This window comes from Gossypium hirsutum, chromosome D01, assembly GCF_007990345.1.
Source record: "Gossypium hirsutum isolate 1008001.06 chromosome D01, Gossypium_hirsutum_v2.1, whole genome shotgun sequence".
In the NCBI taxonomy this organism is placed as follows: Eukaryota; Viridiplantae; Streptophyta; class Magnoliopsida; order Malvales; family Malvaceae; genus Gossypium; species Gossypium hirsutum.
The window spans coordinates 12283191-12355279 of record NC_053437.1 but is presented as its reverse complement, the minus strand read 5'-3'; the positions used below and the strand labels follow the sequence as shown (position 1 = coordinate 12355279).

The 72089-nt window shown below is 31.7% G+C and overlaps 6 protein-coding genes and 2 long non-coding RNA genes across 15 annotated transcripts; 3 read left to right on the top strand and 5 right to left on the bottom strand.

Moving 5' to 3' along the window:
* The first annotated feature begins 14181 nt into the window (after nt 1-14181).
* On the top strand, nt 14182-18578 carry LOC107921986 (SEC14 cytosolic factor). The gene is made up of 11 exons (XM_016851789.2): nt 14182-14562; nt 14667-14695; nt 15518-15601; nt 15702-15755; nt 15961-16038; nt 16245-16298; nt 16781-16840; nt 16913-17008; nt 17206-17307; nt 17422-17502; nt 18002-18578. Exons 1-11 carry the CDS (start codon nt 14508-14510, stop codon nt 18320-18322), a joined length of 1014 nt encoding a protein of 337 aa, XP_016707278.1. The 5' UTR covers nt 14182-14507; the 3' UTR covers nt 18323-18578.
* A 102-nt stretch (nt 18579-18680) lies between these two features.
* On the bottom strand, nt 18681-22275 carry LOC107921985 (uncharacterized). Its single transcript, XM_016851788.2, has 5 exons — nt 21638-22275; nt 20271-20356; nt 19877-20182; nt 19647-19730; nt 18681-19285 (listed from the first exon to the last, which is right to left on the bottom strand). The coding sequence occupies exons 1-5, from the start codon at nt 22034-22036 to the stop codon at nt 18856-18858; spliced, it is 1305 nt and encodes a 434-aa protein (XP_016707277.1). The 5' UTR covers nt 22037-22275; the 3' UTR covers nt 18681-18855.
* Nucleotides 22276-22935: 660 nt separating this feature from the next.
* Nucleotides 22936-26925, bottom strand: LOC107921984 (WEB family protein At5g55860). 4 transcript variants are annotated; one of them, XM_041087056.1, is made up of 5 exons: nt 26264-26925; nt 25921-26003; nt 25761-25812; nt 25312-25507; nt 22936-24953 (listed from the first exon to the last, which is right to left on the bottom strand). In XM_041087056.1, the coding sequence occupies exons 3-5, from the start codon at nt 25772-25774 to the stop codon at nt 23169-23171; spliced, it is 1995 nt and encodes a 664-aa protein (XP_040942990.1). In that variant the 5' UTR covers nt 25775-25812; nt 25921-26003; nt 26264-26925; the 3' UTR covers nt 22936-23168. The 4 variants fall into 4 exon arrangements, with proteins under 4 accessions (XP_040942990.1, XP_016707273.1, XP_016707275.1 ...); XM_016851784.2 differs by having other exon boundaries at nt 25921-25979; XM_016851786.2 differs by lacking the exon at nt 25761-25812.
* Nucleotides 26926-33081: 6156 nt separating this feature from the next.
* LOC107921919 (uncharacterized) lies at nt 33082-34381 on the bottom strand. The gene is made up of 4 exons (XR_001691142.2): nt 34238-34381; nt 33965-34010; nt 33783-33838; nt 33082-33577 (listed from the first exon to the last, which is right to left on the bottom strand). It is a non-coding gene; the product is annotated as an uncharacterized lncRNA (long non-coding RNA).
* Nucleotides 34382-35271: 890 nt separating this feature from the next.
* LOC107921719 (uncharacterized mitochondrial protein AtMg00810-like) lies at nt 35272-36534 on the top strand. Its single transcript, XM_016851541.1, has 3 exons — nt 35272-35283; nt 35684-35797; nt 36091-36534. The coding sequence occupies exons 1-3, from the start codon at nt 35272-35274 to the stop codon at nt 36532-36534; spliced, it is 570 nt and encodes a 189-aa protein (XP_016707030.1).
* Nucleotides 36535-49262: 12728 nt separating this feature from the next.
* LOC121213846 (L10-interacting MYB domain-containing protein-like) lies at nt 49263-54211 on the bottom strand. 4 transcript variants are annotated; one of them, XM_041087055.1, is made up of 5 exons: nt 53832-53955; nt 52917-52967; nt 50154-50501; nt 49872-50046; nt 49263-49838 (listed from the first exon to the last, which is right to left on the bottom strand). In XM_041087055.1, the coding sequence occupies exons 3-5, from the start codon at nt 50499-50501 to the stop codon at nt 49360-49362; spliced, it is 1002 nt and encodes a 333-aa protein (XP_040942989.1). In that variant the 5' UTR covers nt 52917-52967; nt 53832-53955; the 3' UTR covers nt 49263-49359. The 4 variants fall into 4 exon arrangements, with proteins under 4 accessions (XP_040942989.1, XP_040942988.1, XP_040942987.1 ...); XM_041087054.1 differs by lacking the exon at nt 53832-53955 and adding an exon at nt 54042-54211 and having other exon boundaries at nt 49263-50046; XM_041087053.1 differs by lacking the exon at nt 53832-53955 and adding an exon at nt 54038-54171 and having other exon boundaries at nt 49263-50046.
* Nucleotides 51761-56233, top strand: LOC121213847 (uncharacterized). Of its 2 annotated transcripts, XR_005909316.1 has the most exons (5): nt 51761-51879; nt 52752-52849; nt 54065-54276; nt 54748-54833; nt 56024-56233. It is a non-coding gene; the product is annotated as an uncharacterized lncRNA (long non-coding RNA). The 2 variants fall into 2 exon arrangements; XR_005909315.1 differs by lacking the exon at nt 54065-54276 and having other exon boundaries at nt 56024-56160.
* Nucleotides 56234-59871: 3638 nt separating this feature from the next.
* Nucleotides 59872-62571, bottom strand: LOC121213552 (uncharacterized; the record flags this gene model as incomplete). Its single annotated transcript, XM_041086343.1, has 11 exons — nt 59872-60207; nt 60304-60356; nt 60448-60543; nt 60649-60751; nt 60841-60989; nt 61118-61146; nt 61397-61565; nt 61725-61848; nt 62003-62150; nt 62266-62344; nt 62434-62571. Coding segments are annotated over 11 exons (1269 nt in total), but the record flags the coding sequence as incomplete, so codon positions are not given.
* Between the last annotated feature and the right edge of the window lie 9518 nt (nt 62572-72089).

Genomic DNA, 72089 nt, shown 5'->3' with positions numbered 1-72089 from the left:
CAACTGATGAAAATGGGTAATAAAGTATATGTTAAATGTTAAAAAGGAAATAACCCAACAATATGAAATGCTAGAGAAATTATATAAAATTGCATATCATATTTATTTTTCTTCTCATTTTTTTATTAGTAATCGTATTATTAACTACTTTCTTGGAATAACATATTTATGATAATTTTATTTTAACTTTTGTTACTCATCTAGATATTCTTTTATCGTACTTGTTGCTACCTCAAGTTGCTTATCTGCTGAAATGCAAAACTATAATGGAAGTACTACAACTTGGCATTGAGAAAAACTATGTAAACAAAATAGAAACAACATAACGGTTTGTTTACGTAGTTCGATTTCCCTACATGTACGAAGCCTAACTCAGTGAGTAATTTCACTATCTTTGAACATGAATACAACAAGTGATTCACACTCTATCACTCCCCAAATATAGAAAACTCACCTTTGTACATAAAAGTCTAGAACACTCATCTCCAAATCCCCCCTAAGAAATTCGACAGTAAATTCTTTCAATAATGTTTACAATACAATTTGCACCATCTCACAAAAACGTTCCTTAATTAACAGGTTTGACTGCACTCAATAAGCCCTCATCCATCACCTATGCAAGTCTCTCCACACATATTCCATTTGACTTATTAATATAAAATTAAAGAACAATCAATCGAAGATATAGCTTCCAAAATAGCAGCATAATTTTGATCGATCCTCCATATTTCAAGTGTCGATTTGATTCACTCGAATTCAATTCAGTCTCTAAAAACTAATGATTGGTTTCCATAGACGGACCAAAAAATCTTCAATTAAACAACACATAATCAAATATAATGATTTTTTTCATTAAATTATCAAACCAAATAAGACAAATACTTAATTACTTCAATAACAATTTATAATTGACACTACCGAGTATATATTCTACCTCAACTGTACTGCTATATTATCGGGATGTCCATTCAAATATGCTGACAGTAAATAATCCTGAAAATATATGAAATAAATTTAAAAAAAAAAGATGGTCCTGAATATACGTATTTAAATTTAAATTAAAAAATATTAATTAATTGGAATAGATTTAGGCTAGCACGTGGGATTGGAATAGAGACAGTGAATTAAAAACAATATTATGTTAGCATCTAGCAGTGCATACCATTATGATCCCATCAATGTCAACAAAACACATGAAATTTTAAATTTATTGGAGCATCTTGTTCTTCACATGACATGACATTAACATAATATAATATTAACAAAGCTATTCAACCAAAAAAAGAAGAAGACGCTATTGATTGGACTTTGGCGTTTTAATAAAAGCTAAAGTTTTAAGATTTTAGTTTAATTGATATGTGTATTATTGTCAATGCAAAATGATGTGAATTTGAGTACATATAAAGGTGCTCATCCTTCTATTTATGAGTTTGGAGGGATTATAGGTGAATTTCAGATAATCATAATTTTTAAACTCATATTTTATAAATCATCAGAACATCTCAATTCGAATTGGTTTTCGATTTCTCGAGTCGAATGTTAATATATAGAATGACTTTTTTGTGATGCCTAAAAAATTAAGGTTTTAGATGATGAATTATTCTTTAAATTGTTATAATGGGTTAATGCCTAATATTCCATCACTCCCAAACCCTCACCTCTGCAAAGTGCAAACATCTACTTTTTATTTGTTTCGAAAAGACATTATATTTAAAGAATAATATTTTTAGTGAGAAAACAAAACTTGCATGATGCTTATCTTGACACCAAGAAAGCATGATGGACCTACTCTTTCTTTCAATTACCATAATCTTGTAACCAAACATTTCCCATTGTTTGGTATTTTAAATAAAGTGATTTAGCTGTGCCTTTTGATAGACCAAAAACTCCTTCCAAAATTCCATTTTTAACCAAAAGTAAAAGTTGTTTTTGTTGATGTTAGTAAACAAACTATAAGGATTTTTGTATTAAAATGTGTATTAGATCAAAGATTAAATTGATCTTTTTGTTAAAAATTTCATTCATTTTATTGTTAAAAACTGATTTATGTATGTCAGCATGAGATCCACGTGATATGTCATGTGTAACTTTCTGGTTATAATGTTAGTTATGCTACTTTTTAACGGTAAAAATGGATAAAATTTTTAATAGAAAATAAATTTACTCTTTGGTCAAACATACAAGAACTAATTTACCCATAGTTTAAATAAAAAGGACAAAACGCAATCTGATTCTCACATCGTACTTTTACCATACTTACTTTTATATTAATTAAATAATAAAATATTTACATATTTGGATAATAAGTATAGAATTATATTTTATTATTTTAAATATAAAATACTGTTCACTTGTATATTTAAAATTTTAAAGACATTACAATAAAGGCATTCTTAGGATGAAACAATTTTATTTTTAACAAAATTTTAAAATATTTTTCAAAATTGATTTTTAATAATCTAATAATATTTAGTATAGTATCAGTGGAGTTTTTAAACTCTATAAATAAGATCAGGGGTTGACAAGTATCAATATAAAGGTATAGTAATATATATATATATATATATAAAAGAAACACATGACAATTTAACCCTATTATATATAACATAAAATTTTAGAGATTTTTATCTTTTCACTATATTTTTTTACAGCAACATTTTCATGATATATATACAACTTTGATATGTAAAGTCCCAGTAGTAATTTGTGTGTCGCCGTAGTAGAATTAATGTATTAATATCAAAACTAGTAAGAAAACAAAAAAGGAATTCAGAACAGGATCATGAATTTAGGGCTCTCATTCAAGTCTCCCAATATGGAATAAATTCTTCAGAGAAGACATGGCATTATTCTTGTATTCACTACCCTCAATTGCACACATTTTTTATATTAACTGAATTTCAGAATTTGGATAAACACTGTGCTTGGAAAGTCAGTTGATAATTTAGGTTCTGTAGATACTCATACAACATCCCCTATTCATAAATTTGCGCCCGCTTTTTATCTATTCTTGAAACAGGAATTAAAGTAGTCAATCTTTTAGCTTCTTATCGCCGTGGAGGAAAAATTAGACCATTTTTTTTGGGGGAGGGGGGGAGGTTGGGGTAGGTAAAACAGTACTCATTATGGAATTGATCAACAACATTGCCAAAGCTCACATGGGCATATCCGTATTTGATGGAGTAGGTGAACAGACTCGTGAAGGAAATGATCTTTACATGGAAATGAAAGAATCTGTAGTAATTAATGAACAAAATCTTGCGGAATCAAAAGTGGCTTTAGTCTACGGTCAGATAAATGAACCGTTAGGAGCTTGTATGAGAGTTGGATTGACCGCCCTAGAGGTGCTCATGGGCCGGGCCCAGGAAAATTTTTTTTGGCCCGCATCCTAGGCCCGAGCCCAGCCCGGCCCGAAATATGGACCTGAGATTTTGTCTAGGCCCTGCCCGAGAAAAAAATTCTTAAGCCTGGCCCGGCCCGGTCCATTTTTTTAATAAAACACTAAAAATTTATTTTAAAAATAAAAAAAATTTAAAAAGTATTTTACAAATATTTTAAAATTAAAAAAATAAAAATATATATTTATTATATTCGAGCCGGGCCCGAGCCAAAAAAGTGGTGCCCGAGGCCGGGCCCGTTTTCTAAACAGGCCTCATTTTTTTGCCCAAGCCCATATTTCGGGCCTATATTTTTACCCAAACCCTCCCATATTTCGGGAGGGCCGTCGGGCCGGACCAGGCCGCTCGGCCCATGAGCACCTCTAGACCGCCCTAACTATGGTGGAATATTTTTGAGATATTAATGAACAAGACATACTTCTATTTATAGACAATATCTTACGTTTTGTCCAAGCGGGACCCAAAGTATTTGCCTTATTAGGTAGAATGCAACAACCCTTAATAACCCACAACTAACGCTCACTTCAAAAGTCTAATTGAAACTCTTATGACTATTTTATTAGTAAATGGTTATACATCAAGATCAAGATAAATTTGATGTACTTTAAGATTTTAATATTCATTAGAAATAGAGTTTTATTTTATTTATGTTATGAATATCTTATTTGTTGGAAAAATTATAATTTTTTGAAAACTTTGAGGTATATTCTCGATTGGTAAATGTGGAGAGTTGAATCATAAAACTATGATTTTATATTCTACTCCATGAGGCTTTTACAACGGTATATCATATGCACAAAATGGTTGAGTGATAAATGAGAAATTGATGCTCAAAGTAAGCTACTTGTGAATATTTGTTGAGGAAAAGAAAAGCTTAGATCCCACATTGGTTAAATACCAAGTGTGAGATGTATATATATATATGAGAACCCACTTAAAGGGTGAATGAATGACTAAACTTGAAATCTTGCCTCGCGCGCAGTGGGGTGCAGATCTAAACCCATCAGAGTTGGGCAACAAAAAATTTATTTTTTCTCAACAAATATACAAAATCTGATTTAAAAGGACATGTATCCTGATTTTATTTGATTCCAATCTATTTTATTTGATTTTATTTTATTCCAATCAATTTTATTTGATTTTAATCAAATTGATTTAATTGCTCCTTTAATACAGATTTTGTATCTTTATTTATGGATATTTCCAAAAATTCCTCCATATTGAATGCCTATAAAAGCCTAAAGAATTCTTCAGAATTTGTTGACACACACTCTCTCACACCGAGTTTATTTTGTTCTCCAAAATTCTTCACTTTTCCCCTCCATAGTTTCCAACGTTCTGGTGACAGAAGAAGGCAAGGTTTGTTCGTTGATCACTGCTTCGATCATCGTGTTGTTGTATCTTGGGAGACAGTTGACCAATGTTTCTCCAAGTACCGTAAGAGCGACCAAATTTGTCTTAAGGAAATTGTGTAAAATAGGCCTCAACATCTTGTAAAACTCGATTCTTTATTCGATTTTTGGTTTTTCATAATCTTATTTATCTAATTGATTTCTCGTATATGATATTTTAAATATAAATATTTATTTTATTTCATATAAATATTTGTTTATTTATATTCATATTTGTTCACTAATGTGTTTTGTCCAACATTATTAAGTAGATGTTCATCAAGATCAAGATAAGTTTTGATAAACTTTAAATTCTAATAGCCATTAGAAGTAGATCTCTACTTTATTTATACTTCTTATTCCTATAAATAGAGACTTTGGAGAAGCTTTGTAAATATTCCGATTGATCAAAAAATACGCTCTATCTTTGGTCTCCTATTCTCTTTATGCTTTATTCTCTATCTTTTATTTTATAACATGTTATCAACACGATTCTCTTTTAATTATTTTTATCCATAAGTCACAAAATTTTTTCCCTTTCACCAAACCTTATCTCTTTCAAGCAGCAACTAATGCAATAGCTGATCACTCCAAATTTTGCTGCTCAAACTGTTGTCGATTACCTTCTAGATCCTACTACTATTTCAGTCTTCAATTGAGGCCTGCACACTATGGGTAATCATTATGCAAAGAAATTTATATAATCCTTACGTGTGCTTGTGATAATAGCCAAGGTGATAGCGATAATGTTAAAGAATCTCAGGTATATTTTACTATGATTTATTTATTAGATCATGTTTATTATAATTGTAGACTAATCATGACAACATAAATGATAGATTTTGATTTGAAATCCACGCATGTTTGCGATGGTGATTATGAAATAAAGAATCTATTGGGACATTTATAAGTTCATCATAGTAAATCTATTGCATTCCCCGAAGTGAATGCAAGCACAAAAGAAAATAAAAACTAATATTATTCCAATATTTGGCAGTACAAAATTAGTCGAAAGCTGTAGAAGAGCTAATATATTAATATCTTGTGATGGTTAATCCATTGGTTTTAAAAGATATTCATAATGGATCTCAAATTGAGATTATGAATGATGAAAAGATTATATTTCATAAGAATCAATAGAGGATTCAGTTATTGATTACTCTTGTTATTAAATTGAATTGATTGTGACTATCTGGAAAAATATTAGTGATAAGAAATTGCAAGAGAGAACTTATTCAACTTTTCATGATTCAAATGGGCTCCTATGGTAGCAATATCATGAATTTTTTTTTTACTTATGATTGAACAAAAAATTTTAGCCATGAAACCTAACCATTATCTAAAGAGAATGTAACAATATGTAATAAATTTGAAAGACATAATCTTTGACGTGGATGTAGTAAATTGAACTATAATAATAGTGATGGGGGGTGGTCCTAATAAATTTTCTCACCATCAGAACTGGAAAAATGAAGAAAGCAAGAAAAGAACAAGAATTTCTAAGAACTTTTTAAGAAGAGAGACAATTTATTTATGAAGAGTCGTTGGTTATGTCCTATTGTACACTTGGAAAATAAGATTCACTCTCAAAGTTTGCTATTAATAGATTTTGACTGGATTCAAAGTCTACTACTGAAGTTTAATTTGCTTACTTCTTATCGTCAAGACTCAACGTAGAACAAAAAAAAAAAAAAATATGTACGCTTTAAATATTAACTCAACTTGATATATGATTTAAATATTTTGAGATGATATTCTTTTTAAGTTTTGATTACATGTGTTACATATTGTTTTAAGCATCTCATTTGTTCTTGAAAATGAATATTAACTGATTTATTTATGTCGCTATAGTAGGTTTTATAATTAAATAAAATATTTGATTAAAATGTACCTAGTATGTAAATTTATGTTAACAAACCAATGAATCTTATGGTTATTCAGATTTGATTTAGTTCAAAGAATTATTAAAGGTAGTAGTTCATACATTTTATATTATTCTATTTGTTAATTATTTAGAGAAATGACATGAGCATTGTAAATGAAAAGTTCTATGAGCTTGAATGGTTGGATTTTGAATTAAGTTTCATGCATATTTATGATGATGGTTATGAAAAAAAATTGCTAGTTTTTCATTATGTCATATTTTTATGTTTGAGATGTGGCGTTTATTGATATATTTATTATAAGCTTGTTTCTATACATGACCTAGGCAGTTATTCTCGGTAATTAATTGATTATACAAAACTCTTGCTAAAAGGGTTTTAAAAGTATTTTGAATCGAACTCAAGACTTCTCGCATCCAAAGTGAGAATCATACCACTAGACCAAATGCCCTGCATTTAAAGATTTTGACATATTCTCTAAAGCGAATATTGCATATAATTATTTGAAAATTATATTTATTGACTTAGTGGCATTATAAACTTCACATTGATTTAGACATTTTCAGTAGCAAATGTCACAATAATACTTATATGTAGATATAAAGTAAAAGGAATGGCGGTAATATTATCAATTTGTCATAATTTATATTGATATTATTAGTACAATTGAAATTCATGTTAAAGTAAATCAGAAGTTTACTGATACAAATGCATTTACAACTTGGCATGACCAGTTAGACCATCCTGGATCGTATATGATGTGGAAATTAATTGAGAATTCATATGGACATTCATTAAAGAACCAAAAGATTTTTTTAATTTAAAGAATTCTCATTTGTTGCTTGTTCTTAATGAAAATTGCTTATTGGAAAATCACTAGCTAAAGTTGAGATTTAGGGTCTGTTTGATTGCCAGTAAAATGTTTTCCGTAAAATGATTTCTGGAAAATGTTTTACTTTTTTGTAAAATGATTTACTAGAAAATATTTTCTGCTGTTTGGCAGATTTCTTGAAAATATTTTCCGGAAAAGTTGTTTTTACATATATTAATATATATTAATAAATTTTTATATTTTAAATTATTTTTACATATATTGCAATGATTTATTTATAATAATACTCAATTATTAAGATACAATATTAATCGTTATAAATTGAAAAAAACTAATATCAAATAAATTATTTGTAATTGTGTTAAAAAAACAAGTATTGAATAATTAAAAAAACAAGTTACTGGAAAATCGATAAACATAAGCAGTTTTCTACCGGAAATGAAGGAATGAATGAAGGAGGCGATAGAGAGGAGAGCACGGAAAATGTCTTACGGAAATTGAAATGGTAAGACATTTTCCCTAAAATGTAACCCATTTTCCCTTGTTTTGGAGTTCATTTTCCAAATGGAAAATGTTTTCCGCCAATCAAATGCTGGAAAAGTTGGAAATGATTTTCTGGAAAATCAATTCCGTCAATCAAACAGACCCTTAATGTCTTGCATTTTTGAAATGAATATGGGCCCATTCATCTACCATGTGGATGATTTTGATATTATATGATTCTTGGTAGATGCATCTACAAAATAATCACATATGTGTTATCAATTTACAAACTGTCGTTTGTAAGATTGCTTGTTTAAATAATTAATTTCAGATTATACAATTAAGACAATTCATCTTGCTAAAGCTGATGAGTTTATATCTCAGTCTTTTATTGATTGAGTTTGAAAAACTTTTGTAAAAGCTTGTTATTTATGCGCATAACAGTTTAGAAAAATTATTGATCGAACGCCTCTGATTAATGTCTAAATCATTACTTATGATAACTAAACTTCCTATTTCAACATGAGATTACGTTGATTTATGTGTTGTGCGATCAAGCCAATAAGTTATAAATACTCCCCATTATAGTTGGTTTTTGGTTAAGAGCTAAATATTGCTCATCTTTGAATTTTTGTATGTGCATATATGTTTCAATTGCTCCACCACAACAAAGATGAGTGAATCCTCAAAGAAAGTTGAGAATATATATTAATTACAAGTCTCCTTGAATTATTATATGTTGTAAATGTTTTAAATGTATTGGCGATTCAATTATGACATGATTTGTGATTACTATTTTGATTCGATAGCTTTCCTGACATTAGGGGGAGATAAATAATAACTTATAATGAGTTAGGGGAAGAGTAATTTGAACCAGAAGTTCAACAAGGATAACTCATTACAAGTTCCAAATATGAAAATTCTCATAAAAGAAAATAATTCTTCTAGATGTTTATATAGTGGAGGTAGGTGCTCAAGAAGAGACTCAAGACATAACTAATAAGTAAAACTCCAGAAGAGATTCAAGTACCTGAAACTGAAGATTAAAATAGTGATAATAAGATATCTCAAGAAGTTATGTCAATTTGAGAAAATGTGAAACTGAATAATAAAACTGGTTAACAATGGTTTTGCATGCAATATTATTGTTGAAATAATGAAATAAAAGGAGGATCTTAAATAAATATATTGAGAAATATAGATATAGAATAGATTGGTCAAAATAGAAAGACGCAACTCAAATTCATGGAGTTTTTGGACCAGCAGTCTAAATATCTAAATGTATAAAGTCAGTGAGGGTACAAATGAAGTAGTTTTGCAAAAGTGGAATAAAATATGAAGTTTTTTGCTAAGTCATGGCATTGATTATGAAAAGATATAATATTTTTTTGTGGTGGATGCAATAACCTTTAGATATATTATTAAACTGACAAAATATTTAACTTGCGTCTAATGGTGTTGTTACAACCTTTTATGAATCATTATATAGTAATGTTTATATTAAAATCCTTGAAGGATTTAGAATGCTAGAAGCATATTAAAATTCTTGAGATATTGTTCATTTATATGAATTGAAATAATTGAACATATGTGGTAAATTTGACTCAATCAATAGTAGTTGAAAGAGGATTATAAAATGATCCAAAATACCTATTTGTATTTTTATAGAGTGATCGTGATTAAATTTTGTTATGATTATTATTGAAACTCCTGAAGAAATCAAAATATATTTTCCCAAAATTTCCCCTTACTCATGACTTTCAAAAGAATGGTGATATAAATGCTTAGCAAATACATTCAAATAGTCAATTGAAAGACTAGTATTCAAGATTGAATACGTAGAATATGAGAAAGCATGTAATACTTTCATTTCATCTTAGAATATGAGAAAGCATGTAATACTTTCATTTCATGAGGGAGAGTAAATACGTATTGTACTCTTTTTCCCTTAAACGAGGTTTTGTCCTATTGGGTTTTCCTGGTAAGATTTTTAATAAGACAGCATATTATGTGTATTATAGATATGTGTACTCTTTTTCCTTCACTAGGAATTTTTTTTCCCACAGGGTTTTTATCTTAGTAAGGTTTTAATGAGACCAATTATCTACCAATGGATATCCAAGGGAGAGTATTATGAATATCTTATTAAGTGGATGTCCATCAAGATCAAGATAAGTTTTGATGAACTTTAAATTCTAATAGTCATTATAAGTAGATCTCTACTTTATTTATACTTCTTATGCCTATAAATAGAGACTTTGGAAAAGCTTTGTTAATATTTCGATTGATCAATAAAATACACTCTCTCTTTGCTCTTCCATTCTCTTCGTTCTTTATTCTCTGTCTTTTATTTTATAACAATTTATACTTTTTATGTCTATAAATATAGATTTTGGAGAAACATTGTAAATACCCTTATTCATTGAATAAAAACTCAAAGTTCTATTTGTTCTTTTTCATCATGATACTCAATTTTTTCCACACATTTCGTCATTTTTTAAAACTCTTTCTTACTCCTTCTGTCCCTGTTTTTGCCTATTTCTTATTCCGTCCTATTTTTAATCTTTTCTTTGTTTTATCAATAAATCACTCCAAGTTTGGGCAAAAAAAGAAAAAAAAATTCCCCATAACAAGCATCAATGATCAAACTTGTATTCCTTAGGAGCCAATGTAATAACCGTAAAAATCTTGATACAAAACTTAATAAATCAGGATCTGTCATGTAAAATTATCAAGAATAAATCAGGATCTTGATACAATGAGACCCTCTTTCTGAGAGTCGATTTTAACCACAAGATGTTTCATGTTATCATACGAGGTCAAATAATCATAAACCTCATTAACTGTGAGAGACTCACATCTATAGAAAATCGTGTCTCTAAAGGTTAAATAAGACGGAGGTAACGAATAAAGTAGAATCAACCCTAGATCTTTCTTATCATACTAAACCTCCATGGCCTCCAAGTTTGAGATAATTTCTTTAAACACCATTAAGTGTTTGTGCACAGATGCACCTTCCTCCAAACGATGAACATAAAGACGCTGCTTCATATGCAGCTTGCTGGTTAGTTAGAGTTTTTGACATACATATTTGTTCCAACCTCTTCCAAAATCCAGCGGCGATTTTCTCCTTCATCACATCCTGTAAAATTTCGTTAAACAAATGCAGATGTAACTGTGTTAACACCTTTCGATCCTTGTGCTTTTTCTCTTCCTCTGTCATGTCGAAGACATCTTATCTACCCCTAGTAGGGCTTCCTCTAAGTCCATCTGTGTAAGAACTGCCTGCATCTTTATCTGCCACAACGCTAATCTAGTGTTGTGATCTAACAGCAGAATTTCATACTTCAAAAACATCATTACTGTGATTGAGATGAACAACTTGAAAGCTCAGATACCAATTTGTAGAAAAATAAAATGTCGGTAATGAAAATATATCATAAAGAAAAGAGAAATAAAAAATAAAGAACACACAGATTTTTTACGTGGAAACCCTTTCCGGAAAAAATCACGGGCAGAGGAGAAGAAAATTCATTATGTCGAATTCGAATGATTACAAGAGGAGTATCTATTTATAGGCTTGTAAAATCATATTCTAATACGAGTGTAGTAAGATTGAAACACATTATTCTAATAAATATCAAATAGATGGAGTTTAATAAGGTTTAAAAAACCTTGTTCTAAAATAAAATAAAAGAATTGTAGTTCTATATGGATTTTACTTTTATTTTATTTTACCACTGTATTTTATTTAAATAAGGATTCGAGTCAATCAATTCTAACACTTCCTTTAAGGTAATCAAGTCGAACAACTTCTTAAAATCTAATTTGAACTCAATTTGAAATCATCCAACTTATCCTACGTGTGATGCTCCACATGTTGTTACATTTCTTGTTGAAACTAGGTGAATCCTTTAAGGAACTTACTACCATGTGTATTAACCATTATTAAAGTTTTGATACCAATTGATACGAGCCTTCAAATCTTTGTAAAAGAAAAGGAACAGAAAGAAGGAAAAACTAAAAAGGGAGAGAGAAATAAAAGAAATTCGGTAAAAAAAATCTCTCTCGTCCTTCTCAATTTTGAAATTGAGCAAATTGGTCCCTCTAGAAAATCGAAACAATTTAATCCTTGTCAATTTTGAAAGCGAGCAATTAAGGACAATTAATCACGACATTAATATCTTTGGTCAATTGTACATAAATTTGATTGGTATAACAACACATTTAACTTGATGTTTACATGTTTTGTCAATTTGGTCTAGATTCTTAAAGATTCAACAAATTTAGCCTCAACATTTACACATTTACATGAATGTTGGAGCTAAAATTGTTAAATAATTACCAAATTGACGAAACGTGTAAAATTTAAGTATTAAATTTGTTATTATACCAATCAAAATTATGTACAATTGACAAAAAATTAATCTCATGATTAATTGTACTTAATTACGGACTTTTGAAATTGAAAAGAATTAAATTACTCTAATTTAAAAAAAAAGACCAATTTACTTAATTTCGAAAGTGAAAAAGAAATGACATCATTCCAGCTACAAACATTTTTATATTAACCCAATTCGAGTATTAGCACAAAAACTTTTACAGCTCTTGCCACACCTCAATCAAGGCCTACATTCACAAATCCAATTATAAAAAACAAAAAGACAGCGAAACAATAAAATTTTAAAAATATAATTATAAACGATTCGTATCAATATATATAACATAAAATTGTGGGGAACATAAACCCTAATCAATCCAATACATGTGAATTACAATCACATGAAAATTCAAAAAAAAAAAAACCCAAGTTAAAATAATTTTGAGAAACATTAATTATATATGACGTCAAACTATTCATGTGAAATGTTTGATGATGGAGCAAGCAACACGTGGGAACATTCTTATTAATTAGCTTAATTATTGAAACTTGTTTAGTGAGTGAGTGCAATTATGAACAAAGCTCAGCATCTAATCTCCATATATTCTTTCTAGATAGTTAGTGATGTGAACAAGTACATATGCCTCTCTCTCTTATTAGGCACACACAGATATAATTAGAAATATATATTGAAAGGGAAAACATGTAATGAATGAAACTTCAAAGACATGCATTCTTTATATATACATATGATTCTATCCCCATACCCACATCACTTTACCTTTACCTTTTTAATTGCACTACAAAGAAAGCATGTGAACCATTAAATTTGCTATTTAATTCAATTAATTTTGTTGATCTATACTCTCTCTCTTTTTCAGCATATAAAGAAAGAAAAATAAGTTACAAATATAAACAACTATAAAATCAATCATTTTTTAATCCATACGATTAGATTGACCAATTCCTAATAAAAATATGTTCAAATAGCTATATGAATAACATGATTTTCAGTTTATACTTTAGTTATTTATGTTTGAAATTTCATGTTTTAGTCACTTATGTTATTGTCTTGTTATGAAATTGTTACTCTATCATTATCTCCCTAATGGCAGTCCTACGTGGCAGTCCAAATGAGTTTTAAATATCATCTTGGATGTCTAGTTGCTGAGATGAAGATAGGTTTTTAATTAAATAAATTTAATTTAGACTGCCACATAAGACAGTGAAGTTGGCATTTAAAACCCCTTTGGACTGCCACGTAGGATCGCCGTTAGGGAGATAACGAAGCTCAACAGTAGAGTGACCACTTCGTAACAAAACGATAGCTTAAGTAATTAAAATGTAATCTGAAGCAAACAAAAATGACTATTTTTATAATTTACCCAACAAAGTTTAACTTTTATCTCTTTCTTTATAAGTTTATGTAAGATAAAAACATGTCAAATATTGTAATAAAAAAAGACCGACTTCATACAAAAAGATCATGATTTATTATTATTATTGTTGATAATTAAAAAAGAAATCTATCACCTATTGTTGAGGCAAAGGGTCAGCCATTAATCCAAAGTAAAACTAGAAACAAGTGGTATGGGGACGCATGCCCCTTTAGATGTGCCAAGGTCTAAGACAAGTACCCATCAATTCTATTGTTTTGTTTTTGTTTTTTTTTTTTTTTTGTTCATATTGATTAATTTTTTAAATTAAAGCCTTAATTGACCTTACTTTTACTATCAAAGGCATAAATACTTCATATTTATAAGAATAATTTTTCTTTACATTTTTAACCGTTCACTTCATAAAAAGCTAAGGATATTTTTCTTTAATAATATCTTTTAAAGCAGCTGCGTACGAAAAAAAGAAAAAAAGTAAGGAACCCAGATTTCAATAGTTTCGGTTTTTATTCTTTTTATTATTTCTTTCTAAAAAAAGTTTGCTCTTTTGTTTACTTGCATCTCTTTTTGTGATTCTTAAGCTTAAATATTTAAACTTCAGCTAGAAAGAGAGCAACAATGAGAACTGAGTAGCACTACAGCTTTGTTTTTAGTTAAAGTTTTAATTTTTGTTATCAAAGTTTTGTTCTTTACTATCTTTTTTTTCTCTTCTTGTTCGTGAGAAAGGAAAAAGCAGAAAGAGAAAATGAGCAATGCTCATCAAGAAGCTATTAAGCAATTTCTTTCCTTGATGGAAACTGGTGAGATTAAAGGGCGGAAAAAACCATTTCTGTGTTCTTGGGTTTCTTTTGTTTTGGTCTGTAAATCACTAACATATTTCTTTTTGGGAAACTTTGGCCAACAGTTGATGAGCGAATGAAGAGCACATTTCAGGTTTGTCTTCTTCTTCTTCGTTTTATTTAAATAATTGGGTGGTGAGCTAATGAGCTGAAGAGAAAATAGAAAATACAGATTAGATTTTCTTTTGTAGTAACAATTAGGCAAGTTTCTTTTAGTTACTAGAACTTTTGCTTAGGATTTTATCTGATTGCTTGGTGTCATGAAATTTCATATTTAACTGTTTCTTTTCTGAGTTGATCCTGATCTATCTCTTGCTTGATTTATCTCAATTATAGTCTTCTTCTTCTTTTTTTTGTTCTGTGAAGTTGTAGTTGCTTCTGTGTAGAACTTGGTCTCCTTCTCAGTATTTAACTAGTTTCTGGGGTGTAGTTACTTAGTCGTGTACCTTGGCAAAGAGTTACTCAAATCTCAGTTACTACTAGCTTCTGGCATGACCTTTTTGATTAGTTACTGAAACATGATGTTATTCTTAAAATATTTGTAGATTACTTTTTCCAGGTTACCTATGCAAGTTCCTGCAAAATAAGTTTATTTATACCTAAGGAGAAACAAAAATATTAGTTGCCAAAATCAAGTATCTACAGATATAACTATACAAGTTGGATATCTAGATTTTAGCAGCGTCATAAAGTATCTAAGGCTAAGTGTGGTGTGTAGATAAATAAATTACTTACGAGTTTCTGTCCCAGTGCCTCTACTTTTTATTGACATTTGAGGTGTCCTGAAGGAATTAAAATCGTTACAATGATCTACACCTGACATGTGGATAGGATAGATGAATACAGCCTTTTAAATTTCTGGTTTGCACTATGATCAGCTGAGGTTCTATTTAACGTTGGTTATCCGGGTCTGCAGAACATGCACCAAGGGTATCCAACTGAAGCTTTAGTGCGGTTTCTCAAAGCGAGAGATTGGAATGTTCAGAAAGCCCATAAAATGGTGAGATTCACCTGGTGCACTTAGGCTATAATTTAATGTTGTGCATCAAGTATACCATTTTTTTTCTGTTTATTAAATCGTAATTTGTTCCCTGGTGCAGTTAATTGAATGCTTACAATGGAGAATTCAGAATGAGATTGACAACATATTAGCGGTGAGTTTTTCCTTTGAACCCTAATTGATTTCTTATATCTTTCGATTTATGATATTGCAAAACCATGTGTATATACACTTATAGAGATCATACTGACTTGTGTGGTTGACTCGGCTGCTAAAAATAACTTCAGCGGTAGCTGATAAAGTTTGTTCTGGTAATTGTTGATTCATGAGATAACTCATTTTACTTTTTCATTATGTAGAAACCAATTATCCCCACTGACTTATATAGAGCAGTTCGAGATTCTCAGCTTGTAGGATTGTCGGGTTACTCAAAAGAGGTATTTACTTATTCCATTGGCGTATATCTTCATATTCATATGTATTGTGATTGTCCTGCAACTGGTTTTAGTAACTCATTTGTTTGGTGTGACAATATGTAGAATATATTGTTATTATATATCCCTTTCTTTGGGAGGAAAACTTTTGTTACATTCGAAAGAGCTTCCTTGGTGATTAACTGCCTCATTCCTTCTGACATTTCCAGGGTCTTCCTGTCATTGCTATTGGTGTTGGGCTCAGCACATATGACAAAGCATCTGTAAGGACATCATATCTCATTGTATTTCTAAATTTGGCATTGCAGCCTTTGGAGTCTGGTTTGATATTTGAAACGGTTGTTGAAAGAAATCATCCAAAGGCACACTATTGAGCTTTTAAGTACCCATATGTTTTTCTGCAAAAAAGTTAACTTGTGTCCAGTATAATCTATTAGGGCAAAGTAAGTTGTGTTTTATGTTTAAATGCACAAATACAAGAGCTTAATTGAGGGCACAAGTTACTTGGAAATTGGCACCATTTTCTCCTGGAGATTGACCATAACTGCTTTCTTTTTTCTCTTTCATTAACACTTTCTCCTTCTTGCGGACATGTTTAATTAATAATACTAGTAGAATTTGGATACTTAATGTGTTAGAAAGGGAAAATTGTTGGGTGGAAGGCATCTTTTAGTACGAGCATGTGCTTCAGCATGCACTGTTGGGTTATTTCTATAACCCTTAAATCTGTCATTCTGTGTTGCAGGTGAATTACTATGTACAGTCGCACATTCAAATGAATGAATATCGAGACCGTGTAGTATTGGTGGGTATGACGCTGCTACTTTGATGTTGTTTCACTTGTACAATTGCTTGCTAACAGTTGCTTTTGTTATAGCCTACTGCCACTGAGAAGTATGGACGGCATATCAGCACTTGTCTGAAGGTTTTGGATATGACTGGCTTGAAGCTTTCAGCATTGAATCAAATAAAGGTATGTTTTAATTTCATAGAACCTTCTCTCTTACTCTCTGTTTAATTACTTTTTGGCATGATGTTAGAGTTCTCATTTTCTTCACAGGAAAGCATCCAAAAAAGTGAATCAATGGAAAAGAAAATTTTCTGCTCATTACTGTGCTAACCCTCGTCTTCCTAATGCTGATCAGTCTCCTGTGCTATGTGCTAATGCAGATACTGACCACTATATCAACAATTGATGACTTGAATTATCCTGAGAAGACACAGACGTATTATATTGTCAATGCACCATATATATTTTCGGCATGTTGGAAGGTTTTTTCTTATTTTATGTTTCTTAGTTCTCTTCTCTCAGTTAATTTATGCCGCCCCCACCCCCCCCCCCCAAAAAAAAAAAAAAGGCTAATGCTTTTCTGCAATTATTGGCAGGCTGTAAAACCTCTCTTGCAAGAAAGGACAAAGAGGAAAATTCAGGTGCTTCAAGGTTCTGGAAAGGATGAGTTGCTGAAAGTAAGAAAACCCTTCCGTCCTAGTTTGAAAACTCTATTTAGCATGTTGTCTGTTTCAAATGTCAGAAATACTTCTTGTCTTTGCACCTATGTTAAAATCATTACCGACTTGCGAGTTAATGTTATGATCTGGTAATGTCAAGAGGATTGTAGTAAGCCTTTAGTTTGCTTTCAACTACCTTTAGATAATCAGTCCTTTCATTTTTTTCAAAACCAGCTTGTCATGGTTTTATGTATTGTTTTATTCTGATGTATGAAAACATAGCTTCATTGAATTTTAATCTATATGGATAATTCGAAAAATGAGGCGTTCATCATTCACTTGGTTCTTGTGTGATTGTGTCTTAAGGCATTTTGCTCCTTTGCTATCATTTCTTTACATACTGATAAATTTTAGTGAATAAGGTTTTGCTCGCTTTGACATGATTTTGATTTACTGCTTGATCCAGCTTTGTTACGATTATTTCCAGACTTTTGACATGTTCATTCCAACTATGCAGATAATGGATTATTCATCCCTTCCACATTTTTGTAGAAAAGAAGGTTCTGGATCAACCCGTCACAGCAGCAATGGAACTGCAGATAATTGTTTCTCGTTGGATCACACCTACCATCAACAGCTTTACACTTACATAAAGCATCAAGCTACACATAAACAGACCAATTCGCCGATCAAACAGGGGTCAGTACATGTAGAATTTCCTGAGCCAGATCCAGATGATACCGCAATTGCATTGACAATTGAATCTGAGTTGCACAAGTTTGCAGACCAGAATGGCCTGTGCAAGTCATTAAATGGCCTTAAAGTAAATGGTGTTTAGATTTTAGATAATACCGATTACATAGCTGTTGTCAATATGTTACAAAGAACCGAGACTGATTAACAACTGTAGAATGAGAGGCCTTGTATTTCGATCTTCAAATGTTATAGCAGAGCTTTCTTGCATCAGCTCGATGCAGACTTGGTAGACAACTGATCCGGTGTAATTTGGTATACCACCGTGTTGTGGATAATTGCGCATGCCTTTTCTTTTTAAACGAGACTCTGTATGAAACAAGACCTTCCCAGTTCTACTACATGCAGCTTTCTTGAATAGTTTTCTTAAGATTGATGGTTGGTTGATGATAATATGCATTAATGGCAATTGCTACTTCACATCAGTTAATAACTTATTTAGCTTTAACGTCAACATTTCTAACTCCTCATTCATTAACTGGGGAAGATGACAATTGGAATATGGCCAATGCCAAACAAAATTCTTGCAGAAAAATAGCAAAAGTACTCAAAAGGGATGTGAGAGACTTCATGATACCATCAGCTTAGTATGAGCAATGTCAACATCATATCACACTTCTAACTTAGCTGTTTATAGCAGCTATAAGCAACAGCAATTGATGCAGCAGCACAAACAACAGCAAGAGCAGCATATGTATCTTCACGTTCCCAGCTCTCGAACCAAGTTGGTTTGGCACAAACCTTGCGTACACTGGCACCTTTTCCGCTATTTATCCTCGAAATAAGCTTCTTGCCACTTTTTTTCTTTTCGGGTGTCAGCTTTGCTACCCCCTCATCTGTACCCACAATATCCGACTTTGGAGGGTCATGGCAACAAGAACTGCTGTTTCTTTGGCAACAGCTTGCGAGATTGTCTTGAGATTGACAGGCAGTTATGTTCATCTCATCCATTTGTCTTTGTGTTGCCTCTTTGGTAGTTTCACCATTTGCTAGGCGCCTTAGTTCTTGAAACTTCTTCTGTTCTTCTTCAGATAAACCCATCTGACCCCTGAAATAAGCATTTAAATCCCCTATTATACATGGTAAGTGTGTCAAATCGTGTCTATACTCTGAACATTTCTTGTTCTGTAAGAAAACATTCAAGGTACTACCGTAGCTCCCACCGTTCACTACAGAGCAATATAAGGTGAAGATTTTGAGCATCTTCCCGGCATCATTTTACATGCTCATATTCTGTTTTGAGTCAAACTACTCGCTGCAACTTCTATTTCACACTTGCCCCACCTTAAACACTAAAGTTTTGGCATATTGCATTTTATAATCCTCTTATATTATATTCTACACATGAAACCGACATCAAACGAAGGATTGATAATAACATAGAAGCAAGCTGATGCCAAAAAAGTTACCTCCACAACGCATCTATAATTTCTCCCTTCCCAATATGCCACTCTAGCAGTGTAGGTACATCATCAGGGGTAACATACCCATACCTGCACAAAATATATATGAATTTAAAAAAATAAAAAGGAGGTTCAGTTATCAATCCAGTAGAAGAGTTACATGAAGAAAAAGAAACTAAATTAACAAATAAAGGGAGATTCAACAAAATAGCCAGTGGAAGAGAGATCACTCCTACCAATGTCCAGTGACTTCTCCGTTGAAATTTGATCCAAATATAATAACATTTCCTGCATACTTATGACCCCCAATGTGTGAGCATGGGCTAACAGACACTCTACCTTGAAGACCATACAATACTATCTCTTCTTTGAATCTGCTAACCAGTGGAGGTCCACAAACTCCACAACGCCGATCTCGGGATCCATGAGAACAAACAAAAACAAATGACCCTTCTAGTTTTTCAGGAGTTCCAGGCAGCCACTCACCATTCTTTACAAGTACTTCTTCAACAAAAGTGTCAACATCAAAATGGGTCAATCTCCTGCATCCTTAGCTAAAACAGTGATCAGTATTAAGCTTGAAAGTAAAGGTGAAACATCTAAGGAAACCTCAATGGAGCAGCAATAGACCTGTATCTAATCATGTCTGGAAATATTAGTACATCTCCATTGGATGTCTCAGTCCCATCATGCCCTTCACATATTGTCAAGCGGGTCTATAAGAAGACAAGCAGAAATAGATAATGTAAGAATGGTGGACAGGGAAAATTCAAAATTTTAAATGACGCTTAAACCAACAACCAACTATCATATCATTTATCTTTTCATCTAAAGTATGTAATTTATCTGTTCATGGTGATAAAAAGATTTACATTGTAACCAAAAGGGAATACCTCAGTGACTCAATGTGGTGCCCTAGAAAGATACAAAGGGAAAGTAATTCTGACTGACCTATAACCAGCATTGCATGCCTGTATGGATATGCTTTTATAGATGCCTCTTCACATTAAATATAGAAAGTTGAAACAAACACGTTGAAAAACAGACATTTATCGAAATAAAAAAAGAAAGAAATCATTTATTTAGTTCCTTCAGGATTCATAGGATCATGTTGATTTGAGAACATCAAATCCAAACTTTAACATAAGCTAGGTGTGTTAACATATAAAATCAAAATAATTCTGCTTCAGAAAAATATCGGTAAGAAATGCAAAGCATACATCAAACGAACAAATATGAAGCAGAAAAAAAATCAGACTGAAGAGCACTAAATCACCTTTAAACACACAAATCGTAAAACAGGATTGTATCCCCTAGGTAATAAAACAGATTGAATTTTGTAATTACAAGTTCTGAACTAAAAAGAAAACAGATTGCAGACCTCAAAATCACTCCTAAACAAAGTTACTTAACAAACCACCAAAAGCCTACATGAATGTACTAAAGTTGAACCCTAAACCCTAAGGTAAGAAGGTGAAATAGAAACTATTAACACACACACACACAAAATCATATTTCCCTTCATGAGAACCTTTAGAGAAAACGACAATCACACTGGAGAAAAAAACCCGGTCTAATTTACTAAAATGTGACGCCAAAATGTCAAAACTGCATTTCTCCAAAGCTCCAACTCACCTAAACAAGAACTTCAAGTTACCAAAAAGCAAAACCAGTCTGAATAAATGTGATTTTTTGTTAAAAAGATAAATAAAGAACCATAACCTAAAGTCAATCTGTTCATACAGGCCCACCACAAAAACCCATTAAACCCACAAATTAATAAAAATGGGATTCAGTTCGTAAGAAAACCACAAATTTTCTACATTTTGGGATCACTCAAAAGATTAAGCCAATCAAGGGAAAAAACAGAAACCCACTTAAGTTCACCAAAAATTTATAAAGATAACAAATTTGAAGCCAAAAGCACTAACCAGACCTTGAGATCTTTCGAATCATAATGAACCAAAAAGAAAGAAAAAAGCACACTAATGACTAACCTCTTTTATCATATCAGCCTTCCTGGCCAGAACAGCGGCAGACAACAACCTAGGCAAACGATCAAACTCAGCAGCCTCAATCCTAGGAGGCCAAACTGATGGGCTTTTGTAGCAAAGGAAGACATGGCGTTGATAGAACTGTACAGTGCCAGAGATTGGACTTTGCTGTCTAAAGTCATGCCTTGAGAAACCAAACTCAACATCACTGTTACTGGGACTAGCTGTTTCAGCAGCTAGAGGACCCTCGTTTGAGTAACTCCCAGAAGCACTTCCGATGTGGGAAGATGGGTCCTGGAGATAACGGTCAAGGTGGTCTGAAACTGTGATTGGAGAAGAGGTCGATGATGGGTTTGTTGGGAAAGTTAATGACTCTTCTCTTTCTCTGCTACTTGACATCATTCCAAGGCACAAAGAGTGGTAGAAAAAATGGGTTTTAGGGGATGGAAAAAGGAAGAGTTCTGTTTCAAGAAAATGATGGGTTTTTTTTTCTTCAGAGAGAGAAAGGGATGGTTGGCCTTTAAGAGCGATGAAAGGTTTTTTTTCTTTTTGGGGGAAGTTTTAACTTCCAGAGTTTCCAGTGGCACGGGATAGACGAGATTTTTCTTTTTAATGGATTTGTTTTGAAATTTGTAGTCTTTTCCATATTTTTAACTTCATTTTCCCATGTTAACGTTTTTTTGTATTTTTCTTGTTTATATTTTTTTTTTCCTTTCAAATTTTAGGATAATTCACTAAATTTTCAATTGATTTAAGACTTGAGAGTGTTGAATGATTTCTATTGTTAAGTAGTGTTCTCATGCATGGGATTTAAGGGCATTTTCATTTTCAGTGTGATTGATTTCATCTAAATGGACTTTGCTTTCATTTGTCAAAATATTAAGAGGAAAAGGCTCACAAGTCCCTTTTCTTTTTTTCCACTCCCACTCCCTTATCTATATCATGCCATCAAATTAATTACTAAAAGAGACTCACATGTTGACATCAATAATTGAGATTGGTACTGGTGATACCATAAGATTTTCTCTCATCTAAGGTATGCCCACTTTGGTCATACTCTTGTTTTTATTTATATATAAAATCAAGTAGATTCACCTGCTTCTCATTCCTCAATCAAAATAATGCAAATTAGACAAGTTTCAGGCTGATAATCAGGATGTGAAGAACATTTGTTGTGTGTGTATATATATATATACTACCAGTCATTTGAGTGACCAAAAACATCAAAGCTTAACTTTGCTTCGTGCCGAAGGCTCGTCAACATCATTGCTGCCACATTGCTCTCCAAGAACTTTTGGCACTTAAAACAACACAAACATTCATTTCCATTGCCAAGTCATCAATTAACCTAATAGTAATAATATACACAAGTCATTTACTCCACCTTGCTTGCAAACTAATCCTTAGATGTTCCACTTTAAATTCCTCACACAAGAATAACAGGGATTTGATTTCACAGTTCTCAGATGTACACACAACCAAATATGTTTCTCTCAACCATTGATAAATGTACAAAGATCAGGCAAATGCAATGTTACAGAGTCTTCTCACCTGGCAGATACGACGGAGATCCACCCTCAATTTGGTTCTTTCTTCGATTGAAGATACCGCTGATATTAGGTAAAAGCACCTTTTTCGAGACAGAAGACTTCTCTTTTTCCAACATTTTAGCCTGCACAATTTTCTCTGCTGGGTTCTGCTTTTGAATTCTGTAGTGCTGGGGGGATGATTCTGTTGACATCTGTGCTTCTATCAGAATCCGAGATGCAGCTGCAACTGCTTTCTTCTGTTCCTTTTCACGCCACTTCCGGAGCTCTCCCTCCACAGTCCTCTTTGCAGCTTCAGCCATCTCTGCCCTCTTCAAAGCATCTGCAGTTGCAACCTTCATATCTTCAATCTCTTTTTGAGTTGCCTCTAGTCTCTTAAGTGCCTCATTTTCACTAGCCTTCACAGCTTCAACCTGAGCCATGGCAGCAGCCACTTTCATTTCAGCTATATTATCTGACTCTTCAACTTTACGACTCAAAGACTCGAACTCTTCCCTGGAGATAGTTATATTGGCTCCAGATTCAGAGGTTGAGGCACGTGCAGCATTTGTTTTCTCAGAAAGCATCTTTATTTGATCAAGTGCCCTAGTCTCGGCTTCTTTTGCAGCTTCCGCTTCTTCCAGAGCAACCACCAGCCGCTTATCTGCTTCCTGAAGTGCAATTCTCGAGGCTTCAGCTTCCAACTTTAACTTCTCTGCTTCCTTTTTCATCTCTTCTGCTTTTCGCGGCGCATTTTCTGTTTCCACTGATAGCTGTTGGAGGGTTGATAACATTTCTGCACAGGCACCTCTTGTTTTGGATTCCTCCGAAAGGAAAGCTTCAAGCTCTGATTTACTTTTCCGAAGCTTGACATGCAGATTCCCAGCAATGGACTCAGTTTCCGCTTCCTTCTCCTTCAGCTCAGAATGCTCTTTATTCACATTTTCTAGTTCCACCTTAAGAGACTCCACCAAACTCCTCAAGGAATTCTCTTCTTCAGCGACTTTTTGCAGCGATTCTTTAGCACCATCTAGCTCTGAAGTAATTGTTCGCACAGACTCCAGATCGGAAGCCTTTGCACTTTCCATCTGTTTCTGCAAAGACCCAATCTGATTATCTGTTTCAAGCAGTTGAGCTTCAAGATTTCGCATAAGCTTAGGGTCAAATTCATTCTTCAAAGCAAGCAACTTCTTTGTTGACTCTTCAAGGGTAGCTTTATATAATTGCTTCTGAGTGTCCTTTTCAGCAAACATTTTAGCTTGTTCTTGCTGTGTTTCAAGAGATGCAAGCTTCACTTGTCCGATCGACTCCTGTACATATGAAATTTCCCTAGAGAGCTCTCCAACCTTCTCCATGTTAACCTTAGCTGCATGTTCAGCTTCTTCTGTTTGGTTGAAGGCAGCAATTTTCGCTTCTAAGGATGCATCACAGTCCTGACGGACCTTCCTCAATTCTTGTTTAGCAGCATCAAGTTCAGTAATTACAATCATGTATTGTTCCCTTGCAGTTTCCGAGTCCTGGCTCCTAGTTCCATCGGGTCCGGGAAGAATACCAGAATTTGCTTCTTCAATCTGCTTAGCCTTATTCTTTGCAGCATCTGTAGCCTTGGCTGCACAATCCTTGGACTCGTTAACAGTTTTGAGTTTGTGTGAGAGTTCCTCAGCTGTTTTTTTAGCCCTTTCTAGCTCTACAAGTGCTTGAGCCTTAGTTATCTCAGCATTTGATAGCTGTTCCTTTAACTTGTTCAACTCTTTTTGAGTAAGGTGAAGCTGAGTCTCCTTGGCTAGAACTCTCTGCAACTCAAATCCAAATAAGAATAGAAGATTAATGGACTATCGAGATTTCCCAGCAATCCATCCCTGAAGCTCTGGTTGTGCAGTTAGTAATTGAACAATGAGAACATTAATATATGCAGCTTAGAAAGACGTCAAAACACTCCTTACATAGGCTTCTTAGCCTTCACATAAAATAGATGCTTTACTCATAATCATGAGTGGTACCATTCTTATGCTTTTTAATATTTACAATCATTAGAGATGATCGAGAACCAGAGAATATACAAGTGAAAGAAAGAATTTGACACATACTACTACGACTTGACACAACATTTCAGGTGAAAGAAGAAAGAGAACTTCTGCGAATCAGTATTACCTCTGCAGAGTGAGCTTTTGCCTTTTTCATGGCAGGTTTTTCCCCAGAGAAAGCGCCTTCACCAAATAGAGTGACAGCATCTTTAACAGATTGGAAAGGTGCACTAGTATCTATCTCTCCCACCTCCACTTTCTGAGAGTCAGTGGCATTCTGGCGTCCCTTTGCAACCATAATGTTTTGCTTGTTCGTTATTACTCTGAAGTTCACAAGTTCAATAAAGAAAAAATAAGACGGCGATGTGAGCTCCCAATCACCAACATGTCTCAGAGGAATGAATAAGAAATGTAATCTCAAAGAAATTTCTAGTCTCTTCAGCCAACTGATTCTTTGGCATTACTGTATGGCTAAACGTCTTAATAAGATGAGCTGATCACAACATAGACCAGTAATTTCGGGCAGTGAAAAAATGCACTAACCAAAAGAGAGATAATAAGTTTAAGAAGTGAAACCTTGTGTTATACATCTGTCCTAGACTACCCAAAAGTTCATATAAAATCCTCACTACAATGTACATAAATGAAAATAGATTATTCCAGTAAAAAACTGGTCAAAATCACCAAGATTTCAACATCATCATGAAAATCACACTATGAATGAAGCTCACCATACCTTAAATATCCTTCTCAAGTCTTCAACCAAATTGGCTAGGAAGCTTTAACTTTTCTCTCCTAGAAATTCAAAGCAACAGAACCCTAGCTCAACATCAAACAATAAAAGAAAGGAAGAAATATCTTTAAGAAAATTTTTCTAGAATTCAAGAACATGACAAAATTGATGCCTCCAGTATAGAAGTCAAAAGAAAAGTAAAAGACAATTTAACAAAACAAACAAAATTCCATGTCAGAAAATTTGCCTATAACTGCTTAAACCAAAAGAAAAAAAAATTTAAAACCCAGAAACAAAAAGTCTTCAAATGAAAAAAAAAGAAAGAGGGGGGTGGGGAGAGAAGCACCTTGTCTAAAGCTAAAAGCCCTTCACAGCTTCATGACCATCTTCTTTGATCTTCATACTATTCCTTCTTTCTATAAAATAAAAACCCTTTTAGTCTTTCAACCTAACGACCAAAATCCACCAAGAAATACCCAAGCTTTCGACAGGAATCTCCCAAGAAAATTTGATAAAAAATTCTCTGCCAAGAAACAACTAGGCTTCTTGGAAAAAGATTTCGTGGGTTTTAATCAAAAGGGGGGAGGGGAGCTAACTATCTTCCTTTTTGCTAGTATTTTTTTGTTTTTGTTTTTGAAGGTTTCAAATAGTAAAAATTGCAACTTTAGAGAGAGATAAAGAGGAAGAGAGTTTGAATATTCGAAAGCAGTTTGAGACAAAAATTTACATCGGCAAAGACAATGAAGAGAGAGAAAGCAGGAGAGACTGTTTCCTTGATGGAGAGGCAGGCTTTCCAAGATTGTACTTCTTGGACAGTGTTGTAGAATGTCTTAAAATGAAAGGGTAGTTTTGTCTGAAAGATACTAGTTATGTGAAGAATGGTCAGGGTTGGCACGTTAAAAGTCTAGAGTGATGGCAGCTGAGAAGTGACGAAATGACAATGACTGAAAGAAAAATGTGTTTGTTAAAGAGGTTTGGTTATGGATACAATTACTTGCATTGCTGCTGCTCCCATCTTTCTCATTCACTCTTGTATTTATTGTTTGTTTCTTCTTTTCTTTACTTTTTTTTTTTGTTTTTTTTTGTTTTCCATTTTGTCCTCCTTTAGTTATTGTATAAACGCATTCAGTAGGTTCATTAAAAGAGTAAATATTGACACAAAATTTAAATTTATTTCATATCTAATATGAAAATTTAATCCTCGATCATTGACTAGATATTATCATATCACCTAACTTCCGTGGTTAAAATCAAAACAAAATTTTAAATCAACCCACATAACAAAATTTTTTATCTTTTGATTCAAATTCAAACTAATCCTTATTAATAGGCCACAACTTACTATTCAAAATTGCTTTCTTATTATCATTAAAGAAGTTTAACATTTTTTTTTAAATTTGGGAAAGATACTAACACCGTTGTAAATTTAATATGATTTTACACCCTTTCATAATTTTTTATCATTGATATTTTAATAATTCAATCGTTGAATTTATTAATATAATTGTACTTAGCATGTATGTAAACTTTCGAATTGATCTAATATCTCTATTATATCAATTTAAAATATTGTTTATATTAAAATATATTTAATGTTTAAAAGTTTTTTTACAGAAAATAAATAGTTAAAAGATTTTCTTTACTCCAAATTTGATATCCTGAATTATATTAATCAGATATAAAATTTGACGGTTGAATTGTTAAAATATAAGCATAAACAAATTGTTAATTTTACTACCTTTGCAAATGAATCTCTCTCCATGTTTGAAATACATATTTTAACCCTTTTTTTTCATAAACACTTTTTACAATGATAGATAATATCAAACTTTAAAATACACGTTTTAAAAGTATTTTCCAACCTTAATGATAACATGATCTTGTAAGGTTGATTCAAATGGTAAACAAGTAGAATTTTTTTTTCCTTTGGTCTTGATTTTAACAGAAAATATGAATAAATTTGCAATAGGTTAAATTTCATTAATAATTTGTGTGTGGATTTAATTCTTATATTTCATTTTGGTCATTTTTAATTTTTGTATTTTTAGTATTTGAAAATTTTAGTTAGGATCAAATGTTAGTTATTAAGTTTATTAAGTTTATTAAGTTATGTTATTTTTAAAAATTAACACGACAAATATATAATCGCATATATAATGTCATGTCAGATTGTTTTTTCACATGTTACTCACAAAAAAAATCAATTAAAAATTTTAACGACTATGGTTTACATTAAGACTAAAATTCTAAAATTCAAAAAATATAGCGAGTAACAATGATTCAGTTGAAGAACACTAACTAAATCTATAACTTTTCGCACAACGTAGGACTAATAGTAGAATTTAACGAAACAGATTTTAACTATTACTGTTTGGTCAAAACTGAACTTTTAAAAATTAAAAAATATAGGGATTAAACTTGACCAATTCAAAGAATATAGAGATTAAATTTGATCAAATTAACGTATATGTACTAAATTCACGAGACTATAGAATCTAATAGTTGAGTATTTTAAAAGTTTTAAGATTATAGAGAAAATGTATGGATTGAGAGGAAGGGAAACTTGGTTTGCTTGTAGGACAACAGACAAAACATAACCTTTGAACCTCTCTTGATTAAAATTAATGAATGCAACTCTCTCAATCTCAACCTCAGAGCATTTTTGTCGGATAGCAATTAGCAATACAGCTTACAGCTACCTAGCCTCTGCTTCTTTAGGCGGTTGTGGGACAGCAATAAAAAGTACAAATTTTATGTATGACCTGTAAATGGACCCAAACTTAAGAAGGGATTATATTGGATGGCATTGGCATGCACTACTTAATATTTGATTTCCATGTCCCATGAATCTGTATGTAGTAACTTCAAAGTTCAACTTTGTTTTTACAAGAAAACTGTAGACCCCCATTTCAAAGTTAAGTGGGATGTGAGGAAAAAAGGGAAGCTCAAAATTGTTTCATTAAACTAATGTATCTTCCACCTTATGTTTTCATTTCAGAAAGGGCAATATTAGTTTATGAGTAGGTAGAGATTAAAGCTAGACCTACTAGCTTATGTTTGGTTGCCAGTAGGAAGAAAATCATCAACAAAGATTGAAATTCATTGCGGTTGTGACGACACTATTTTGTTCTTCAAATGAGGTACCAGTAGCATCAGATGGGTAGGGTTGCTTCACCAATCTATCAGCTTTCCTAATTCTTCCAAGCTCTTTCCACACTCTTTACCTTGCACCTAATGTACTTTTCCCTTATCGATATCTTCTGAAAATTTTACTTAGAAAAAACATATATCAAATTTTTATCGTTTATTAAAATTTATAATGTTGGTATTGGTATAACGTTAAAAATTTTGATATAACGTATGCACCTTTTTTTTTTTCTGAGCATACAGTAGAATCCCTCAAGCTCCTCACCTCTCCCATCTACGAGCACAACAAGTTGCTTGGCTTGCAGCGAGCAAATTCTACAGCACCAATTTCAACAAAGGTTGGCACCTTTAAGTTTTCACTAGTGGTTCTTCTTGACATGCTTCGGGAAGGGGGCAGTCTCTTGACTAGTAGGGCTATAGACAGGTGTCAAAGTCACAAAACCTTTTTAGGTTCTGAAATTAAATTATAAGATTTGATGAGAGGTAAAATGTAAGTTTATTATTTTAATAATATATATATTTTAATAATTTATTTAAAGGATTAAATTAAAATTTTATTATTTTGGGAGTTAAATGTAATTTTATTATTTACTAATTTAAAACAAGTTTTAAGGGACCAAAATTTAGATTTCCATTTTTAAGAGGAACCAAAGACCTTGCCAACCTCCTTCTGCCGCCCTTGGGATGAAGATAGGGTGCAGGTAATGGCTCTTGACCGTAAATATACTTTTTAGCCCTTTTGAAGTTTATAAAATTATAGGTTAGTATAATGATAAATTTTCACTTTAGTCCTCAAAACATTTACGATTCATCTTTGACTTCCTAAAGCAATTTTTTGACTTCCCCTGTTGATTAGGGTTGCCAGGGTTTTTTTAGTTAATGACCTTGTTGTAACCCACCTTGCTTTATTGCAAAATCATTTTTAGGCTCTTGAGGGGATGAACGTTCTTGTTTCACGAGATTAGAATTTTAGTCTAATAAATTGCGCGACCTTAAACGATTCCTTAGCTTTAAAGTTGAATAAGTTAGCCTACTCTTGAAAAGGCCAGAATTCACAAAAAAAAAAATCCTCTAAGGCATCACTGAAACTTAAGGGAAGCAAACACGAAAACGAAGACATAATGAACAAACAGAAAAACCATAAAAAAGCACCTAAACCATAAAATAGAAAATTGATATTTAGGCCCTTTAAAGAATGGAAAATTACTATTTAGGCCTTTTAAAAAATTTTAAAATTTTAAATTAGTAAAGGTAAAATTACACTTTGCCCCCTAAAATTATAAAAATTTGATTTAATCCTTTAAAATTTATAAAGATATAGACTATAAAAAATTATAATTTCATTCGGCTGCCCCTAAAAAATTGTTCTGGCTTCACCCCTGTCTCAAATATATTTAGTAACTCTGGATGTCTCAAATATATTTAGTAACTCTGGATGAGATGATTACAAATAAGGGAAAAGACCTCTATTTATAGTTGAGCTTCCCAGATCCAATGATACAGTTTAAATTGCATTAACAATTAAGATTAATGCTTATCTACAAGATGAAAATCCTAAGGGATTTAAATACTATACAATATTATCCCTTAGGCTACAAAATATTTACCCTGATAACTCTAATTTACTGGAGTATTTCATTGAGCATCCAAGGCTTCAAGTAAAAAAATTTCTCCATTTGTTCTACAAATTGAGCCAATTCAAATGAGTTAAATGAGTCTCATTTAATTAATTAACCTTCAAAAATTATTTTACGTGCTTTAATAACAAACTTTGATTTGCGGTCTATGACAGTTATGTATACAAATATTGCCTTTAGACAAATTAGTTTGAGGCAAAAGTGAATGCAATTACTAAAATACAGTATAGAATGTTAAATAACAGGGACTAAAATTGACCAATTCGAAAAATATAAAGACTAAAATTGATCAAACTAAAGTATAGAGACCAAATTTATAATTTTTGTAAAGTAGAAAGACTAATAACAAAATTTAACCTTGGAGCATGTAGGATGGACTGGGCCAGAAAAAGAATTCCCTCTTTCCGCATAGTTCCTGAAGAAGTAGCCCAATACAAGAACCCACTAGTCTTAAAATTTGAATAATTATAATCTCAATGAATCTCACAAATATCTTCCACAAAAAAATATTGACACTTTATACCGGGCAAAATATCAGAAAAGCCCTATTTTTTTAAAATTTATCAAAATGGGCCCGGTATTTTATTATTTACCGGAATGAGCCATTTTCCCCAAAATCGCGTCCACGTCAGCGCGATGTCAGGGGACGTGTCAGCAAATCGCATGGTCGTCAGCGCGTTTTGCTGATGTGTCAAAAAATCGCATCCTCGTAGGTGCGATTTGTGTCCACGTAAGCAAAGTGCGCTGACGTGGACGCGATTTGCTGACACGTCCCCAGGCATCGCGCTGACGTGGACGCGATTTTGGGGAAAAATGGCCCATTCCAGTATATAATAAAATACCGGGCCTATTTCGATAAATTTTAAAAAAATAGGGCTTTTATGTGTAATTTACCCCCTTTTTTTGGTATTTTACCCCTAATAATACATATTAATGTATTATTGTAATATGTAGCTCAAATTATGTATTGTAGTTAATATTCATAATATTGTAGCTCAAATTGTCAATCCGTCTATACTATTGTACTAATAATATATATTAATGTAATATTGAAAAGTTAATTGATTAAAAAAATAAATGCAACAAGTACAAAAAAGATTCAAAATTATTACTAACAAGATTTGAACCAAGATACTAAGGGAAAAGAGCATGCATCTTAACCAACTAAGCTAAACTAATTAATTGACATGTTATAAAAATACTGTTATTATCTTAATTATATTACTTACGTTCTAATGATTTATCGGACCTATTCCATACACGTGTCAAATCAAAAAAAATAATACAACAATTCTGTAAAAAAATCCGGTGTTTACTTCAAATAAATAAGGAAAATAATGATTTGAATGTTTCAAAATTCAATTTTAAACTGAAAAAAATCAAAATTTAGAGGAAAAAAGGATCTTTTTTGATGAAAACTGCAGCAAACAGCCTTAGGCAGTTTATCAACGCGTAGATCTCGAAAAGTTATTCAAAATAAAAAAAAATCGTCTCAATCGGACAACCGAGCCAAAAATTATGGCCTTTCAAAGTTTTCCAAGCTAAAAAAAACATAAACTGTTAATGAATTATTGCTTCCACGTCAGCAAATCGCGCTTACGTGGATGTGATTTGTTGCCACGTAAGTAATCGCGCTGACGTGGACGCGATTTGCTGACACATCCCCTGACATCGCGCTGACGTGGACGCAATGTCGGGGAAAATGACCCATTCCGGTAAATAATAAAATACCGGGCCCATTTCGATAAATTTTAAAAAAATAGGGCTTTTATGTGTAATTTGCCCCTTTATACCACTACATTCATTTATTGCCATCATGATTTTTTTTTCTACTCCCTAATTGAAAATTTTAGGTTAAATTTTGCTATCAGTCCCTATACATTATAAAAGTTGTGAATTTAGTCTATATACTTTAATTTGATCATTTTGTAATCTTGTATTTTTCATATTTTAAAATTTCAGTCCTTACTAAACAATAACTGTTAAATTCTATTATGTCTAATATCATATTAACTTGTTGTTTTCATATTTTACTCACTAAAATCATGTTAATGAATTAACAGCTATCGTTTACATCAAGATTGAATTTTTAAAATTAAAAAAAAGAAGACTTAGAATGGTCCAATTGTAAAATAAATACTAAATCTACAATTATACGCATATTACAAGGCTAATAATTGAATTTAACTAAACGAATTTAATTGCTATTATATGTGGTTAGACTAAAATTAATCAAACTAAAATATAAATACTAAATCTACAAATTTCATAATTACGGAGACTCATAGCTAAGTATAACCAAAATTTTAACATCTTAGATCTTTGTTTCTTTTCACTAGTTATCATTTGGTCTAGTGTTCCACAAGCAAATGCAGTTAAGTATCTAGTTACTATAACACATAAAAGTGTTTTGGCCACAAGAAATTGTTCCTTACTAAAGGAAAATAGGGTAAACTCTGTCATTAGTCACCTTAAATAAGGTATTCTTATTTTCATCACTTCAAAATTCCTTTTGTCAATTAAATCACTGTTGTTAAGAAAATTTCATAACGGAAAGCAGACTGAGCAGGTCATGTCAGCATTTCATAACGGAAAACTTGTTTGGGTCATCTTCTTTGCCTGTAGGACCGCCTTATCCGGCGTCATAACCGGTTCTTCTCCGGCCAAATGAACAACGCCATCATCCCGGTTGGTGGTGCGCTCTCCTCTCCTCCCTCTGACTTATCCATTTCGTTTTTATTTTCTTTTTCTTTCTAAAAGCTTAGGCCTTTGTTTCGAAACAGTGGCTGCCACTAGTACCGTTGGTGCCAATCGTCATATAAATTCTTTTCTCAGCTAGCTCATTTTACAGTGCAGGTTCTTCAATTTTTCTGGTCCTAAACAATCATATTCATGAAATCAATTATTGCTTTACTAGGCAAGAGTTGCCCATGAGACAAACCCTTCAAATACACGAGTTTAGATTATACTTTATTTAGCTATGCATGCTAAAAATTGGAACCATGGTTTACGAGAGCAACAGTTATCAAGATCATCTGGAAGGCAGTGTTAGATATCAGACAAGAATTCATTCGAGCTCACCATGCAACCCATATTTTCGCAAGAAGTTAAGTCTTGTTGCAGCATCCCAGTCATACCTGTAAAAAAAAAAAAGCAATAATTCATATAAAGAACAATGAACTCGTACTTCAAAAAAAAAAAAACCAAAATAACGAACTCGACTGCTATTACTAATTAAGAAAGAAGGGGTTATCGAAGCATACTGATGCTTAGTACATTCTTAAGGCTTAGGTTCAATCAGTAGAGTTCCTGAATCAAAGAATATTCCTTCAGAATTCCAAGAAAAAAAATAATAAATGACTACAGAAAGACAACCCTGTGGCCAAGAATAGAATCATTATTTTTTAGCAGAGGCGGCGAGTGGCACCGATGGTACCAACGACAGCGACTGTTTCGAAGGAAAGGCCTAAGCTTTTAGAAAGAAAAGGAAAATAAAAACGAAAAGGATAAGTCAGAGTGAGGAGAGGAGAGCACACCACCAACAGGGATGACGGTACTGTGTAATTGGCCGGAGAAGAATCGGTGACGACGCCGGTTAAAGCGGTCCTACGGCCAGAGAAGATGACCCAAACAAGTTAGGGTTTATTTAAATAAATTTTGTTTAAATCACGTGGAAAATAGGTTGAAAAAGAATTTCAATTGATAAAGTAACTAAAATAAGAATAATTTTATTTTAGAGTCACTACCAATTTAGTTTACCAAAAAAAAATAGTAGTAATACATTATTTCATGAAACATGAGTAGATGAATTAAATGCTAGCACGCAAGCCTTATTCATCAATAAGTGCTTTTTGTTTGCACATTAATTAAGCCTCTGACATGACTTTCGCACTATACTGAGAAGACAGCTTCTTTGGGAGAAATCTGACAACTACGTGAACTACATCCGTAAAAATGAAATTGGATCAAGCTAGGTAGCATGCAGATGTCCAGAATCTTAAAATGGGAAATCTTTTATTTAGTTTTTTTATAATTTATAAAATTTTAAATTAGAAATCATAAAATTTTATTTTAATTTTTTAAAAAGATAAAAATTTAATTTAATTTTATAAAAATAATAAAGATATAGATTATTAAAATGGTAAAATTACATTTTTATTATCGTAAAAATATATAATTTAATTTTGTTTTCTCTTCACTCTTGTCAATAAGGTGCATACTATGGTGATAAGTAGTATAAAAAATTGATTTCATAGAGAGTTTTTATTAATTATAATGCTAATCACTAATTATTACTCTACAATTTATCTAAATAAATAGACAACTGAATTTTCTTTTCAAAACTAAATCTAATAAATAAAATAAAAAAAAGATTAATTAAAAGAATAATCAATCAATAATGAAAACTTAGGATTACATCTTCATCCAATGAATTAGCTAATTATTCTATCTCTACTCAATTTATTACTAATTTGGGTATTGAAATTCCTAATTAAAGAACTAATTTAATCTTGTATTATATTCTTGTGCCAATAATTTAGACCAAATTAATTAATAACAAACCCCAATTATGGCTATCAAGGTAATCAGATATATTGATATATATCCTAATTACTAATCAAGATTTGAAGAACTTCATGCCTTTTGTCACCCTCCATGAGCCCCAATCCTATCGTGAGGCTAATACTAATCCTTCTTAGCACCAAACAATGTTTGACGAATTTCAGGCATTGGAGAAAACTCATACTTGGGATTTGGTTGATCTTCTTCCTAGCAAGATACCAATTAACTGTAAATGGGTGTAAAAAATCAAGACTCGTTCTAATGGATCTATTGAGTGCTATAAAGCTCGACTTGTAGCCAAAGGATACACCTAGGAATATGGTATTGAGTATGAGGAAACTTTTGATCTTGTGGCTCGTCTCACTTCTATTCGTAGTCTGTTGGCCATATTTGCAGTTAAATGCTGGAAATTGCATTAGGTGGATGTCAAGAATGCTTTTCTTAGTGGTGATTTACAAGAGGAAATCTACATGGATCCTCCACATTGGTATTTTCATTCAATCAAGTGTGCAAACTTCAACGTGTTTTGTATGGTTTGAAACAAGCCCCTTGAGCTTGGTTTGCCAAATTCATCTCTATTGTATTTGCATTTGGCTTTGTATCAAGTCCTCATTATTCTACATTATTTACTCGATGCTCTGGCCATTGTATGATCTTACTTATTCTCTATGTGGATGATATTATTATCACAGGGGATGATACAAATGGCATTATTGAACTGCAACAGTACCGTAGTTAACATTTTGAGATGAAGGATCTTGGATCTTTTAGTTATTTTTTGGGTCTTGAGGTTTCCTCTGATGATGATGGCTACTATCTTTCTTAGGCAAAATATGCTTCTGATTTACTTTCTCGTGCCAATATTATTGACTGTAAAACTGTTCCTACTCCCTTGGAACCAAATGTCAAACTTAACCTGTTAGATGACATTCCTCTTTCTAACCCTACCTTGTACCGAACACTTGTCGGTAGCTTAGTCTATCTTATAATGACTCGACCTGATATCGCTCATGCAGTTCATATGGTTGGTCAATTCTTGACTTCTCCCAGATCATCTCATTTTTTAGCAGTTCTTCGTATTCTTCGATATGTCAAGGGTCTACTTTTTTATAGTCTTCATTTCTTTGCTCACTCTTCCTTGGTTCTTGCTGAATATTTTGGTGTTGACTGGGCAGAAGAACCTAACAATGGATTAATGTTTTTGTCTCTTTATTCAAATGATTTAGTTGATGGTGGAACCAAGTTCATTCGCATAGATTTTCCAAATTGATGATGATAACAACTTTATTTCATTTAAAAATGTAAAAGAGTTTTTTATTTTGAAGTCTTTCAAAATCCTATCTAATAATTTGAAGAGTAAATTATACCAAAGTTCATTAGATTATTAATAAGTTTATATTCTGGCCACTCAACTTAAAAAAGTTACAAAATGATTAATGAATTGTTTGAAAGTTTTTATTTAAATCATTGGATTGTTAAAGTTGTTGATGTATGGCCTTCTCCGGTCATGTCACCTACACTAATCGAAATCTCTTTTTCCCCTTCTCTTCTACAATTCACTTTTTTTCATGAAATTGCTTTGAACGTCACAAATCTACCCTAATTTGAATTATATATTGAGTTTAGTGACCTTAGGTGTAATTTACCCTAATTTGAATTATATTTTGAGTATGATTTCAAATAAAGTTAATTCAATAAATTTGTTAATTATATGTTTGATTATTATTTCACAATTTTCAATTATATCAGTGGAGAAATTAGGGGCTAGCAGGGGCCTGACCCCCTTAAAATGAAAAATTTTTTTATTTAGGTCATTTAAAATTTTAAATTAGTCAATGTAAAATTGTACTTTGGTCCCCCTAAAAATATAAAAATTCACTACACCAAAACAGGCTTTTAGCGGCATTTTTTTAGGCATTTAGCGGCGCTTTTCCTAGCGCCGCAAAAAATGCCGCTATTGACAACACCGCTAACTTTTGCGGCGTTTATGTGAAACAACGCCGCTAAAGAACATGCTTTTCCACAAACGCCGCTAAAGAACATGAGCTTTAGCGGTACTTTACCAACAAACGTCGCTAAAAAACATGACCTTTAGCGGCGCTTTACCAATTATTAAAAAACGCCACTAATTTTGACAAATTTGTTACATCCGATTTTCATCCATATACAATCCTTCTTGTAACATAAAATCCAACCAAAAACGGCAAATTTAAATGATACTTCAAATTCAATAAAAGATATATGATATAAATTGATAATTGAATTATAATTCAAAATATTCTTACAATAATATTAAAATTAACAATGCTAAAAATATTCTTACAATAACTAAAGCACACAAAAATGTTTACATAATCACTTCCCAGGAACAGGTGCAGCAGTAACCACAAGAAAAAAAAGGAAAATACAAAAATCCAGAAACAACAATTTTTGGCAATCACTTTTTCAGGAGTAATACCAAAAAAATAACCCCTGGTTTCAACAAAAATGACACACTACTTAGAAGTCTCCTTGCTTTGTCTTTAGTTTCAAATCTTAACTGTAAATAGAAGAATAGAAATGCATTTTAGATTCATTATATTTGTTCACATGACAAATCAAAACCCAATGTTGACAACTTAAACTACACAAAATACCTACAAATGCTGCAAGCAACAGACAAGATCAGCCTGAATGTCCTCTTGCAACAGGATTTCCAAATTATCCTGTCAAATGAATGTGCTGTCAAGGGCAGGAGAAGAGAAAAGCATTGAATAGATTCAACCTTTTTAAAAGTTAAAGGCTAAACTGCCACTTTTACCAGAATATTTTTCTCTTTTTTCACAAATAAATAACTTAGAGAACATTTTTATGCCATCCAGAAACAAAAACTAAACACTAACTCCGTAAACATAAATCAAAATGGTTTCAGCATTTACCACAAAGTAATGAATGGATCAAGTCCTCTACTATAAACTACAAAAAAAAAAAACCATTTCCATCTTTACCGACAAAATGCATATACTTGTGCTATAAGATGAGGAAGAATGCATCCTCAGCAAAATTCTTACTAATATTACTGAAACAGGGTGAAGAGGGAAAAAAGGCAAGAATAAGTATACATTCTTAAATAGACCTCAAAGAAAATCAAAGAAATTTCATCTAGTTTCTAAGGAAAAAGAAAGCATAGCTCCACATCTACACATGTTCATACACACATGGAAAGACATCAGCATATTGACCAAATGGGGTGTAGTAAAAGAAGCTCACGGTGCAAGGATCAGCCTCAAAGAACTCAGAAGTGAAGCTTTTGCGCTGACTCTCCCATGCTTCCCTCACTTCATGTATCCCAGATGACACATCTGCAATTAACATCCATTTTTAACATTTACTGTCAGTCACATATAATCACAAGAATGATAACGAACCTATCATGACCTTAACCCTTGGTTTCAATTTCCAGTGCAAGATTACCAATGACTTACTAGGGACAAGAAAGTCACTCATCACATTAATGATTTCATTATCAAAATAAGCAATTCAAACCCATTTTAACAATTATCATTAACCATCAATGCACACATAAACTTAACCACAAGTTGAGAACTATGAACCTATATATTGAACAGTCGGCACTTCCACTTTACATTAGAAAAAGCAAAAATAAAATAGAAAAACTACCAACCAACCAAACCAAAAGAACCCTAAATTAATAATAAAAAATGTTACGCTTAAATGAGTACTTGTGTTTACTACAATGTTGCATGTACTTGAAATTTACTTAATATAAATAAATAAAGTAATGAGGTGAAGGTGTTCGTGAAAATTCCATACCAATTCCAACATAATGACTGATTTGAGCTCCATCCCATCACTCTGCATCATCTCCGCCGCCGCAATACAAGTCGCAGACCTTCAATATTTACAAAAAGGAGTTAAATATGAAAATAAAATATACAAGTCGCATCATCTCCTCATTTCCCATGCTTGGAAAATTTTAAGTGCCAAAGTTCTCATTTCCTTCATTCCAGTCATCCTATAAGTACATTTAAACAAGTAATTCCAATAACATATTTAATAAAATGTTACCAATAACAAATAATAATAATACTAAAGGCTATTTACCTCCACAAATCAGATAAATTGTAACAACTTGATTTTGACCCTAATCAGACAAAGTGGTTTTGGGACCACAAATCTAAGTCAAAAAAATATTTTAAAATTATTTTTGATATTTAAAGTATGTGAATTACTATTTGTAAAAATTTTGTATAAAAATTTGATTGTTTGAGTGCACAATTTGATAAAAACGGCTTAATCGCGTAAAATAAAAATTTGAGGGTTAAATTTAAAAGCACCCAATTGTTGTTGTCTTTTAAAAATAAGGGTTATAAATGGAAATTAGGCCATTTAATAGTTAGTGGGCTGCAATGGTCTAAATTACACTTAAGTTATATGTTTTATAATTAATTAAACTAAGGTTAAAGTAGTCATTAAGTAATTAAAATATATATTAGTTAAAATAACTTAAGAAAATATGATTTTATCATCTTCTCCAAGCTGAATGTTAAGCAAAAAGAAGCTCAACTATGGCTTTCTAAAGTTCAGCCATATCCTTGCTTAATTAAAGGTTCGTTTTTGTTCGATTTTTGAAAAGTTTTACGTTTTTGAGATCGTTGCTTTGTGTACTACAAGACCCATGCTTTAATTTTAGAATTTGGTGTTGATTTTGTTATATGCCATTGATGAATGCTTGAGCTTTGTGATAGTTGATGATGAAATATGAAAGATATGTGAAATATTAACGTGTTTTGTCTTTGAATTTTTTGGTGAAATTGAGTAATTAGGGCTAAATTGTGAAATTAAAATTTTGAGGGACTAAAATGTAAAATAAATGAAATTTGTGGACTTGTATGAGCACTAGGGACATTTGGCCCTTGTATAGTATGGGCAAATTTTGTGTATTTTGTGTTTTATGTAATAGGGACTAAATTGTAAAAAATGTAAATATTAGGGGTAAAACGGTAATTTTCCCATTTATGTGTTTTTGGACTAAATTGAATGTAATAATATTTAATTTATCTCATTTTGAACATATTTAGATCAAGAACCAAAGAAATCAGAGTTAGATCGAGGAAAAGTTAAAGTCGTCGACTAATCGTCCAGTTTCGATTTTGCACTGTCTGAGGTAAGTCTATTAGCTATTTAATGTCATAAAAATCAGTATATAGGTATGTATATGTGCTGTATTTTGATGAATTATAATTTAAAATATGTTGGTTGAAATAATTAAAAGTATGAGTGAATTATATGCATTATTGTTACATGTTCGAATCATAGGTATATACTTATATGGTCATTTGAATTTAGTTAAAGTATGAAGGTATATAAGGATATACAATTATAAATGTTATCAAATTTAGTTGGAGTATAAAAGTTTTATATTTTTATATGTACAAGTTTTGAATTTATACATGTATATACAAGTATAAAGTATTGGTTTAATAAAAGGTATATATATATATGTGTGTGTGTGTGTGTACTTAAGATTCGGAAATAAACATAGGTTTATATTGGTATAAAACTTTGTATTGGATCTATAATATGCAAATATACATGTATATGTCCTTGTATTGAATTCAGGTATGCCATTTATACAAGTTTATATGAGGTTCAATTATGCAAATATGCATATATATATGTTCTGTAATGAGTTTAAGTATGAAATTTATATATGTATAAGGGAGGTTCGATTATGTATGTATATTCATGTAAAAATTCTTGAATGGAATTGAAGATATGAAATTATTAGTTTGGAATATCATAAGGTGTTCGAATGCATGATATTAGGTAGTAGGCTTTAATGTATTAAGTTATATATATATGTTCGGGTGTATAATTAAGTTATTGAGCTGAATTTGATGTCTGAACTTTATATACCTATGTGGATTAAAGATATAGTTTATAAATTATTGAGTTGAATTTTTATGTGGTTAATATATACAAATATGAGATATGACTTCTGTGAATTGAGATTTTAGGCTCAGTGCCTATCAGGTTTATTGCCAGTGAAACAATATCAGACTTTACGTCTAGCAGGCTTAATGCCGGTGAAATAATTTCAGACTTTACGTCTAGCAGGCTTAATGCCGGTGAAACATTTCAGACTATATGTCTAGCAGGCTAAGTGCCGGTGTACTGAATCAGGCTTTAAGTCTAGCAGGCTAAGTGCCAGTGAATCTGTTTAAAGAATGTGATTAAGTGTACGGTTATATGATTTTGGTTATCTTTAATTGAAGAGCATATATACCTTCGGCTAAATGTGTTTAATGAATATGTACATATTAGGTCTATGCATTTGTAAAAATATACATACATGCTTTCGATTTATGCAGTCGATAAATGTATACGTATAAATATTCGGTATATGTATTTGATAAGTATCTACATATGCATTTGAAATGTATACACCTCTATTTATAATTATTTGATGAAGATGAATGCATTTGGTCACATGTATTAGATTTGTATTTGGTTATAAGTTTATTATGAGTATACATACACAGTTGGATATGATATGTGTATAACATACATATATGCTCGGTTATATTCATTTGGTTGTAATGTTGTTCGGTATAAATATATATATTCAATTAAACACATTTCGACAGGTACATATATTTGACTATAAATAAAATGGTCTGAGTACAGTAAATGTATAAATATTAATTATATGTGTTAATTGCAATCTCATTAAATTAAATTAAAAAGTTATATTATTTCTATATATATATTTCATTATGCAATAGACTTACTAAGCTATAAAAGCTTACTTTGTTTGTTTATGTCTTTCTGTTTTATATACTTAAAGATCAAGCTTCAAGCTCGGGGATCATTAGCAAGATCATCACTCTATCTATTGTCTCGGTATTAAACTGTTTAAATTTTAATTATGGCATGTACAGGCTAGATAAATGTTTTGGAAAGTCGTACTTTGATATATTGTATATGAACTTAATAGTCATATGAAAATTACTTATATTCTTATGCTTTAACTGGATTGTAATTTTAAAAAGAAGTTTAAAATTTTACATGTTTAATATTAGACCTAGCAATTTATATGTAACTGTTAAAATTATTGAACTATACTGAATGTCTGTTCTAAGTTCTGTTTTGATTAGTAATGCCTCTTAACCCTAATTCGATGACGGATACGGGTTAGGGGTGTTACATTTGTTTGGTATCAGAGCTACGGTTTAGTCGGTTCTAAGATTAGCGTAGCGCGTGTGAGTCTAGCTATACATGTCATATTTTATATTTTGATAGTGTGATGACTTCTAACATCTTAAAATATGTTTTTGTATCGTAATGGATCCCGATCAAGCTGTAGCTGATGACGTTGAAAGTATAGCGCTTGCTCCCGTGCAAGGGGCAGTGCCAATTAACTCCCGGCCTACCTCGAGTAGCCAAGAGGGAGAGGCAAAGCAAGCCTTCTACCAAATGATGAATGATTGGTTTACACAATATATTCGAACCAATCTGGCTCTTTATTGATAAATTAGAAAATACGGGGCTGAAGAGTTTAGGGCCACAGTTAATGATGATGCTGAGCAGGCTGAATTTTGACTTGATAACACTATCCGTGTACTTGAAGAACTGTCATGTACACCCGAAGAATGGTTGAAATGTGTCATATCATTGTTACGTGACTCTGCCTACCATTGGTGGAATACTCCAGTGTCTGTTGTACTGAAAGAGCGTGTCACCTGGGATTCTTTCAGGCGGAGTTCTGTCAGAAATATATCAGTCAGAGATTCATTGATTAGAAACGTAAAGAATTTCTTGAACTTAAACAGGGTCGTACAAATGTTACTGAATATAAGCAGAAATTTGTGCGACTTAGCAGATATGCCCGAGAGTGTGGCAACTGAAGCTGTTATGTGTAAGAGATTTGAAGATGGGTTGAATGAAGATATTAAATTGTTAGTTGGTATACTTGAGATAAAATAGTTTATGGTACTTGTTGAATGAGCTTGCAAAGCTGAAGAACTCGGGAAAGAGAAGAGAAATGCTGACTTTAAAGCTAGAGATTCTCGTAAAAGAACATTCAGTAAATCATTTAAGTTGGCTTCAAAGAAATTCAAAGAATATCACAGCCGATCTAAAGCTACTACAGGATTTTCTAGACGGGATCGAGATCGACCTCATGTGAGTTCACGAGCTACTTCAGTTGCTAGTATTGGTAATGTTCGACAAGATAGATCAGAGTATAAACATTGTGGTAAATGACATCTTGGAGATTGCAGATTACATGATTGGTCTTGTTTTATGTTTTGATCCAAGGATCATTTTATTCGGAGGTGTCCGATGATAGCTGAGCAAAACACTATTCAGAGTACCAGACCGAGTAATGTGTCAGTACGAGGTAGACCACTCAGGCATACAGGTAATGTAAGTGGTAGCTAGAGAGGGACAAAAGACACGACAATTCGATTTGAGGCTTGTGCACCTGTCAGAGCATATGCCATCCACGCTCGTGAGGAGGCTTCTGCCCCAAATGTCATTACTGATACTTTCACTCTTTATGATACTAATGTTATTGCATTGATTGATCCTGGTTTGACTCATTCATATGTGTGTGAGACTTTAGTATCTAGTAAGACTCTGCCTGTTGAGTCTACTGAGTTTGTCATTAGAGTATCAATCCCCCTGGGCTGGTGTGTTTTGGCCGACAAAGTGTGTAAAAATTATCCGTTGATGATTTTAAATTCATGTTTTTGGGCTGATTTGATGTTGTTGCCATTCAACGAGTTTGATATTATTCTGGATATGAAGTAGTTAACTTTACACGATGCTGTGGTAAATTGTAAAAGGAAGACTATTGATTTGAGATGTCAGAACGATAAGATTATTCGGGTTGAATTTAATGATTTTAATGGTCTATCAGCTGTGATATCTTCGATGTTGGCTCAGAAGTATGTGAGAAAGGGCTACCACGCTTACATTACATATGTGATTGATATTAAAATGACTGACAAGAAGATTGAATCAGTACCAGTTATGTGTGAATATCCGGATGTGTTTCCTCAAGAGTTGCCAGAGTAGCTGCCGATTAGAGAGGTAGAGTTTGGGATTGAGTTAGTACCAGGGATGACTCTGATATCTATAGCTCTGTATAGAATGACATCTACAGAATTAAAATAATTGAAAGCTCAGTTACAAGAGTTGACAAATAAGGGTTTTGCAATACCGAGTTTCTCTCCTTGTGGAGCACTAGTCTTATTTGTGAAAAAGAAATATGGGACAATGAGAATGTGTATTGACTACAAGAAACTAAATAAGGTAACCATAAAGAATAAGTATCCATTGCCACAGATTGATGATTTGTTCGATCAATTGAAATGGGCCACTGTGTTTTCTAAGATAGATCTGAGGTCAGGCTATTATCAGTTGCGAGTTAAAGACTCTAATGTGCCAAAGACTACTTTCAGAACAAGATATAGACATTATGAATTTCTGGTCATGCCTTTTAGACTTACTAATGACCCATAGTTTTCATGGATTTGATGAATTAGATCTTCAGACAGTATCTGGATCGGTTTGTGGTAGTGTTGATAGATGATATTTTAATTTACTCCCGTGATGATACCAAGCATGCCGAACATTTGAGACTTGTGTTACAGACTCTATGAGATAAATAGTTGTATGGAAAGTTTAGTAAATGTGAGTTCTGGTTACATAAAGTCAATTTCCTGGGTCATGTTGTATCAGCATCTGGTATTAGGGTTGATTCGAGTAAAGTTTCAGCTATACTTGATTGGAAACCTCCGAGAAATGTCATGTTTACTCCGATCATAAGAGTTTGAAATATTTCATGACACAAAAGACCTAAATTTGAGACAATGTTGATGGTTAGAGTTGCTTAAGGATTATGACCTTGTGATTGATTATCATCCAGGAAAAGCTAATGTTGTCATTGATGCTTTAAGTCAAAAATCACTATTTACTTTGCGTGCAATGAATGTACTTATGGCTATGTCTGATGATGGTACGATAATAGCTGAATTGAAAGCAAAATCATTATTTGTGCAATAGATTTGTAAGGCTCAGAAAGCCAATGAAGGTTTAATTGTAAAACAGGCTCAGTGTGATTTGGATGTTAATTCTGAGTTTTTAGTTGATGCTGAGGATTGCTTGAGGTTCAAAAACCGATTATGTGTTTCAAAAATAAAATAAAAAATTCAGAGTTAATTCTAATGATTTTGAATGAAGCTCACAGTAGTCGATTATTTATTCATCCATGTAGCACGAAAATGTAAAATGATCTAAAACAACACTATTGGTGGCACAGTATGAAACGAGACATTTCTGACTTTGTTTTGAAGTGTTTAATATGTCAGCAAGTAAAAGCTAAATATCAGGTACCTTCAGGGTTGCTTCAGCCGATCATGATACCTGAATGGAAATGGAACAGAGTCATGATAGATTTTGTATCTGGTTTACCATTGACACCAGGCAAGAAAGATGCTATTTGGGTTGTAGTGGATAGATTGACTAAATCGGCACATTTTCTTCTGGTTTACACAGATTATTTATTTGATAAGTTAGCTGAGATATATGTTTCACAGATTGTGAGGTTGCATGATGTACCTATTTCTATAGTTTCGGATAGAGACCCGAGATTTACATCGTGGTTTTGGAAGAAACTGAAAGATGCTTTGAGAACAAAACTACACTTTAGCATAGTTTTTCACCCCCAAACAGATGGTCAGTCTGAACGAATCATTCAGATACTCAAAGATATGTTAAGATGTTGTATTCTCGAGTTTGAAGGTACATGGGAACGATATTTGTCTTTGATTGAATTTGCATATAATAATAGTTTTCAGTCTAGCATCAAAATGACACCCTACGAAGCTTTATACAGTCGTAAATGTCGTACACCATTGTATTGGACTGAGCTTAGTGAGAATAAGATACACGGGGTTGATTTGATTAAAGAAACTGAGCATAAAGTGAGAGTGATTCGGGATAGTTTGAAGGTAGTATCAGATCATCAGAAATCATATGCAGATTTGAGAAGAAAGGATATAGAGTTTCAAATTGGGGACAGAGTGTTTTTGAAAGTCTCGCCGTGGAAGAAAATACTCAGATTCGATCGTAAAGGTAAATTGAGTCCGAGATTCATTGGACCTTATGAGATTATTGAGCGTATCGGGCCAGTTGCTTATAGATTGTTATTGTCACCTAAGCTAGAAAAGATTCACAATGTATTCCATGTTTTAATGCTTCGTAGATACCGATCTGATCCTTCACATGTGATTAATCTGGCAGAGGTTGAGATTAAATATGATATGTCATACGAAAAACCGATTAGTATTTTGGCTCGTGAAGTTAAAGAGTTACGAAACAAGAGAATTTCGTTAGTTAAAGTACTGTGGAAAAAAAACACAGAGTTGAAAAAGCAACGTGGGAACTAGAGGATGCAATGAAAGAACGTTATCCAAACCTATTCACCGGTAAGATTTTCGGGGACGAAAATCCCTAAGGGGGGAAGAGTTGTAACAACCTGATCTTGACCCTAATCAGACAAAGTGGTTTCGGGACCACAAATCCAAGTCAAAAAAATATTTTAAAATTATTTTTGATATTTGTAGTATGTGAATTACTATGTGTAAAAATTTTGTATAAAAATTTGATTGTTTGAGTGCACAATTTGATAAAAATGGCTTAATCGCGTAAAATAAAAATTTAAGGGTTAAATTTAAAAGCACCCAATTGTTTTTGTCTTTTAAAAATAAGGGTTATAAATGGAAATTAGGCCATTTAATAGTTAGTGGGCTGCAATGGTCTAAATTACCCTTAAGTTATATGTTTTATAATTAATTAAACTAAGGTTAAAATAGTCATTAAGTAATTAAAATATATATTAGTTAAAATAACTTAAGAAAAGATGATTTTATCATCTATGGGTTAGTTTGGATGGGCGGTGTGTTTACCTCCGGTGAGGTTAAAAACAGCGGTGGCGGTGAGATTAGTTACTGTAGCGGTGAGATTGGGTACTGTAGCGGTGAGATTAGAAACAATGGTGGAGTGTGTGTTTGGATTCAAACGCAGCTGTAGCGGTGAGGTGAGAATGAAAAATGACTATTAAGGACATCAGATTAGAATTGATATATAATAGAAGTTATTTAAATTATTTTATTTTTTTAAAATTATTAAAATATGCAAATTCATTTAATAAAATATTAAAATGTATCTTTCAATATTTTAATGAATTATATAAATAATTTAAATTATTTATTAGATAAAATGATAATTATTTTTAATTTTTTATAGTTATAATTAAATATTTTTTATAACAATGATAAATATTATTTTCATAAATAATAACATTATACTTGGATCTAATTTTGAAGTATCTAAACGGATGATTTTTAATAAAAAAATATAGTAACATAAGACATAACAAGTTTCATTATTACTAGAAATTAGGTTATGATACAAAATGTGTTTACAAATATTGATTCATTAAACTAGTTGCAATGGTTTCCCTTAACATTGTGATTTCAAGGTCACTTTCTCTGTTAGAAGAACTCGATTCACCTCTGTCAAATTGGCTTGAAGAGACTGGCATGTCCGGTATATTCTCAAATTCTCGAAAATCCTCATCATTTGACCAAGCATGTCTTCGAATGTAATTATGCAAAACCATTGTTGCAATAACTATTAAAACTTGCTTGTCGAATGAATAACTTGGAATATCTCTTAATATTGGCCATTTTTTTTCCACACTCCAAATGTTCGTTCAATCACAGAGCGTAACGAAGAATGGGCATGATTAAAGATTTCTTTTTTTCCAGATACTTGATGATTACCTCGACGAAAATCAGGTAAATGATATCGTTCCCCCTATATGGACCTAGAAAACCTGCCATTTGTGGATATCCGGAATCCACAAGATAATATTTTCCTGCAAAAAAAGTAAAACATAATATCAAGTTTAAAAATAAATTAAAAATATTTTTTATATAAAAAGTAATTAAAAAATTAAAGTTCGACCTGGTGGAGGGTGTGGAAACTTCAACTCTTGCTTTCTAAGTGATTGCAAAAAAATTCTACTATCATGTGCTGTTCCTTCCCAACCAGGAAATGCAAAAATAAAGCACATGTTGAAGTCACAAGCTGCCATAATATTTTGAGTTGGTTCACCTTTCCGTCCGATATAAGGTATTTGAGAAGAAGGCGAAATGCATGCTTTTATGTGTGTTCCATCTATGGCCCCAATACAATCCTTTAAAATAAATACAAGTAATGAGATAAAAGTTAGAAATAATTTATGTTTTAAAAATATAAAGATTGTGTAAATTTTACCTTAAAGTGAGGCCAATATCTTGTATCATGTCGAATATGGTTCGGTACTTCCTCGAATTGACCTTCAATGGGTTTAATCGTGTCTATTCCCATTCGAGCAAATATATGCAACATATCAGTAAAAATTCGACTAACAGTTTCCCCAGATCGTTGAAATCGCTCTGTTGCATTTGAATTTGATTCTCTATTTCCAAGAATGTACAATGATAATGCTAACTTCTCCATCGCCGATACTTTCCCATTCTTTAAGCCATAATTTGTTTGCAAATCATGCAACAATCTATGAAATATATTTTTTGGCATTCTAAAACTAATCATGCAACGATCATCGTGCCCATTTAATACTTCGTCCACCCACATTTGACCAGTATAATTTGAATCCATACGCGGTTGCATAGTGAAATAAGTTTCATGGTGTACCAATACACTGCTTAACACATATTCTTCCTCATTATGATAATTGTTGTGCTCAACTTGGGTAACAATTGTGGCTATTCTTCGTTGAGCTTCTTCACTTAATTCAGAGGTATCATAATTCATATCAAAACTATTATACATATTGTTAAATTCATCCATAACCTGAAAAAGTAATCAAATGAAAATAAATCCTTTAAAATCTCGTGACATTCTATACAACACAGAAACTTGATTAAAAGCATAACATAAAAATACCAAACATACAAAGTAGCATACATTAGTCTTACATATAAAAAAGTAGTATAGTTATATTACAATAATATTTCTAAGGAGCTGATGGTGGAGGTGGTTGATGGTATGGTTGGAAGGGAAATGGGGATGTTGCTACCAAGGATGAAAATGATGCAATTGGATTTTGTTCAGCATACTCACGTCGAAGCCACCAAACCCTATCATCTGGATCTAAGTTCAAAAACATTTCTCGTTTCACCGGTATTTGGAACATTTTGGTGGCAAAATAGTACAGTTCATCTCTTTTTGGAATTTCATCTCCCAAAGCACGCAAAGCATCTATTGCATTTGAAATAGTATATTGAGAGTGAGGAAAAATAATTTCGTTCACTGACTTCCTTGGACTAGCCATACTCTCACACAATTTCTCAATCTGAGTAGTTAATGTATTTCTTGATGATTTTCTACTTGAACTTGATTTTTTTCCCTTACCGTGTACAACCCCAAGTGTTTCCTTTCTTCGATTAGGGATTCCATGAGAAGGGTTTGATGGTACCTCATCAGGGGGAATACCTTCATTCTCGTTACTATGTTCATCTGAATCACCAAATCCCTCATTAGGTGCATCATCTCCCATAGGAACCCCACGTGGAAGAGCACCAGACGAAGGTGCCCATGCGTTCTCTCCAGTGGCTACAATGCCACCAAACATTTGCCACATTAACTCATTCAATCGTGGTTCAATTCCTTTCTTCTTAAATCCTTTAAAATCAGGATTTTCCTACATAATATGTTAAACGTTAAATGTTATACTAAGATTTTTATAACTGTAAATTATTAATTTTAATAAACTTTATGCATTAAAATAATGATAAAGTTAACATTAACCTGTATTTTTTCAGCCCACCACTCTTCGGTAGCATTGACCGTCTTTTTCAATGGACACCATCCAATACCTGTAGATTCCTTAAGCAACTCCCTCCATAACCTCCATTCCTTTTTTAATGTATCCCACTTATTTTTCAATTGAGGTTTTCCATAATTTTTTTGTGTTTTTGCTTGAAAAAGAGCAATGACATTTTCCCATCCCTTTGAGTTTAGATGAGTTGTCGGTCTATTGCCAGCATTGACTTCATTTACACAAAGTTCACAAAATATCAACGTCAACTCATCGTCCCAAACAGCTTTTGTTGCTAAGCTACTATCTCCCTCCACAAAATTTCGTGTCTTTACCATCTATTATTATTTTGATTTTAAATGACAATAGACCATAAATATATAATTAGATATAATAATATAGTTTCATAAAAAATAAGAATAGTACATCACGAATAGATGAAAGCCATAAGATGAACACTAAAGAAAAAATTCTCAAAGATCCTAAATAAGCTCATCAGGGCCTTCCTCCCCAACCACAACCTTAGTTCTGTTTTACTTGGTTCAGCAAACTATTAAGATGGTTTTACAACTTAGGATTAGGCTATGTATGTATTGTAAAATCACCTTGATGAGCTTTGGCAAGATGGTGTTCAAGACTATCTAACTCATGCTTTAAACATCATGGTAACTTCTGATTTTTTTCATCGACATTTGAAGTATTCATGGTCATGAATGTGCAGTTTGTGACTGTATTTGATTGCAAGTTTATGGCTTTAGTGATCAATTGATTGAGCTCTGACTTTAAAGGACTTTGTTTTGTGGTTTCATGCTACTGTTGTTTCTATACTTTTTGTACTTATTAGCATTTTTTTTATAAGTTTGAAAAAAACTTTATGAGATATTTTGGTTATTTTTAGCTTTTATTTTTGCATTTTTGAGATAATTTTCTCTAGTTTTCATCATTGGTGTCACTAAAAATTATCTTTACTGTCATAGTCTACAATTTGAGTGTCTTTAGTTCTTCTCTTCTTCCAGGGAAAATTACCAGAGGAGTACATCGTGTGCTTTTTAAAACACTTAACACTAACAGGTAACTCGTGTTTAAATTTTAAGGTTTGTGTGCTTAATTAATTAAAAAGGATATGATTGCAAATTATGAAAATATTGAGGGCAGTTTTAATAGGATTGAATTGTATGTGGTTTTATTAATTAAAGTGTTTGCATGGTTATTAAACCATTTAGTTGTAATGGACGGTAGAATAATAATTTAAATGGCATTATGCATGATTTTTTTATATGTTATTTAAGTTTATTTTGGTAAGATAATTATTATTGTAAGTATTATAAAACATAAAAATTAGAAAGCCATGCATGCATTCATTTTAGTGCCGAATTGGATTGGTTTTATAACTTTGAGTGCTTATGTTGTAAATTAACCTTAGACAAAAGCATAGACGGTAATTTGGAGATTGTTAAGATGAAATTATTAGTGAAGATTGATCTTAAGTACTTAATTGGTAAATAACCCTTTTAATTTGATGAGTGCCGTATATGTCCATGCTATATGTGCCGGTTTAAAATCAATTAGAAAGGCTAATATAGTAAATCAGTAATAACTCAAATATTGATAAAACAAAACACAAAAATGTTAGTGCTTGCATGTTCATCTTTTGGGGAGCCGAATGTTGGAGAAGAAAAGCTTTGAAATTTCGGCAATTTGAGATCAAAATTCAAGGTGAATTTCTAGTTAATTTTGTTACATTTTAGTAGTTTTGAACTCCTTGCTTAATTCTCTTCAAAACCCACTTGATAATTTTTGTTATAGTGACTAATTGATAATCTGCTATGGTTTAGAAAGCTATGGAATTTGAGTTTTTATGATAGAAATTTAGATATAAATAATAAGAACAAGAGTTTTTGATAAAATGAATTTCATAATTCTCAGCTTATTTGAAATTTTCTCGGGAAACAAACATAAAAGTATTGTAAACTAAACCAAAACACAATAAAGTTAAAAGAAAAAAAAATTATTGCCATTTCTTTCTCTCTCAGCAAACTTGAGAAAGAATACCCAGATTTCCCAATAAAAAGAAGCTACTTTGTTATCAAATAATTTTTTAAGAACCCATGCCATTGATAAAGTTTGACCTTCCACTCTCTTCTCTTTTTTTTTTTTATCTCTTTGTAATAAAAAACTTTGTTCCTTCTTAGTTTCAGATTTAAAATTTTAATAGTACTTGTTGAATATAAATTAAATTGATAAATTGTTCTAGATGTGGTATATTTGGATTACTGATTGTAAATGTGAACTGAAAGTGCTGGAGTAATGACTTTTACTAGTGTTTCGGCTTATGAAAGTTAGCATGATCAGCTTAGAAAAGCATGAACTATGCATGTGAAATGACTTTTGTTTCGGAGTAATGACTTTCATTTGTCTGCATTTACATATGCATGAAGCGAATATAGTTGAGTGGGCTCCTATCAAGAGTATTTTTGAAGCATGACAATATCAGATGTCTTTAATAATGGTGATACTACTTGATAGGATTGACTTTTGTTTTGTTCTACAGAAATGGCTTAAAATTGTTGATATGTTTTCATTTTCAGGAGGCTGATGCATAAAATAGAGTTTACTTCAGACTTCACAGGATTTAAGAAAGATGGGGCACAATGGTTGGTTGATAACACAGACATCAAACTTGTAGGTAAGATTTTACATTTTTCCTTGCAGTTACACGATTTTAAACAAGTTTCACTATTTCAAATACATACCTTGCCTGCTTCTACACTAACAAATGAAGTAGGCACCTCAGAGCCTCCAACCTGCAAGACACAAATCATAAGAACAGAATATTGAATGTTGAACTAAGCTCACTTTTTTTTTCTCACATTTCATAACAAACAAACAAAGAATTTATTTAATTGTAAGGTTCATTTTCTTCTCACTTTTCATAGCAAACAAACAAAGAATTTATCCCAATGCACTTCTAAAAACTCAATCCCATCAACACAACAAGGACTTGTTTTTTTTTCAGTTCCCATATATTTTTTCAATTAACCAAATTCAACTAAGTTTAGTTTTGGTGTTCAGGACTTCAAATTTAAGTCCCAAAGAAAATCAAAATAGGCTCATATGAAGAAAACAGAAATGGGAAAAGTTCATCTTGCTTTTCCTCATATTTATTAGCAAACAAACAAAGAATTATTTGTATGTACTTCCAAAAACTCAACCCCATCAAGGCCGAAGTCTATTTTCTTTTCAATTCTCCAAATTCAACTAAGCTCATTTTTTGCTGTTCAGGGTTTTAAATTTGAGTGCAATAATAACAAAACAGAAATGGTAAAAGTTCTTTTTTTAAGCTCACATTTCTCAGCAAACAGACAAAAAATTAACCAAATACACTTCTAAAACATTAGATCATTAATCTACTGCTTTAACATCAATAGTCAAAAGGACTAACAACTGCGACAAAGAAGAGTAGAAGAAGCCAGAACTAGAGATAATAAGAAATTAATGAAAATACCTCAGCCACAACCAAGAACAAAGCAAAAAAGAGGGGAGAAATCAGTGTTGCAAAAGAAAATGGTTGTTTCGTTCTCAAAAATAATAGTAATAATAATAACAACTGTGACAAAGAAGAGTAGAAGAAGCCAGAACTAGAGATAACAAGAAATTAATGAAAATACCTTCAAAAAGCAGCCACAATCAAGAACAAAGCAAAAAAGAGGGGAGAAATTAGTGTTTTACTTCACAAATATGAAAAAGAAAATGGCTGTTCCGTTCCCAAATTTGAAAACAACTGTGGTTGGGGAAGAAATTAATTTTTAAGTTTCAAGGCTAAAATGGTAAAATAATAAATAAAAGTATGGGTATGTTTGTCTCAAAAAAATACCTACAATTGTACTGGCTTTCACTGCAGCTGAATCCTCCAGCCTGTTTTCAGCATATCAGTGTGGCTGAAATAAGTTTTCACTGCATTGTGCTGTTGAACCAAACAGCATACCAGTGAGTTTACTATCCCTCACTGCACCACACTGGTCTTCACTGGTAAACCAAAGGAGGCCTATGTTAAGCAAAAAGAAGCTCAACTATGGCTTTCTAAAGTTTGGCCATATCCTTGCTTAATTAAAGGTTCGTTTTTGTTCTGTTTTTGAAAATTTTTACGTTTTTGAGATCGTTGCTTTGTGTACTACAAGACCCATGCTTTAATTTTATAATTTGCTGTTGATTTTGTGATATGCCATTGATGAATGCTTGAGCTTTGTGATAGTTGATGATGAAAGATGAAAGAGATGTGAAAGATTAACGTGTTTTATCTTTGAATTTTTGGTGAAATTGAGTAATTAGGGCTAAATTGTGAAATTAAAATTTTGAGGGACTAAAATGTGAAATAAATGAAATTTGTGGACTTGTATGAGCGCTAGGAACATTTGGCCCTTGTATAGTATGGGCAAATTTTGTGTATTTTGTGTTTTATGTAATAGGGACTAAATTGTAAAAAATGTAAATATTAGGGGTAAAATGGTAGTTTTCCCATTTATGTGTTTTTGGACTAAACTGAATGTAATATTTTTTAATTTATCTCATTTTGAATATATTTAGATCAAGAACCAAAGAAATCAGAGTTAGATCGAGGAAAAGTTAAAGTCGTCGACTAATCATTCGGTTTCGATTTTACACTGTCTGAGGTAAGTCTATTAGCTATTTAATGTCATAAAAATCAATATATAGGTATGTATATGTGCTGTATTTTGATGAATTATAATTTAAAATATGTTGGTTGAAATAATTAAAAGTATGAGTGAATTATATGCATTATTGTTACATGTTCGAATCATAGGTATATGCTTATATGGTCATTTGAATTTAGTTAAAGTATGAAGGTATATAAGGATATACAATTATAAATGTTATCAAATTTAGTTGGAGTATAAAAGTTTTATATTTTTATATGTACAAGTTTTGAATTTATACATGTATATACAAGTATAAAGTATTGGTTTAATAAAAGGTATATATATATGTGTGTGTACTTAAGATTCGGAAATAAACATAGGTTTATATTGGTATAAAACTTTGTATTGGATCTATAATATGCAAATATGCATATATATATGTTCTGTAATGAGTTTAAGTATGAAATTTATATATGCATAAGGGAGGTTCGATTATGTATGTATATTCATGTAAAAATTCTTGAATGGAATTGAAGATATGAAATTATTAGTTTGGAATATCATAAGGTGTTTGAATGCATGATATTAGGTAGTAGGCTTTAATGTATTAAGTTATATATATATATGTTCGGATGTATAATTAAGTTATTGAGCTGAATTTGATGTCTGAACTTTATATAACTATGTTGATTAAAGATATAGTTTATAAATTATGGAGTTGAATTTTTATGTGGATAATATATACAAATATGAGATATAACTATTTGATAAGTATCTACATATGCATTTGAAATGTATACACCTCTATTTATAATTATTTGATGAAGATGAATGCATTTGGTCACATGTATTAGATTTGTATTTGGTTATAAGTTTATTATGAGTATACATACACAGTTGGATATGATATGTGTATAACATACATATATGCTCGGTTATATTCATTTGGTTGTAATGTTGTTCAGTATAAATATATATATTCAATTAAACGCATTTCGACAGGTACATATATTTGACTATAAATAAAATGGTCTAAGTACAGTAAATGTATAAATATTAATTATATGTGTTAATTGCAATCTCATTAAATTAAATTAAAAAGTTATATTATTTCTATATATATATTTCATTATGCAATAGACTTACTAAGCTATAAAAGCTTACTTTGTTTGTTTATGTCTTTCTGTTTTATATACTTAAAGATCAAGCTTCAAGCTCGGGGATCGTTAGCAAGATCATCACTCTATCTACTGTCTCGGTATTAAACTGTTTAAATTTTAATTATGACATGTACAAGCTAGATAAATGTTTTGGAAAGTCGTACTTTGATATATTGTATATGAATTTAATAGTCATACGAAAATTACTTATATTCTTATGCTTTAATTGGATTGTAATTTTAAAGAGAAGTTTAAAATTTTACATGTTTAATATTAGACCTAGCAATTTATATGTAACCGTTAAAATTATTGAACTATACTGAATGTCTGTTCTAAGTTCTGTTTTGATTAGTAATGCCTCTTAACCCTAATTCGATGACGGATATGGGTTAGGGGTGTTACATAAATGATGCTCCCCATTCAAATATTGTCCCTTTTAAAAATAATTAAAATCATTATACAAGTCAAAATGAAAAGAAGTGAAATATTACAATCATAATTCATTTTTCAAGTTCTAAACTAAATAAAATAATACTTGAAAAAAGTTATGCATAGCTGAAAATGACGAATCATATCCATTCGATATTCCATCTGGGGTAATACCAGTATCACCTGATATTCCATCACGTAAAGCAATATTTGAACAAGAAACCAATAAATAAAGCAAGACCAAAAAACCAAAATAAAAATTTATTTGATTGAACCTTATATTATCATGCTTTAGGATAGTCAAAATTACTACAAGGCAAATATATTTTTTAGGTACAATAGCACATGATAACTTTAGATCATTCTTTAAAGCGCATACATTTATGGAATTAACCTACTCATTTAGGTACAAGGCATGAAAGACAAAATTCTCAATACTGTGGCAATGAATTAATCCCATGGGTTTTTCCTTTTTATTTCGTATAACAAGGCAAAGTTGATAGGTACGTGATACTGTTTTTTTCTTATTTTGGTGCATGCATAACAAAATGCCCTCGTCTTATTTTTCATAATCCTATCTATATAGGCATTACCAATCCTCTCCCTCTCTTTAAGACGATGTATTTTATCATATATGATAATTGATCCAACTGACTTTCAAATTCTTCCATTACAAGACTCAAGACAATAACAAATATAGCAAGATATAAGAAGTCATCCAATACATAAGCAAACCTTAAGAAACATCTTGGTAAATCAAAATGGCATATAATCATCAATAGCTTCAAATCTGTATATGTTCCCTCCACCCTCCCCTTTCTTCTATTTTAATCAGATGCTGAAAATTAAACATTCCAAGGATAACCAAACATAAACAAACAAAATGTTTTATGGCATATCCAAATTTTGAAATAAAAATCACATCTCACGGTTTTAATAGTACTCAAGTACTATACCAAAGTCAATCCAAGGTCCCATATGCAAGCTCATAATAACAACAATAATAACAAATAAAAAAGTGAGAAGTAAACAGGGATGCAAATGCTAGCATGGTTTTCCTACGGAGAATCATTTCAACTAGGGTAATTTCGATTAGCATTTCAAAAACTAAATCTAATACGTATAAAAAGTCTAAATACAGATTACTTAAATACCCATCACCATTCGTTTGTTAGTATTTTTTGAAGGACGAGTACAGTGCAAGGCAATACTTACTCATGAGAATCCAAATCAAGCAAGCCAGCCACGGAGTCTGACCAAGCGACAAGCTCCGGATTCTCTACTTCAGCCGATGGTAAAACTTTCGTATAACATGCGTGAAAAACCTGCAAATAACTAACATACCTAAGAAATTGGGAGAGATGCAGTTCAGCCTTTTTCATAAGAACAGTTTATCCTTTTGTATGAGAAAAGTAAAGGTACAAAAGATAAAAGTGAGCATACAATTTTGCAAATAGGGAACTGTTACTTTCTCGGACAATTTTTACTGCTTGGAGGGTCATATTCGCATGGCCGAAAATGTGTATGACTTGGGTGTCAGACATGGTTCAAGAAAAATGAAGAGTCGGAGCAACATAGGACAAGACTGAGAGTTTGCTTGTAAGGGAAAAGTCAAGACTGTAATTGTTGGTGTTTCGAAACAGAAATGAAAACAAAGCAAAGTCTTAAGCAACAAGCTTCAATGACTTGTAGTACACAACAAAGGAATCAAGCTTCTCTCTCCGCCAATGAGAGTTGCATGGTCTGATGAGTCGTCTCTGTCACTTTCGCGCACGAGAGCTTAGACTGCGTTGCTTTGGACAAGGACCACTCCATCAGTTCCAGAACTGTTCTGCTCCTGGTCCTGGGTTTCCATTTTCGGATCCACATGACCGTAATCCAGATCTAGATATGGATCCAAAAAAAAAAGAGAGAAAAATTTATGAGAAGAGCCGCAGTGAGAAAAATATGATTTAGTATGAGCTCTTCTGAGATGTAGGCAAAAAGAGGGAGAGAGGGGGAGATGATGATGAAGGCGGTGGTGGCAGAGAGAAACACTTAGGGTGCGTTTGGTTCGCTGTATTGGATTAGAGGTGTATTGGATTAGAGGTGTATTGAGATTAGAGGTGTATTGGATTAGAGGTGTAATAGCTAATCCACTGTTTGGTTGAATGTAATGGAATAGAGGCGTAATAGTAATCTTGTGTTTGGTTGAATGGAATAGAGGTGTAATAGCATAATGGAAAAAACTAAAATGACTAGAATACCCTTAGCATAAAATTGTTTTGGTAAATGATTATTGTTATTGTTATTTAAATTTTAATAAGATTATTATTATCAGTAATAAATATTTTAATCATATTTAAACATAATTATTATTAAATATATTTTAATTAATAACATATAATTTAATAAAATTCTTATAATTAGCAGAAATTTGTTTTGGTAAATTATTATTGTTATTGTTATTTAAATTTTAATAAGATTATTAATATCAATAATAAATAATTTAATCATATTTAAACATAATTATTATTAAATATATTATAATTAAAATATATAATTTAATAAAATTCTTAATAATTAATATTCTTATATGAATTTACTCAAATCATAATATATGATACTGTAAAATATAAAGTAACATAATTATTATTAAATATATTATAATTAAAATATATAATTTAATAAAATTCTTAATAATTAATATTCTTATATGAATTTACTCAAATCATAATATATGATACTGTAAAATATAAAGTAACATAATTATTATTAAATATATTATAATTAAAATATATAATTTAATAAAATTCTTAATAATTAATATTCTTATATGAATTTACTCAAATCATAATATATGATACTATAAAAGAAAATTTGAAATAATTAATATTAAATATATTTTAATTAAAATATATGATTTAATAAAATTTAAAATAATTATAACTAATAAATTATATTTCCAACTGAAACAAGCCAAACAACATAAGCAGTATTAGAACGGGGATTATTAAATCGACTTTTGTAGTATAAAGTTCCAAAAAAAATTTTCTTTATCTGTAGATAGAGAGAATCATGTTCATAAAACATATAAAATTTGACGTTGATGAACTGCAGTCTCTTCCATTGTTAATGCAGGTTGAAAGGCTTGATTTCAATAGTGTTACGACCTTTGTATTTAACTTCAAATAGAAGTTTGTACAATTGCTCCAATTAATATTTTTTTCTTTGCTTCTATTGGCTGGGTTAGAAATTCAAAACAATATTTTTGAAAGACTTGTATAATTTCATCTGCTCAATAATTGGAAAAACTCAATTTGATTTCTTCCTTTAATTCTCTTTTTTAAGTACTAATTATCAGCAACAGGCAGGGCGATTTAATGTGGTCAAAACAACCACATCAAGCACTCTCATCTCTTTGTTTGCAGCAAAGATGAACTCAACAGCTTCAAACCATGGCAAAATAAGTACAACATATATAACCAAAACAGGATATGCTTTCTTCAATAACATCTCAACTTAAATAACGGAACATTCATATTATGTTCGGAACACAAAATAGGTAACTTATAAAGTACTGAATAAAAAACAGAAGTGTCCACTGCCATGGTTTATGCAAAGTCCTACCAATTCCTCAACGATTGGCCTTGGCAACTCTCTCGATTTCGTCCTTTTTTCTTGATGGCATAGCTGCACAAACAACACGAGAAATGTTCCTACGAGCTTGTGTAATAGTATTTTGTCTTAAGAGATGCTTCACAAAATACTTTGCAGATGATATACTAGCTGTTAACAGAGCAGGTGACCACCAAGTCCTGCAACCAAATAAATGTCCATGCTTAATAAACCGGTTTTATTTATGGATTCTACCAGTATTGCAATCTAGATTCTTCTTCAAGCTTATAATGAACCTTCTTTTATTCGATCCTGAGGCAGCTGAGTTCTCTTTATTGGCAACAAGAATCTGCAAAGTTATCAATGAAGATTATGATAAATCATAACAAACCTAATTTCTATTGTATGTATAGGAACAGATCTCGATAACATTTTCTTACCCGGAAAAGATTAAGAAGGCCTTCAGTTTCATCAAGAAAAGAAAAATCTCCATGGATATATGCATCTGCAAGGCCTATATCAGCTTCTTTCATGATCTGGAGGGAAAGCACATATAATGCTCATAAGCAAAGGTGACAATAGAGTTTAATATTAACAAGTAATCCAACTGAATTAAGAATTAAGTAATGTGTGGTGTGTACCCTCCAGTAAAACTGAGGATTATGCACTTTCAGAACTGTTTTAAGAGGACACTTTTCCATGTTTCCTTTGAAAGTGAAAATTCTGCCTCCTTCCTCTAAGAAACTGATGATAGCCACATGGTCAATTGTGTCAAATTCAAGTAGAAAAACATGCAGTGAACTAACATTGAGTGATTATATTTAAGAACTCACGTTACGCAGCCCATAGATATATATTGTTGAAAGAATTTAGTAACAAAGAGGCGTGCCGTTGTTTCCATGAAAGAGGGTGACATATTCTTTGGACTGTGCAGAACAGAAGAATGCTTTCCCAAGATACCATGTGCAGCATCCATACCAGCCTGAGAAAAAAAGAGCACCTTAGAAACATGCTTTGTGGATTCTTGTACTTTTATTGCAGCCTAAACTAAAGGAATTTATCTTGCTTGTTAAGAGTTGAAAATAAGCAGAAATTACTAGGTAGAGGTACCTTTAGTTCATCCTGATTGAAGTCATAGCCTGAAATAATTGTAAAACAGATACTCAGACGAGAGGCAGTTGACATCGTGTTTTATTATCTTATAATGACAGCTAATGAAGGTTTTAGAACACAAGAAATATAAAAGCACAGCACCATAACAGTAGCAATAATACTTCACAAATCTATAGCTAGTGGAAGAGAACTAAAAGAGCTAGTTTCATCCCTTGATAATTTACTTCTCCCCAAAATTTTGGTCCAAAATGTTAACTAATTTCATGAGGATCTCACCACAGAACCAGATTCCTCTCTTCCCCTGAATCTGACCAAGCTCAAGTGAAGATTTTGATGCAGCAACAGAGGGAATTGCATGGCCAGTCGACCACTTAAGCAAGGTATTCTTCGGGGTATGGTCTGGATTGACAGTCACAAAAAATGGCTCACTTGTTTTCCCAATATACTGTAAAAAGAATAAGAACCACTCAGCATTACTCAAGTTATAACTGGATAAACAACCAAGTATTTTAGTAATTCTGATGAAATAAATGGTATCTGACAAGAATCTTCTATGCTTCCCTAGATGTTAGACAATATTAGCAAACTTAATTTTTTGACATACCTGTAATGCATTGAGCCAGTATGTTAAGAATGCATTATTTTTGCTACTATTGAGAAAATTCAATGCACTCCAAGCTGATTTGTTTTGTGGCATTAAAGTACTATCCCGGTGAAGGAAAATATCACTGCCAACAGAAACAATTGATTAGATTTCATGAATTTTAGTAGCTCACTTTAAATAAACTAAAGAACATGCAAAATAGATTAGATTATACTTGCATATTAATTTTGAGACGTTCGAAGGCAAACAGATCAACGAGGGAGTACAAATTTTAGTACCTGGTAGCATATTGGAAAGCACCCAGTACTCTTGTTTCTTCAAATGTTGCTTGATTTCCTAATAATTTTAGGGCAGTGGGAGCATCAACAGCCATTATGCATCCATTGTAAGTTTCTTGAAAACCATCTCCACAGACCATGGTGGTACCTGTCAATCCATTTATACACAACTATCCTCAGGGGTCTGTAAAATCTGATATGAAAAAGTCATATTTTTCCTGGTAAATATTGAAAGATGGATGATTTTCGAGGCAAGCACTCACCATTATCAGCAGGCAAAACAGATTGTACTTCACAACCAAGTTTAAATTGACAACCTTTAGTCTCCAGCATTTCACTAACCTGATTTCATTGAATTGGATTATACTTTTAATTAGCTTACATCAATAGAACCGTATGTGGAGAGTTTAGGAAACTAGAAAAATGCTCACCCTTTTAACAAAATGTGAGTGCCCTTTGATAGTCAACCACTGTGGCTGCCCAAATTGCTGAAGATGGAAAAGGAAAACAAAAAGATCAACAAACGAAACCGACACATTGAGTTTTATATAGGAAGAGTCTAATGCAAATTAAGCCTACAATATACAAGATAGAATGATAATGCAGGAGAATTGATAATTTATCCCCAAAAAAACCCTAATTTCAACAGACAAAACCCACAATAGTTGAAGAACACAAATCTGTTTTTTGTCAACAAAACAATCATGAGAAAGAAAATTAAAAATCCAAATTAAGTAAAAAAAGAGAAGAAGCACTTGCCGCTTCTGTTGATGTTGGTGAAAGATGCCAATATGAAAGTCGGCGAAAGATCTGAGCGGGTGGAGGTTTGGTTCGGTGGCAACTTCTGTTGATGTTGGGAGGGAGAGGGAGAGGGAGAGGGAGAGGGAGAGGGTGGGGAGAACGATTTCTGCTGGGAAGGGTAAAACAGACACCGATTAGCTAATCCTTTCTTTTGGAAGGGATTGGAAATCAGCGTTGAAGCAGAGAAAATGAGGATTGCGTACGTAACGTAATAGGCCCGTATTAGGGCAATACACCCAACCAAACGTGGGATTAAGTGGGCCCACCAATTAGGGGTGTATTGGCTATGCCAATACACCCAACCAAACATACTCTTAGGTGTTTTGAGGATACCAATTTTAGGGGGAAAATTTAGGGGTTTCAGGGGGAATTTTGGGAAAAACGGCCTCAGTTTTATAAAATACGTCGCTATTGCTTATCTTTTGCGGCGTTTTTATAAATTTTGAAAAAAATGACGCCGTTTTGCTATGCTAAAAATTTTTTATTTTGTTTTTTATAAATTGATTTTTTATAAAGTAAAAAAACCAACTACTCTCAAAATAAATATTATATATTTTAATAAAATGATAAAATGGCTGTAATTAATTATTAAGTTAGAATTATCCAAATTAAATAATTACCTATATATCCATATCAAATATATCAAATGATTTAGATTAAATATTTTTAAATATAAAAGCATTAATTAATTGTATAAAATTGTATCATTTAACAAATCTCAAATAAACCTTAAACCCTAAATTAGCCATTCAATATACATAAAGTCTATCTATTAATATCTCTTAAATAATATAAACTATACTCATAATTTTAATATATTAAAATTATTATTATCTCTTTTACAATTATATAAGAACATATTTAATATATAAATAAAAAACTAATTAATCTAAACCCTAAACCCTAACCCGACCCTTAAATCCCTAAATCCTTAACTCTTAACCCCTAACCCCTAACTCCTAACCCCTAAACCTTAAATCATAACCCTAAAACCATAATCCCTAAATCCATATATAATTATTTGATCACGGCGGGGGCAAGGCAAAACACGTAAAAAACGGGATGGGATAAGATGGGGATATCCTTGGATATAGCTTATATCGATTTTGAAGAACCAAATCTTCACACAATTTTGAAGAACCAGATTAATATTATCTCTTTTACAATTATATAAGAAATTAATTAATATATAAATTAGAAAACACTAGTTAATCTAAACCCTAAACCATAAATCTAAACCTTAAAACCCTAAAACTATAAACCCTTAACACATAACCTCTAAACCTTAAACCCTAGTCTTTAAGCCATAAACATAATCCCTAAACCCATAATCCATAAACCTTAAAATGGTAACACCTAACCCTTAAACTCTAAACCATATACCCTAAACCCTAAACCCTAAACTATAGTGATAATCAATTCAATATTTTTAAATTAATACTATCTCTTTTACGATTATATAATAAATTATTTAATATATAAATTAAAAAATTAGTAATGTATCCAAAAAACTTCAAAATTATTTTAAATAATAGTATTTTAATTTTTCCATTTTTAACAAATATTTTAAATTATTTTAAATCCCTGAGCATTCGAGGCGCTTTATAAAAAATGCCGCTAAAGCCCTGAGCATTAGCGGTACTTTCTCAAAAATGCTGATAAAGCCCTGAGCATTCGCGGCGCTTTCTAAAAAGCGCTGCTAAAGCACTGAGTATTAGCGACGCTTTTTTAAAAACGCCGCTAAAGCCCTGAAAGATAGAAAACATGCTTAGGTTTTTCGCGGCGCTTTCTGGAAAAGCCGCTAATGCTTTTTTTAGCGGCGTTTTCCAAAAAGCGCCGCTAATGCTCGATCTTTAGCGGCGTTTTTTATCCAAACGCCGCTAAAAGCCTGTTTTAGTGTAGTGATTGATTTAATCTTTTTAAAAATTATAAAAATATAGATTATTAAAATGATGAAATTATATTTTTATTATCGTAAAAATTACAATTTAATTTCGACCCTTCTTAAAAAAAAGATTTTAGTTTCGTAACTGAATTATATGTTTCACTAAACTAATAAAATACTATTTATCCGTCCTTGATAAATAGTTCATCATATCCATATGCTCATCATAACGTGCAATTGTATGTGAAAACAGTTTAAAGCAAGAAACCGATATATGTGTAAACGAATAACAAAGTCAATGTTTAAACAAATGAAAACAAGAAATTGAAAAGCTGCCAAAAGTTACAAGCCATTACTTACTCCTTTATTGGACATTTAAATATACCAATTATTCTTCATCTTAAGATTTGTAGTTGATATATGTTTAGGAGAGTTAGGAACGGTGAGATCATCATTTTCCTTATTATAATGTAGTTTAGAAATGCTTACCGAAAGTGTCACTATTTTAATTAGAAGTGAGCAAAATCCGATTTGATTCGAAAAATTCTATTAAAAATTTATATTTTGAATTAAATAGTTCGAGTTATTTGAGTTAATCGAGTTATTCGAATCAACTCGAATAAAAAAATAAAATTTTCGGTTTAACTCGAATATCCGAATAAGAAAAGGCAAAACTACGTCGTTTTGATAAATGTTTACCTTTTCTAAAGTTAAAAGTCAGAATCATTAAGTTATAAGGCAAAACTAGTTGTTTTGATAATTGTTTACCCATTAAGTTAAAAAGTAAAATTATTATATTGTTTATAAAGTTAAATAATCTTATACTTTGTCTACTAGTTAAATAATCGATCCATGTAAACGCAACATTGAGTATCAATAATAGGATTCGTTAACTCAACTTGACTTGACTCGAAACTTTTTGACTCGATTCGATTCAATTCGAAAAAAAATTTAAATTGAGTTTGGTTGTTAAAAAAGGATTGGTCAACTCAACTAACATAAATTTTTTTGACTTGATTCGATTCGACTAAATCAAGTACTCATCCTTGTATTGGTTTAGGTATACCAAACAATTTGATTAACCTTAAATTTTTGTTTTCTTTATTCTTTGCATGAGACAAAATGAAGAAGCTGGAAATAATAATATTTTTGTAAATATAATTCACATTGATGCACATGGAAAGGCCAAAGTAGAGATGAAAGTATGCTCCGCTTCTAGTTTCAATTTTTTCTCTAAATTTGACCATGTTTAAGTATACAATTTCCCTATTATTTTACTAGTTATCAATTTTCAACTTTTTTCTTTTATCCTTTATTATCGCTCTCAATGAAAAGGAATATCTAGGTTTGGCGCCTTTAAACTTTTGAGGTTCTTTCTTTCAATACCATCCATTTTTTGTTTGAGAATAGGGTAAATTTATATATGGTCCCTTTATATTTTTAGGGTAAAAACTTTGTTTTGTAAACCTTATTAGTTTTTTTTTGTCGAAATCAACGTATTTATTGTTGACAGCAATGACTAATCTTCTCTGCGCGAGTGCTTTCTAAAAAAATAAATGACTAGCCATAAAAAAATACTCCATTCTCATGAGCATGGATCAAATGTCCAATTTTATTAATTATTACTACCTTGATTTTGTGTTTATATTAGTTATGAAATTAATACTCATTCTTATGCTTATAATAATAAAATATACAATTAAGCCAGTTCAATAGGTAATATAAGGCTTTTTTTTTACCTTAATATTACATTTTAAAAAATTAAATACTGAAATGGAGTGTCAATATCATAATTTATTAAAATGGCGTATTTCAAATAGTCCTAAGGGGTGAAGGGAGAGATGCCCTCCACCCATTTTTTTTCTAACCCAATGATTGACACATCATTATAGAATGATGTGTTTTTTTTAAACTTTTTTTTAAAGGTGGAAGGGGAGAGATAGGCAGCACCAGGGAAGAATCTGCGACCTGTCAAAGATCGAGGTCCATGAATGTGGAAATATATTCTCAATAGTTCGAAAATTTTCGAGTTACGGAGACCATTGGCCGTTGACTAGGTATCCCACCTAGGTCCTACGGAGTTGATCTCCGAAACAGACGTTGCGATTGCGGGAGGTTCCAGACACTTCATTACCCATGTGCGCACGTCGTTGCAGCTTGTGCTCACGTCTCGATCAATGCTGAACAATATATCGATGATGTGTACACTCTCTAACGCACATTGCATGTATGGGAAAAGAGTTCCCTGTCCTGCGTGATCTGTCTACATGGGAAGTGGCCCCACCGACTTTCAAGCTTGTCCCGGGCAAGCGGTTACGTAGGAAACCGAAAGGTCGCCCGCAAGTCACTAGGATCTATAATGAAATGGACAAGAGGGAGAAAACTGATGGTAAACTTTGTGGCGTGTGCAGAGTAGCTAGCCATAATCAAAGTAAATGCCCGTATCTACCTTACCATATTGGACAATTGTCGCGGTCGAGTCGTGGATGACTAGACTCTCTCTCCCTCTACCCAAAAATAACATTTTTTATACTGGTGCCGCCCATCTTTCCTCTTCCACCCAATTTTTTTTTAATACTAGTGCCACCCATCTCTCCCTTCTGCCCTTAAATTTTTTTTTAAACATATCATTATGTAATGATATGTCAATCATTGGGTCAGAAAAAAAAAGGGTGGAGGGAGGGATTATTTGAAACACCCTATTTTAGTAAATAATGATATTGACACCATTTAATTTTTTAAAATGTAATATTGAAGTAAAAGAGAGGTAACATAAATTATATTTTTAACACAATTTACTTTTTCTAAATATACATAATCTTTTGTTTTACTTTTGACAGTTTAATTTTTATTATTTTTTATAAATGTATAAAATTTGAAAATTAAAAACTTTATTTTATTATAAAACTAATAATAATGCTATATTTATTTATAATATTTATGCTGCCAAAATTACAAAAATAATATATTTTAAATAGTTTTTTTACCAAATGATATAGGATGGCTTTTTTTACCCATATTATACGTTTTTATAGTGAAAAGGAGGAATCTGCATTTTTAAATTTTGAGGGTTATTTTTTAAAATTATGATTAAATAGATATAATATGTAAATATTAAAGGCTAAAATAGTTATCATATTCATTTTTAATTGCTACATCACCCTTCCGTTTGACATTTAACTGCACTTAACGAAAATGAAATAAAAACAATCTTGATTGATTTGGTGACCAATTTTTTTTTAAAAAAATCATAGTTGATGACAAAAAAAAGGGCCCATAATTAAATGATCTGTAGTGTAATTTACCTTGTAATTATTTACTGATGATGCATGAGACTCTTGAACCGACGGTACATTAAATAGTAATCAATTTTTTTATATATTTTAAGCCATATATTCGGGTTTGAAATGAGCAACATTGACCCTCTATGTACATGTGTGCATGTACAAATTAAGAAAATAGTTTAAGTTTATTTGGTCTCTATTATGAACTTATATCATGACATATCTTCATCATTTTGTTACCATAATATTTTCATTTATGTTGACACATTTGTAGGCAAAGTTCATTCTGTGGACAATAACCATAACTTCATATACTGTTTCATTGTCAAGTTTACTTATTTTTAGAATTAGCAAATTTTAGAACAAAAACATTGGACTATCAATTTTGAAGATATTTGGATGAGTTAAAGCTCAAAACATGAGGACTAATGGAGTTAAAATTGAAGACTTGAATATTGGTTTCTTGCAGATTAAGTCTAGTTACTTGCGGAACAAGTAAAGTCACATTTTATAGTTGAAGACTTTGTATTACACCGAGATTCTTATGGAAGTTTATTTTAGGATAAACTATCAAAATAGTCACTTTTGTTTTGTTTGCCTGAGGTTACATTTTAGTCAATTATGTTTGAAATGTTACGTTTTAGTCACTTATATTATCGTGTTGTAACATTTTAGTTACTAAGCCGTTAATTATCGTTAATGGTGTAACGATAAGCTGATATAGCACGTTAAATCATCATGTCAAACGAAAATTGTAGGTTAAATTCTATAATTGGTCCCTATATCTTTTTCATTTTCAGCAATTTAATTTTTTTCTTTTATGTTCTTTGAACTTTCTTTCTTTCTTTTCTTTATTTTTCATTCTCTTCTGCTTCTCCCTCTATTTTTTCCCTTCTTCATTTATTTTAACATAGTTTTTCTATGTTTTCCATTTGTTAAAACTAGTCCACAAGCTTGCCTTACTTGAAAAAATTAAATTGTTCAAAAAAATAAAAGTATAGGGATTAGTTTTAAAAAATGACAAACATAGGAAAACTACATTAAAATAAATGGAGAAGGGATGAAAACAGAAGGAGAAGCAAAAGAGAATGAAAAATAAAGAAAAAAAAGAAAGTTAAAAGAACATAAAAGAAAAAAAATTAGATTGCTTAAAACAAAAAAAATATGGGGACCAATTGTATAAATTAACCTAAAATTTTTATTTGAAATGATGAAATGTGCCATGTCAGCTTACCGTTAACGACAATTAACAGTTCAATGACTAAAATGTTACAACGTGATAACGTAAGTGACTAAAATGTAACCTTTCAAACATAAGTGACTAGAATGTAACCTGATGTAAACAAAAGTGACTATTTTAGTAATTTATCATTTATTTGGTGTTGTTTCTTAGCTTTACTTTATAGAAAAATGTTTAGATTATCGCTCTTATGTAAGCAAAACTTAAGTAGTATATAAGCTTAAGTTTTGTCTAGGTTAAGGTGACCATTGAGAGTAACCGAAAGATGAAGAGTGTGATAGAGCACAAACTTGTTCAAGTTAGGAATGTGTATGTGTGCAATGATTCAGTAAGTAATTAAGAGAGTCTCTTGAGTTGCAAAGCTAAGCTTTTTAGGGGGAAACTTAGTGGGTGAGTGATCTAGTCTTTGTACTATGGTGAGGTCACTAAATTGATGAGAGTTAGATCAATGTTAGGACTTAAATCATTAGTTGTACCGTGGGAAAGATAGTGGATTATTGCTCTGGGTAAGACCCCGCAAACACAAACTAAGATTAAATTGCATAAACAATCTCAATATTGATATTTAATTTTTACGCAGTTTTAATTTCAATAATTAGTAAATTCAAGTGCACTGAAGCACATTTATCGTCCTATTTAAGGTTTGAGAGAAATTATGGATAGTTTTAAGCATTGTATAAAAAAACATTTTACTCACTTTGTTATAATAATTCGATTTCAACTCTAAATTTATTTATTTAATATTTAAATTTATTTTAAAATATTGAAAATAATTTAATTTTAAAAAGCAATCATTTATTTTATTTTACTATTAAAAATAAATATATAGTGTATTTAAAATTATTGGTATGCATATAGATTATAAATCAATTTAAAACCATATCCCATCCTTAACAATTATGATTAAATTTAAATTTTGTAATTAACAAAAATTAAAGAAAATATTACTATTTACTATAATTTAAATAAAAATTAATTTTTATTATTAATTAAATAAATTATTTAAAAATTTTTATAGAAATCCCAATAGGAAAATGTTTTTTCATCATAAAATTTATTATTTATTTGTTTTAACTCAGCTCTGAATGTGGAATACTAACTTGGTCTTTGCTGAAATTCTAGAAGCGGACATATGCATCTGTTTCACATAGTTACTGTGATATTTTTTTAAAAAAAAATTTCCCAAAGTTTTTATAAGATTATATCTTTATATTCGTATTTAGACATTGAATAACAAATATTAAAAACGAAACTCAAGGTTTTTTTTAAATTTTATATTTAAAAATAGTAAAATATTTATTTTAATCTTCGGAAATTTATAATTTATTTTTTACCTAAACAATAATAGTCCTAAATTTTAAATTGATTTTTTAATAGAACGATTACGATATATAACTTCTATAACTATTATATTATTTTATTTAAATTAATAAATCATTATATATGGAAAAATTCGACGTAAATTAAATCCCTACATCATGCAACCTTTTTTTTTGCACATATTTCCAAAAATGATAATTTTAAATAAATACATATACATATATATACATATAAGCAATATTGTAAAAGTCAAATGAATCCTGTTGATACCAAGTTAGAATCATGGTTATTGATGATAGTTCACTCGGTTGGCAAAGAGACATAAGATGTGTTGCGGGTGCTTGAGAGAGAAAGAGAGAGATCCCCAAACCTTGATCTCTAGGGATCTTATAAAGGGCATCAACAACCTTTCTCGAGATGCCACTTGTTGGTCTCTTGTTAGTTTTGTATTCTTCAAATCTCAGTTGACCAACATCACTTTCTCCTAAGTATATGTTGTCCTGTCAAGATAAAGAGTAAATATGGTGTGTGAATATGTTGTCCCTGTTAGAGGTGTGTTTCACATAGTATGTGCTCACTTGCCGTGGGTTTGTGAGGTAAAAGGTCCCTAGGTTCTAGTCAACAAGATTTGGTTTTCGTGAGTTTCTGGCTCAGAGAGTAATCTGTAAGGTTGGCAGGTCACGAGGTGGGCTCGCTAGGTGTAGCTATAAAAATAATTGCCATTCAATCAAAGGGGAGGTTATAAAGTGACCTCTCTTGAGATGTGGGTGTTGTCCATTGCCTCTATAATGTTTATCTTTATTGTTGCAAAGAGATCAATGATACTAGTGAGTGCTTGTTTGTGCAAGCTCTAGGTTCCCTTTAGGGGTGTAGTTGTTTGGACTTAGGAAAAAGTCGCTATGTATCATAGGTTTTCAAATTGTGATAATATTTGAAATTTAGAAAGTGTTGATCGATAAATGAGGGAGTTAAGGTAAAATACGCATGACAGTTGTTGAAAAGTTTTCAATATATATATAGTGTTCCAATAGTTGCAAATGAAACTTTTGGCCAAGAGTTGTCACTATTCATAGAGATGAATTATGTCTCTTGTTATCAAAAGTTATGACATTTAATTATTAATAGAGAGTCAAATTATTCAAGTAGATATCTATTGAATAATTACGTTTATTGCCAAAAGATGTGACTATCCATTTGGATAGTTATGTCTTTATGAAGAAACATAAGAACTCTTATAAATAGGAGTCAAAATTCTTTTGTTTGGAACACCAAAATATACGTGGAGGCGAATGGAACCTTAAAGAAAGTGGCATTGATACATGCATTGAAGCCTTCGTTAATTTCTCATAAGTACATTTTTAATCCCTGCGCACTAACAGTTGTCACAACAAGTATCACACCATTCACCCAATCCAATCGCCAGACCCGAGTGATAAGATGCTACAGCCAATTATAGATCAGAATACACAATACATAATTCAAATTTCAAATTACATATTAACCTATCACATATAAACATGTAAATCATGCAATACAATCAAATCAGGATTAAATCGA

Bases quoted from the DNA above. Each gene is read 5' to 3' on its own strand.
- LOC107921986 (XM_016851789.2), top strand. From the start codon at position 14,508: ATGAGCAATGCTCATCAAGAAGCTATTAAGCAATTTCTTTCCTTGATG. The intron at 14,563-14,666 runs GTGAGATTAAAG...TTTGGCCAACAG, and splicing joins TCTTTCCTTGATGGAAACTG to TTGATGAGCGAATGAAGAGC. The intron at 16,841-16,912 runs GTGGGTATGACG...CTTTTGTTATAG, and splicing joins ATCGAGACCGTGTAGTATTG to CCTACTGCCACTGAGAAGTA.
- LOC107921985 (XM_016851788.2), bottom strand. From the start codon at position 22,036: ATGATGTCAAGTAGCAGAGAAAGAGAAGAGTCATTAACTTTCCCAACA. The intron at 20,183-20,270 runs GTCTATTGCTGC...CTAAGGATGCAG, and splicing joins CCAGACATGATTAGATACAG to GAGATTGACCCATTTTGATG. The intron at 19,731-19,876 runs GTAGGAGTGATC...TATTTTGTGCAG, and splicing joins GGAGAAGTCACTGGACATTG to GTATGGGTATGTTACCCCTG.
- LOC107921984 (XM_041087056.1), bottom strand. The intron at 24,954-25,311 runs GTAATACTGATT...TTTGAGTTGCAG, and splicing joins CAAAAGCTCACTCTGCAGAG to AGAGTTCTAGCCAAGGAGAC.
- LOC107921719 (XM_016851541.1), top strand. The intron at 35,798-36,090 runs GTTTGAAACAAG...TATCTTTCTTAG, and splicing joins ACTTCAACGTGTTTTGTATG to GCAAAATATGCTTCTGATTT.
- LOC121213846 (XM_041087054.1), bottom strand. From the start codon at position 50,501: ATGGTAAAGACACGAAATTTTGTGGAGGGAGATAGTAGCTTAGCAACA. The intron at 50,047-50,153 runs GTTAATGTTAAC...CATATTATGTAG, and splicing joins GGTGGGCTGAAAAAATACAG to GAAAATCCTGATTTTAAAGG.